General features: G+C 40.7%; 1 protein-coding gene and 3 pseudogenes across 1 annotated transcript; 2 read left to right on the top strand and 2 right to left on the bottom strand.

Moving 5' to 3' along the window:
- Positions 1 to 15,234: 15,234 nt before the first annotated feature.
- LOC132594008 (programmed cell death protein 5 pseudogene) lies at positions 15,235 to 15,651 on the top strand (annotated as a pseudogene).
- Positions 15,652 to 19,798: 4,147 nt separating this feature from the next.
- LOC115857013 (small nuclear ribonucleoprotein-associated protein N pseudogene) lies at positions 19,799 to 20,600 on the bottom strand (annotated as a pseudogene).
- A 125-nt stretch (positions 20,601 to 20,725) lies between these two features.
- On the bottom strand, positions 20,726 to 20,950 carry LOC115857014 (SNRPN upstream reading frame protein-like). The gene has a single exon (XM_060289757.1). The coding sequence runs from the start codon at positions 20,948 to 20,950 to the stop codon at positions 20,726 to 20,728; it is 225 nt and encodes a 74-aa protein (XP_060145740.1).
- An 11,057-nt stretch (positions 20,951 to 32,007) lies between these two features.
- LOC115847812 (Y-box-binding protein 1 pseudogene) lies at positions 32,008 to 67,795 on the top strand (annotated as a pseudogene).
- The last annotated feature ends 4,294 nt before the right edge of the window (positions 67,796 to 72,089 follow it).

Here is a 72,089-nt window from a genome sequence, read left to right as displayed (position 1 = left end):
CTGGTGGCACAGTGGTTGAGAGTCCGCCTGCCGATGCAGGGGATGTGGGTTCGTGCCCCGGTCCGGGAGGATCCCACATGCTGCGGAGCGGCTAGGCCCGTGAGCCATGGCTGCTGAGCCTGCGCATCCGGAGCCTGTGCTCTGCGATGGGAGAGGCCACAACAGTGAGACGCCCGCATACCACAAAAAAAAAAAAAAAAAAAAAAAAATCTTCCAACAAACAAAAGCCCAGGACCAGATGGATTCACAGGAGAATTCTATCAAACGTTGAGAGAGGTGCTAACAACAAACAACCCAATCCAAAAATGGGCAAAAGACCTAAACAGACATTTCTCTAAAGAAGACATACAGATGGCCAAGAAGCACATGAAAAGCTGCTCAGCATCACTGATTATTAGAGAAATGCAAATCAAAACTACAGTGAGGTATCACCTCACACCAGTTAGAATGGGCATCATCAGAAAATCTACAAACAACAAATGCTGGAGAGGGTGTGCAGAAAAAGGAACCCTCTTACGCTGTTGGTAGGAATGTAAATTGATACAGCCACTATGGAGAACAGTATGGAAGTGCCTTAAAAAACTAAAAATAGAATTACCATATGACCCAGCAATCCCACTACTGGGCATATACCCTGAGAAAACCATAATTCAAAAAGAGGCATGTACCACAATGTTGACTGCAGCTCTATTTACAACAGCCAGGATATGGAAGCAACCTAAGTGTCCATCAACAGATGACTGGATGAAGAAGATGTGGCACATATATACAATGGAATATTACTCAGCCATAAAAAGAAATGAAATTGAGTTATTTGTAGTGAAGTGGATGGACCTAGAGTCTGTCATACAGAGTGAAGTAAGTCAGAACGAGAAAAACAAATACCATATGCTAACACATATATATGGAATCTAAAAAAAAAAAAAAAAGGTACTGATGAACCTAGGGGCAGGACAGGAATAAAGACACAGACATAGAGAATGGACTTGAGGACACGGGGAAGGGGGAAGGTAAGCTTGGACAAAATGAGAGAGTGGCATGGACATATATACACTACCAAATGTAAAACAGATAGCTAGTGGGAAGCAGCCACATAGCACAGGGAGATCAGTTCTGTGCTTTGTGTCCACCTAGAAGGTTGGGATAGGGAGGGTGGTAGGGACACGCAAGAGGGAGGAGATATGGGGATGTTTGTATATGTATAGCTGATTCACTTTGTTATACAGCAGAAACTAACACACCATTGTAAAGAAATTATACTCCAATAAAGATGCTAAAAAAAAAAAAGTCATGCAGTTATCTTTCAGCAGAACAGCCTTGGGCTAGAATAGCTCTTGTGCGTTCATTTACTCATTCCTTCATTTACATATTCATTATCATGTGCAGGACCCTATGTCATGTGCTGGGCATAATACGGAAAGGAATAAGTCACACTTCTTATCCTCACAGTCTTACAGGTTTAAAAAACAGTAAACAAACATTTCTATTAAATTGGTTATGATACAAAAAAGCACAAAATGCCAAAAGAAGCATTTTAGAAGTGAAGATGGAGGTCATGACTTACATCACAGTAGGCTTTGGGAAAACCTTCCTGAAGGAAATCACACATGCACCAATCTTTTAAGGGTAATTATGAATTTATAAGATAATGAAAGGAGAAAGTGTCTTCTAGGTGGCCCTGGTTGGAGACCTATTTAGCGGATGAGTGGATCAAAGGGGCTCTTAGGGTTGTACTCAGAAGGCTTAGCATCAGTATAGCACTCACAGGCGGCATGCGAGGGGCAGCTCAGAACAGAGAACTAAGGTTTCCCATGGTGGTGGTAGTCTTCTCGTCTGCTGGGCTCAAATGTGGGTCCAGCAACTGAAGAGCTTCATGTGCTACCCGTATGAAGACCAATCAATCAGCAAACTTCTGGAGAATCCAGCAATGCAGGATCATTCTAGCTCCCACCATGCTTAATTCTCTCTTTTATTTTGGAGGGTCCAGAATATAAGGCTGTCTCCTCTCCACTCAGTCCAAATATGAAGCAGAACCAAAATACTGGGAAGCCCCACTCTCTGGTTTTCTTTCTCCTTTTCATGCTGGGTTCCCTTTGAGGGACACTGCGAAGTCTCAGTGTAGATCACTCATCCTCTCTTCTTAAATGTAACTCATGAAACTGTGCCTCCTGATAAACTCAGGAGTATCAAGTTCAGCCAAGAGGTCTATGCCCTCAAGGAACATGTACTCCGTGTGGTTATGACTACACCCTGAAAGAGGCAACTGCTTCAGAGTCTCTGTTCTCATTGAGGGGGATCCTGCAACATTTCTCTTAGATTCTCAGATTATATTGTGTGTCTGGTAGGCTGTCTTGTCCCTCAGGCATTCAGGAAAACAGAACAAGAAGCACCTCAAGTTGCACAGTTGCCCCTTCTAGCTTTAAAATTCAAGGAATCAAGATGGACCTCATTTCCCTAATCTTTACAAACAAATTCACAGAAGCCCTCTCTCCTGAAGACTTGTATAAGGCTGGTCTCTTAGTCATAAACCTGAGCATATGGCTTGTTAATATTAAAAAGAGGGGAAAAATTAAGTTATAACTAGCATTGGAAAGAAGACTAGCCTTGTTATTTCTTGGTTTATACCCGCATCTCACATCAACATGATGTGTCCTAGCCTACAGAACATACATACAATAGTTCATCTTCAGGCAGTACTTTTATTAGAGAACTTTTAAAAAAACAAGACAAGCCATCTGTTTCAAATGGGTTTCTTTCAAAGGAAACCCTAAATCATATTCTTAATTAACCCACATGATTCTATCATCCATTAATGTACCTAACTGAATTTTCCCAGGATGCAGGTTAATTGTAGAAAAGAAAATAAAGTTATACAAAATTAGTTGATGTCTCACTCTGCTGAGCATTTCTGATTACAGTATTTCTGATTCTTTTCCTAAGTTCTTTATATTAACTACCTGAACTAGCTCATCAGATAATGTGGTGGAGAATAATGGCTCCTCAAAGATGTCCACATCCTAATCTCCGAAACCTGCGAAAGTAAAAGAACTTTGTAGACATAATTAAGGATCTTGAGGTGAGAATATCATCCTAGATTATCTAGGTGGGCCCAATATAATCACAAGGACTTAAACCAAGCAGGACCCTGTGGGGCTCCTGGGCACGGAAGCCTTTCTGTCCCCAATTACTTGACTCCAGCCTCCATGACCTTCCCTGAGTTCCAAAGGGCAGATTCAAACAATTGCTAATCCAGGAAGGGAAGGGATGCAAAGACAAGGGATAGGCAGCCAGGAAACAATGGTGCAGCCTGGGGCACAGTCCTGGCTCCACCTCAAGGGATACAGGTAACAACGCCTTTAAGTTCTTTACCATATTAGAATTCTTCATACCAGAGAAAGATCACCTGAGGCTACATTAAAGGAACCAGAGAAGCTCATCAAGAAGATTACGGGGGAGACCAGATTAGAGGACTGGAGGCCCTTCACACACCCTAATCTTATCAGCAAACCCACCCTTGAACAGTTGCTATAAAACCCCTCATCAAATCCTCCTGGATTGGGACACATAGTTTTTTGGGGCTGGAGCCCACTGTGTCCCCGTTTGCCTGGCAAAGCAATAAAGCTATTCTTTTCTACTTCACCCAATGTCTCCAAGATTTCAGTGGCACTACTGCACAGAGGCCAAACTTGCAGCATCAGGATCATTATAAGACTGAGGCAGGAGGGAGGGGGAAAAGAGGAGTTGTTATTCAATGGGTATAGAGTTTCACTGTTCCAAGATGAAAAAGTTCTAGAGTTCTGTTGCAAAACAAATGTACATATAGTTAACACTTCTGTACACTTAAAAATAGTTAAGATGGTAAATTTTATGTTGTGTGGTTTTTACATAATAAAAAAAAAGGGAGTGGGGAGACAGGAGTGTTAAGAGAAGGCAATGTGACAACAGAGGCAGAGGTTGGAGTGATGTGGGGTTAGAAGCCAGGGAATATGGGCAGCCTCTCTAAGTTACAAAGGGCAAGGAATGGATTCTCTCCTAGAGCCTCCAAAAGAAACATAGCCTTGCCTACATCTTAATTTTAGCCTTGAAGACTCATTTTGGACTTCTGACCTCCAGAACATAAGATAATAAATTTGTATTGTTTTAAGCTAATAAGTTTGTAGTAATTTGTTGAGGCAGCAATAGGAAACTAATACAGACAATAATTCCTTCCATTTGCCCATTGGTTGACACCACTTTCATATATATTACACAATTTACTTTTATGATTTCCATTTTTCAGATAAGGAAACTGAGCTGTAGAGCACTGAATAGATGTGTCCAAGAACAAATGATGAGTTAAGGCTATAAGGCAAATGTGATTCCTTGTCCTTTCTCTTCAGTGTAGCGGCTGTCTGTGATAACAGGTCCCATTTCCATCAATTTTTGTACCGATACTTCTTTTTATTGCCATGTAACTCTCACAAGCTATAAAATGGTAGTAAGAGACATCTTGGCTCCTCTTTGTATACCTGTCATGATTTATAGGCTTTAAGGATATGCCCTCATAGCCCTTGTTATAGACTGACTGTTCACAGGCTGAAGACCTAACTCCCATTATGATGATTTTAAAAGGTAGGGCCTTTGGGAGATAATTAGATTTAGATGAAGTCATGAGGATGGGGCCCTCATGATGGGATTTGTGTCCTTATAAAAAGAGGAAGTGACACCAGAGCTCAGCCTTCTTTGATTGGCAACAATCTCCCCAGAGGATGGAGAGGTTCTTCACTGCTTGCCTTTATCCTAAGCAGACAAAGGTCAATTGACTGACCACCACACAACTAACTCTGGGTCAACACCTTAAATGACACTTTCCAGACAGAACAAACACAAGATTGGGGTTTTTTCCATACTTCATTTCATCTACTTTTCACAACGATCTGGTGAGGCAGGTACTCCAGGAATGCTGGATTGATTGATCAAGTAATCAATTGATTTTACTATTTTCACTACTTTAAGACAAACTGCTTTTTGAGAACATCAGATTCTTAGCTGCCTTCATATATCTATGGCTTATCCATCAGCATTAGCCACTTTTGTAAGTTTGAGACCTTACGTACTTCAGCCTTTATAGTTAAGAGTTGGAGAAATGGAAGGTATGTCTTGCAATTAAATTTTTACATCAGAATGGATTTGATTTTTGACATCAATGAACAAATTCATTTGTCTATCTCTGCACTGCAGGACTAGAAATCCATCATAATTATCTGCCAGCTGTTGGTTCACCCCAGTCATGATTTCTTATTCAAAAATGTTTCCTAACCTCCAGAAAGTCCTCACTGAATTTGTAGTTTGCAGGTATCTAAAAGGCTTATATTTTTAATGAATTCCTAATGTACTCACTCAAGCAAATGAGGAAATTATAACCATGGAACATTACATTTCAGACATTAATCATAATTGCTTAATAATACCAAACAAGGAGATTTTATTGCAAACTGAGACTTCTTATTTAACTTCAGAATCAGAATAATTGTCACATTCGCACCTATTCTAAATGATACCACACATTCCAAATGCCTACATTAAACAGTTTAGTCATAAAGAAATATTTTGTCAGTTAATTTAATTGCATGGCATAATCGTTTCACCTATTTCTCTAAAAACATATTTTAATAAGAGAACTACAAGGAAGTTATAAAAATCTCACTTTCTCAATTGCTAGTAAAGGTCTCCGCTGAAAGCTGCCAGACAATTACACATTCGGGGGGTTTCTATAGTTCCTCAATGTATTTGTTATATATCATTAGTCACCAGTGAAGCCCTTCACTAATAGCAATACCCTTCAACAATAACCCCAGAGAATTTAACACTGATTGATGTCAGGTCACCTGGAACTCGTTGGCAGAATTTCCAATTTTCTGTTGGGAAATTGCTTATTTCTCCAAGTCTATTCCCATTTTTACAAGTGGACAGCGAGCTGAGATTATACATTATTATATGTCTAAATATAAAATTGTGATGGATGGTGTCACACATTTAAAAGAGTTAAGCATTTAATTTAAGATTTTAAAAGTTTAAAGAAGTTTAAAATGTATTTTTAATCTTCCTCAGAAATTCACGGGCTGATCCATATTGGGGGAAATACTAAGAGATTGCCTAAGGACTGTCATTTATATGGAGCATTATTATCATAAAATTACCCTTTTAGACTCTCAGAGCAGTAGCACCATAACTTTCTTGTAAATACTATATCTAAAGATCTCAGGCTTATCAAAAGACTGAAGGGATAAATAGGTTCTTTTAGTAACAGTAGTAACATTAAATTTGCCAGAGAAAAGAGGAAAGTAAGCAACCAAAACTCAAAAGCCACATTAAATACAGAAGACAAAGTTTGCTATTTACATTAAACTATTATTTGTTTAAAAACATATACTAGGGGTCGATTTTAAAAGTGTGTATTTAGGATGCTAAAATATCATATATTGCAGTAATATTACTGTTTACCTTTGCACATAGAAACTCTACCAAATTCTTGAATTAAGCATTACATCACTGGCTGCCTATATAAAGATATTAGAGGCAACAGGTAACAATCCAATGAAAAGTTTGAAGTTTAGTCAATACGGGTCACTCCGGAGAGACAAACTAGCAAAACTCCCAAAATCTGCAATGCTCAACACAAGTGCGTAATTTATTTGAGGATTAAAAATGCCTTTATTACTTTAGAGTTTTTGTAGACACACACACACACACCCAAAAACTTGTTAAAAAATAGAAACAGAAAGAACAAAGTTTAAAAATGCATAGAAAACTCAAAGAAGAACAAATTAAACTGATTTCTCTCCACTCAGAAATAATTAACATTAACATTTTGTTTCTTTTTTCACATGCACATAAAAACACACAAAGATGCTACGTATATGCAGAGAGAGAGGGAGGAAGAGAGAGAATAATACTGGACAGTGAAGAGCCTGCTTTGCAAACTATACCTTTTCTTACACTCTATTATGAACATTTTACCACATTAAAAAATATATATACATATACTTATTTCTAAAAATGCCATTTTAAAGGCTGCATAGAGTTTCATTATATGGCTACCTAATGCACTGGTGAATAACCTACTGATGGACATTTAGCTTGTTTTGTTTATGCTATTTATCTGTTAAAGGATTATTTATGGAATATGTGTTCATTGCTCATATCTACCTTGTCCCAGATTGGGAATACAAAGTCTCTGTTCTCACAGAGCTTACATTTCTGGGACTGAGGGATAAAGACAGACAAGAAAAACAATGCACACAAATAAATATAACAGCTGGTGATTAAGTCCTACAATAAAACTGTAATAATCATAATAAAGCAGGTTAAGAAGACAAAGAGTGACAAGAAGTAGTAGATGGTCTCTATGATAGGAAGACCTTCGAACAGGGATCTGAATGACGGTATGGCATCGGCCCAGTGGAAATCTGGGCGACAAGCCTTCCAGATACAGTAAAACAAGAGGTAGAAAAGGGAGTATGCTTGGCATGTTGATATAATAAAAAGGAGAAAAGCATAAAAAAAAACCAAAAAACTTCTGTGTCTGAATCTTTACACATATATCTTCAGAAAATATTCCCAGGAGTATATTTGTAAGGTCAAAAATATGTTCATCTTTTTTTGGTTTTTTTTTTTGTGGTACGCAGGCCTCTCACTGTTGTGGCCTCTCCCGTTGCGGAGCACAGGCTCCGGATGCGCAGGCTCAGTGGCCATGGCTCACGGGCCCAGCCACTCCGCGGCATGTTTGATCTTCCCAGACCGGGGCACGAACCCGTGTCCCCTGCATCGGCAGGCAGACTCTCAACCAGTGCGCCACCAGGGAAGCCCTATGTTCATCTTTTAATCAGAATTTTCTCAGTATCTTATGAAAGGAATATTTTTTATTGAAATAGTTCTTTTAAAAACCCTCTATGTTATATCTCATTACTTAGTGAAGTATTAAGAATCTCTAAGAATTAGTACACTCCCAAGAATCTGCTATGTTTCTGTCATTTATACATACAAACAAGCCTATCATTTGACATCATTTAACAGTTGTTGGTGATAAATGTCAGCATGCCGTGATTTGCATGACAGCTATTTTGCATATGTTCCCTACCAGACTAGACCCTCACTGCACCACTGTATATGACAGCACTGCACATTCTAGAGATTCTGTAACTGCATGACTGATGTTGTATAACATTTCCTTTTTTTATATTCAACTCACTCCTTAAGTGGTGAGAATGATGACCATGTAGCACTTGCCTTTGTCTCCCCAGCATCCAGCATAAATGCCTACCATGAGGGAGATGCTCTATAGGTACCTTAGATGAATGAATCAACAAAAACATCCTCCTCTGTAATGGCCTATATGGGAAAAGAATCTAAAAGAGTGGATATATGTACATGTATAACTGATTCACTTTGCTGTATACCTGAAACTAACACAACACTGTAAATCAACTATACTCCAATAAAAAAAAAAACACTTCTGTGATATTATAAGTGAGATAAGGACTAGCTAATAGCCAAATAATAATTAATTAATTTTAAATAATCAATAAGTTGTCAAAACGTATCAACAACCGTCTGCCCCAGGAGGCTCTCTGTGATTTCTAGTGGCTCACTGGTCCCTTAAAGACTGCACATTTGACCCTTGAACAGCAGGGGCTTAGGGCACCAACCCTCTCACACAGTCAAAAATCCCTTATAATTTATAGCTGGCCATCAGTATACGTGGTACCTCTGTATCTCAGGTTCTGCATCTGCAGATTCAACCAGCCGGGGATTGTTTAGTACTGTAGTATTTACTATTAAAAAAAATCCATGGATAAGCAGATCCACGCAGTTCAAACTCAGGCTGTTCAAGGATCAACTGTATAGTGTCTTAAAAGTCTCTTATCTTAAAATCATTTTAATCCTATGTGCTAATCCCACAGTTCTAAGCATGCCTGATAGAACAGGAAACATAAAATACCTCGTAGCAATTACAAATCATTTGTGTACATATTGTTGAATGCTAATACAGGCCAGGCATTGAATTAGGAGCTAGAGATGATATACTGACATGGTTCATGTGGATGGGAGGAGACACCAGAGCACACAGTTCCAGGAATGTGATACTTCTCCCTCTAGTTTTAGAGAGACACGGTTTTGCTGTTGTTGTCTGTTTTGCATCTGGTTGGTGTGTAAAAAACCAAAGTTAAATTTACTGTCTCACATAAACACTGAACTGGCCAAGTGAACAGGAGGGCCTGGTCTAACTCCTGCCAACCTTCTCCATTTTCTCGGACACTCCTCACCCTTCACTCACTGACTTATTAAAACTAAGACAAGACAAGCCCTTTCCAGTCTCAGGACCTTGGAATGGTTATCTTCTGTGTTCATGCTCTGAGCAATCCACTCCTGGCTTTTCAATGTGACTGGTCCCTGGTCCTTAAGGCCCCACCATCAAAGTCCCCTTCTCAGAGACACTGACCAGCTACATCAAATGTCACCCCTCCCCAGTACTTGGTTATTTATCCTTCACATAACCTACTTCATTTCCTTCATAATTCTTACAACTAGTGTGATGATTTTGTCACCGGCAAAGCCCACTAACAATTCCCGGGAGATAAAAACAGAAGCTGGGTAATAAAATAAAGTCAAACCATTTTTTTTCCTTTGTACTCATAGGGTGCCCCACGCAGAGGCCTAGCATCCGGCACTTCAGACCAGAGTTCCCTGTGCAGAATGGCTATGCCCATCACCTCAGCTCAGCAGAAATGCTGTGACGACACCTCAATTCAACATGGCAACAGTGGGCCATGTGCAGAGATGCACTGCAATCTGGAGCCTCGAGCAGCACAGCTGCAGTCCACCCATAAGAACTCCACCCCCTCCCCGCTGAAGAGAACCCTGTAAAGCAGTCCTGCCACCAACGGCCTGCCCAGAGGAGTGTGTACTCAAAAAACACAAGCTTGCACCTCTCCCTTCTTTGATCAAAAAATAAAGCTTTCCTTTGCTTCTGAACCAAACTTAGTCTTAGTATTGGCTCCAATAACACCAGGCAGGAGAAAGGGTCAGTAACAAATTTAGGCAACCCAGGTGGGATGCACTGTGGCCTTTGCCCCTGCACCTATCCACTAGGCTCTGGGCTCACCCTAGCTCCAGTGGGAGGACAGCTGAGGCTTTGGGAGGTTCCTGTGAGGATGACTGACTCTGGTCTTTGGTCTTTGATAGAACAGCAGGAAGCCTAAGGCCGAATTCAGAGCAACTCTGCCCAGCAGCCTGATACCCAGTTGTGGTGTACACACAGGGTAGCCCCTAGAGTAATCTGGACGGCGCCCCCTTGAGGCGATCACACTGGGGCATCGGTGGTGATCAGAGACTGAAATTCACGTATGTCTGCCTGCTGCCTCTGGCTGGCCTTCCTGCGGTACCAGATGCCCGGGGATGGTGGGGATGAGAGGAAGCCCAGGCAGTCTTGCCTGTGGCCTCAGCAGTAGTGCTGTCCCCTTAATCCCAGTACAAGGCAGTAGGGGCCACACCAGGACTTTTTGCCATCCTTGCCAACCTCAGGGGTCAACAGTACCATCCTCCCTAGCCACTTTCAGTTTGGTAAAGGAAAGCGGCCAAGAGGCGAGACCAGGAAGATGTCCAGGTATTGAGGACAGTCTGACAAAAAGGAACAAGGTCGCGCAATCTGAGTTCAGGAAAAGGCACTGCAGACGCCCAAGTGAGAAAGGGTCCCAAGGTAGGTACGCAACCGGTGACTTGATCTCTCTTCCAGTCAGTGCTAGCTCCTCTAAGTGGACTAGGGAGCACTGCGAGCCACCCGCAAGACCAGGAACCCCATTATTAGGAAGCTCTTGAGCTGCTGACAAGAACAAGAAACACCCACCACTCGACCTCTTCTCCCTCGGCTGACAAGGCGACACTTGAGTGATTCTTTATCAACCAAGGTTCCCACAGGCTCTCCTCCCGGTATCAGCACAGAATCCCAGCTGCCCCAGCAATCTGGTGAATAACCTACAGAGATCCCTCAGGCCTTTAACTCTCACCCAGTGGGAAGTCTGAAAACTCCTCCTTTTCAGCCAAAAGGAGGAAAGAGAAGACCCCCACCTCAGAGAGCTATGCCACCCCCTAAGGAACCAAGGTGGTCAGGAACTAATGTGGCTAAGCTACTCTGGTCCAGAGGATGTCCTGTCTAACCTCCTGTGGGATATCCTGACTGAGGAAGAACTATCTCAAGCATGGGCCATTACAAATTCAAGGGGGACCCCCAGTTATATCAGAGTCCATGCCATTTGGATGCCCCTTATTTGGGCCTTTTTAGGACTCCATTAACAGTTTGGTGCTGGTTCCAAATTTCAGAAATCTTGTTTGGGTCAAACCTTGTGACAATTCTGTGCCAACAAATCACTCTAACTGCCTTCTCAGTAGCTGGAAACAAATTCAAGTCAGAACATCTAAGGTACGGGGAACCAAATATCTACCATACCGAAGGACAGCCCAGTAGGGTACCTCCTGCAGAACTGGCAGTTCTTCAGGTATGACCTCCTGACCCCAAAACATTTAAGCTTCCTATATGATACAGCCTGGCCCCAATACCAGCTGGGAGATGGGGAAAGTTGTCCCGTCCATAGATCTCTAAATTACACTATTTTACAATTGGACCTGCTATGCCAGAGACAAAAGAAATGGGGTGAAACTCCCTATGTCCGGTTATTTTTTATGGCCTTATATCAGAACAAAGGCCTTCAAAAGGCATGTGGGCTCTCCTCCGCTGATACGTCCTTGACCCTCCCCTGAGGACCTCCTTGATCTCTTCCCTAACCCTCCTCCTACTGCTCCCTCCCTGCCCTCTTCCTTCATATGTCCCCATTGGGGCCACAGGCCTGAAGGGCCCCCTCCATGCCAGCCCCCTCCCTCCAGAATCCAGTCCAGAACTACACAATGCAGGACTAATTACCAGCCAGGGGCCAATACCCCACCAGGAAACGTACTCCCTTTTGAGGCAGGTCCTTGCTGGAGAAGGAGGGCTCTCATCCCATCCAGGTACACATCCCATTTACCACTTTGGATCTGTGTAGCTGGAAAAGTCATAGTAAGGGGTTGAAGGAAGATCCAGAGGGGTTCCTGAATCTGATTAGGGGAACGTTTCAGACCCATGACGCCACCTAGGCTGACATTCAGAGCCTCCTCAACGTACTCTTAATGGGGGAAGAAAAGGCCACAGTCTTTTCAAAAGCCTGAGAGGAGCAGACAGAGAGAACAGAAATCATGCAGGTCGTGCTATTTTCAGACCAGGGAAGCAAGTGGTCCCAGATAATGAACCCAACTAGGACCACTGAGACCATGGAGAAGCGGGTGGAAGACAGAGACTGACCGTTATAAAAATATGATCCTAAAGGGAATCCAGGCAGCAGGAAAGAAACAAATTGGAATAAGGGAAATCAACCAGGAGCCAATGGAAAACCCTTCAGCATTCCTAGAGCGCCTCAGGGAATGTCTCTGAATCTATATGACCACTGACTGAGTCATTGGAAGGGAATGCAATCCTGAGGTCATATTTCATTTCCCAAAGTGTTCCTGACCTTAGGCTTAAACTTCAGAAATTAGAAATAGAACCAGATATTCCTACCTCTCACCTGGTCAAGGTTGCCTATTGGGTGTTTAATAACAGTGATACAGAGGAGAAAAAGAGGATAAAAAGGCACGCAGGCAAGTCCACCCACTGGCCGTTGCCCTCCAATGTCAACGGGGGGGGGCACGGGAATTTGGACTAACTGCCCACGGAGACTCTTAACTCCAGTGAGTGACCCCCAACCCCCACAGAGGGATAGCAAACCAAGGAAACAAGGACCCAATCAGTGTGCCATATGTAAACAAGAGGGACACTGGAAGGAAGAATGACCTCGCTGCCCCGGAAGGGGGGAGGAAATGGCAGATCCCAGCCACCACGCTCAAAGGCAGATGGTCCAAGCCAATGAAGAATAATGGGGTCAGGGGCTCCTAAGCTGGCACTTCAACTGAGCCCCCCGAGGAGTCCCAGCTGACAGTGGACATAGGGGAAAAGCCTGTCGAATTCTTAATCAACACTGGTGCCACTTACTCAGTTCTGAACACCAGATCAGGCAAACTCAGTCATAAGAGTTGTAAAATTATGGGGGTATCAGGGAAGGCCCAAGAAAAGGCATTCACAGAGCCATTAGAATGTAAATTGGATGAATACACACTCACCTATCCCTTCCTATATGTTCTTGAATGTGCTATACCCCTGCTAAAAAGAGATATCTTACATAAATTGGGGGATACTATCCACCTAATGGGAGACAAACTAGAGATTGGCATCCCCTAGAAAGGGGGTACAAGATGATAATGTTAACAGGTGAGGACAAACCTCCCCACACAGAGCAAGTCGACCTCCATGGAGTAAATCCCAAGGTATGAGCCTAGGGATGGGTAGGACAAGCTGGAGGAGCCAGTCCCATGATAGTTCATCAAAAACCAGGACACACACGGCCCAACAGAAAACAGTACCCTCTCCATCAGGAGGCCTTCTGGGCATTGCCCCTGTTATACAGGGCCTAACTGACCAGGACCTAATTAGACCATGCTAATAAGCCTGTCATACCACCCATTCTCCCTGTAAAGAAACCCAATGGGGAATATCAGGTGGTGCAGGACCTCAGGGCAGTCAATGAAGCCCCCAAGGATATACATCCAGTCCTCCCGAACCCCTACACCCTGCTGGCCACTGTATTTTCCCCAAGTCCTGGTATTCTGTATTCGATTTAAAAGATGACTTCTTCTGTATTCCATTAGCCCCAGACTCACAAGAAAGTTTTGCTTTTCAGTGGCAGGACCCAAACACGTAAAAAAACAATACTGCTGGACAGTCCTGCCCCAAAGGTTCAAAAATTCCCCCACCATCTTTGGAGAAACTTTAGCTAAAGACCTGAAAGATCGACATCTGGAGGAGGGAACCTTCCTCCACTATGTAGACAACATTCTGATCGCCAGGCTTATTAAGGAAGGCTCTGAACCATCCTGAAACACCTAGCCAATAAAGGACACGAGGTGTCCAAGAAAAAGGCTCAAACAGCACAAACTATGGTGACCCACTCAGGCTTCATTCTCACAGAAGGTCAGAGAAGCCTACCCCAGGAAAGGAAAGAAGCCATTTGCAGCCTCACCTCCTCCTAAAACTAGAAGACAACTTAAGGGTTTCCCGGGGATGGCCAGGTTTTGCCACATCTGGATCCCTAACTATGGTCCATTAGCTAGGCCTCTATATAAAAAGTTCAAAGGAAAGGATGATGATCGTTTTGAATGGAATTCAGAATGCGAAGGGGCCTTTCAAGAATTGAAAAAGCAATTACTTCAGGCCCCTGACCTAGCCTCCCCCCCCCAGATTTAGTTAAACCCTTTGACCTTTACATTCATGAGAGAAGGAGGATCTCCTCGGGGTATTAGGTCAAAACCTGGGACCCTTACTCGGGTGGTTGCTTATTTCTCTAAACAATTAGGTCAAGCCACAAAGGGATGGCCTCCTTGACTTCGGGCTGAGGAAGCTACTGCAGCCCTGATAAAGGAGGCTGAAAACTTAATGTTTGGTCAGCCACACACTATATGGACTCCACAGCAGATTCACGTTTTAGTAAGTTCTAAGGGAACAGAATGGCTATCCCCTGGAAGGTTGATTCAAGTTCAGACTATGCTTTTAGACAATCCAGTGGCTATCGTAATAACCTGTCACGCACTAAATCCTGCCACCCTGATACCCACAGAAATGGGGTCCCTGGAGCATGACTGTATAGAAACCACAGACGCCATCTATTCCAGTTGCCCCAAGCTAGGAAGTGAGCCTCTTCCAAATGCCAAAAAGGAATGGTTCACAAACAGGAGCAGTTTTATGAGAGGGGGAGAAGTCTGGCAGGATACACTGTAACCTCCTGGACCCGAGTCACAGAAGCAAGAGGGCTACCCTCCAGGGACTTCTGTCCAAAAGCCTTGGAGCTCAGGACTGGGAGGATCTTCAATGTTTACACAGATTCCCAGTACGCATATGCCATCCTCCATGCACATAGGGCTATTTGGAAGGAAAGAGGTATGCTTACTGCGGAGAAAAAACAGCTGGAACGTAGCTTAAGCATACTGAAGCTCTCAGAAGTAGTACAGCTTCCCAGAGGTCTCTCTGGGTGGGCTGGAGCGTGGCCGCAGCTGCTCGCTCCAGACGGCCACACCATGGCGGAGGAGGAGCTTGAGGCGCTGAGGAAGCACAGGCGGGCCGAGCTGCAGGCGAAGCACAGGGACCCTGGCCATGTAGCACAACGGAAGCAAAGCAAAGGGAAGCAGAAATGAGAAACAGTGCCTTAGCCCAAGTTCTGGATCAGTCAGCCCGGGCCCGATTAAGTAACTTAGCACTTGTAAAGCCTGAGAAAACTAAAGCAGTAGAGAATTGCCTTATACAGATGGCACGGTATGGACAACTAAGTGGGAAGGTATCAGAACAAGGTTTAATAGAAATCCTCGAAAAGGTAAGCCAACAAACAGAAAAGAAAACAACAGTTAAATTCAACAGAAGAAAAGTAATGGACTCTGATGAAGATGACGATTATTGAATTTAAGACATCTAGACACTGGGACTTAATGGAGCAATTCTAGGACAGATAACCCTTGGCAGAAGTTGAGATCTTGATGGGATGTTTACTTTGTTTATTGTCTATATGCCTTCTAAAAATAAACTTGTTATGCAAAATTAAAGAAAAAAAAGTAGTACAGCTTCCAAAAAAGGTGGTAGTAACTCATCGTAGGGGTTGCCAAAAGGGGGATGCAGAGGGAAACAACAAGGCAGATGCGATTGCCAAAAGGGTGGCCAGAGAACTAGTAACTTGGCAACTACCCCTCATACCTCGAAGGCCAGATCCATCCAATTATTCCCCAATCTGCATAAAGGAAGAATCAGACAAAGTGCAAAAACAGGGCTTCATCAGAGATCTAGGAGGCCATGGGTGGCTAGTTAATGAACACGAGCCATACTTCTTTCCCCAACTGCAGCCTGTCAAGCCATCAGGGATCCTCATCGAGAAACTCACTATGGGAGGGAAGCCCTATATAATTGGTTAGTTGAGGTCACGGTAACTCCTGGCATGAAAAGTATAATCAGTCAGATAGTTGAGACATGCTGCTCTTGCTAATATGTTGGCCATGTACCTTGACTTAACTGGTGTCCTTGTCACTCATGCCATGCGGCCCAGGCCCTGGGTGCAGAAACTTCTTTTATATAGAAGCTAGTTGTGTTCTATCAACAGGATGCCACAAAGGCCCACAACAAAACCAGAACAAACTGGCTAGATCCAAGGTAGCAGGCAAAGTAAACTAAAGGTCACCGCTTTTCTTCCCCTCATTTATCTGTTTCCATACCAACTCCTGAGAGCTGAACAACACCTGCCCAGATTCATTTGTGTTTGTTTCAAAAGTACCTGGTGTTTGGCAGAGATGTTTTGCAGCGGTACTTTGAGAGGTATATGTTTTGAGAGATATACAGTGGTCAACCGCCCCAAACCGGCTCTGAATTGACCACAGGAAAGCACCTGCGCAGATGAAACCTGGAGGTGTCTGCAAGTTACCTTTACTTCATTACCACACTAAGATCTCCACCCATAGGAGCTTTTGTACTCTGCTAGACACAGTTTGTGCATGTGCAAGAGGGCCTTGCGTGTGCAAGAGGGCCTGAGGGACTGCGCATACCCGGGCTGTTCCTGGAAATCTCTGTCCTTTTCCCCAGTTTCTGATGACGCACTTACCTCTCAGCCCTTAAAAGTCCCCCACTTTCCTCCTTTCAGGAAGAAGGTGCCTTTAGAGCATGAGCTACCCTTCTCCATTCCCTGGCCATTGAATAAAAGCCGGTCTTGCTTGCGCTAAACTCAATTTCATTATTGGCAGCACGAACCTGAGGGGGAAAGAACACCCTGACCGAGCCGGGGGGACTTCGGTTCAGCTAGGACCCCAAGAGGGGGGCCTCACGTCTAATTCGGTGACATCCTCTGTCTCCAAAAGGTTAAACTGTCTCACTCAGGGATACGAACAGTTAGGGCCAAAGCCTGGTGACATACATAGCTAAAGGGAGCTGGGGAGTTCTGCTCCTCTACCCCGGGTTATGACGACGCCCGAAATCAGGAGGCAGTAGTTACAGAAAATGAACCTGCGCCCTTCAGCGCCCCTCGAGAATGAAGAGCAGGACAAACGCCAGAGGAGGGATTTGCCACCGGTAAAGCCCATTAACAATTCCCAGGAAATAAAAATAAAGCTGGGTAATAGTGTCTTACCTTTTTTTTTTCACCTGCCCATAGGCTGCTATACGCAGAGGCCCTGTACTCAGCCCTTTGGACCAGAGTTCCTCGAGCCACACAGCTGCGCCCGACACCTCAGCTCCACAGGCCCGTGCACAGGGGCGGCGCACAGCACTGCGATTCAAGATGGAGGCGGCGAGCCCGCTGGCGGAGACGCTATGCGTGACACCGTGACCTGGAGCGTGAGCAACACGCCTGCGCCAGACCCGCGAGAATTCGGCCCCCCTCCCCGCTAGGAGAACCCTAGCAGCCCTGCCCACGGCCCATGGGGAGAGTGCGAGCTCGCACCTCTCCATTTTTTGATCAAAGAATAAAACTTTCCTTTGCTTCTGAACCGAACTCAGTATATCATTCTATTTGGCTCCAACGACACTGGGCTGGAGGACCCTGCTGGGGCCGAATTGAAAGGGTTGTTAACATTTTTGTTGATCAGTTTCTTGTTTACTTGTCGTCAGGTTCCCCCACTAGAATGTGAGCTCCAGTTACCACGTCTCTCCTGCTCAATTCAGTGCCCCAAACCGCACCTGCCCGATACGGGCACTCAGTAAATAATATAGTGAGAATAAAGTGAGAATAAAGATAATACTAAAAGAATGAGAGAATGCATGAGCAGACTTTGATTACAGACATCCCACGACAGACTAGTCTCCAAGGGTGACCTACAGCATGTAACTCGAACTACATTCCATAGAAAGAAGCAGGCCCTGGGAATTCCCTGCCGGTCCAGTGGTTAGGACCCCACACTTTCACTACCGAGGGCCGGTCGGGGAACTAAGATCCCGCAAGTCGAGCAGTGGCCAAAAAAAAAAAAAAAGCATGCCCTGAAGTTCTTAATCCCTGATCTAGAGTTATCACATATTTGAGCACACACTCAACCTACTAAAATGAATGATACAGAATATGTGATGATATGCTTTTATGCAAAGTTAAATACAGGATAATATACACAACCATTTTCTTCCTTTCGAAACATCACAATTCATCATTCTAATCAGGGCAGGTATGCACCAAGCCCTGCTGGCAATGTGTTTCCAATTTCTTTATCCACCTCTCCTTTGCTGTACCACCATCCACTTGCTAACTACACAGTCCTCAGTATCATATTTAGGAGTTTAATTCTGGTAAGAAGTGGATGTTCCCTTTTTCTTTGGCAATTATGGCCAAGTTGCTGGTGCTCTGAGTAACTATTAGCATTGTAATTAGTCACGTAGATGTCTATTTTATTCAACGTATTCATTATCATTTGAAATTATTTATTTTGTCTCTCCAATAACATGTCAGCTGCATGACAACAGAAATCTTGTCATAATTGTTCTCCTTATATCCCTCTCCCCACCCCATCCCCAGTGCATAAAACACTACTAAACTCAACACTGGCACTTAATAAATTTTTGGATGAAAGTACAAATGATTGAATAAATGAATGAACCAATGAACTGTGTCTCACTGTTAGCTATGGATTTCATGTGTATGATGTCTTTCTATTCTTGTCTGTTTCATCAGCTTTAGCTGTACTGAGTTACCCATGTAAACACAGGCAGAATATAGAAACCTAGCTTCAGTCAATGGTCATTATTTCTAGAATAAATCCAAACTGAATGATGTTAATTTTGTGTCCCATGTTCCTCATACGCAAACTCAGTGAAGCAAATGCTGTCATTGCTCTGACACCATCTGCAGCTCCTCATATACCAAGGACTGCTTCTCTTCCTGATGATGTCTTGGAATATGATAACATGACAGTGCCTAGGAATTAGTGCCTCAGAAGCAATCCTCAATTAATGAAGGGTAGAAGCTGACGGATAAAATCTAATGCTTCCCTGTCCTTCAGTGAAACAATGCTGAGGCATATTCTATACAGCATTTCCAGTGGCATTTGGAGCCCTGGTTGCCCATGGCAGACACCACTAATTAACAGAACTTATTTGGTTTTCCTCCCTTCCTTGACTGACTTCTCCACTCTCTCACAGAAGACATTGCCCTGGGATTGAATCCAAATCCTTGTCCCCAGGTCTCCTTTTGGGATGATACGAGGTAAGACATTGGGGAATAATGTAAGTATCTATCACATACAGTTGTTGAAAGGATTCACTGAGTTAATACAAGTAAAGTGATTAGAAGAGTGCCTGGGATGTAGTCTATGGTTCATAAATGTTATTTGTGAGTTGTTATCTAGTATTATTTGTCTCCTCTGACCTACTTCCCCTTAATTTTGCCAGTATTGGTTCTCTATTTGGGTCCACACCTTTCCTCTTGATAGTTGTCTCAATCCCCAATCAATCTCTGAAATTTCTAGATGAAGTTCATCTACCTCCATTTGAACCCACTTTTCTTTATTGCTCTATGCATTATTAGCTAATATTAATGCAGCAGAGGGGACAAAAGCTCACAAACACTACACACATTCCACAAGACGCACTGCAGGAAAACAGTGACTAAGAAGGATCAATAGTATCCTAGGGTCTTGGTGGCCACATTCATGGTGGAGGTGGACCTCTTACTCCTGGGGGAGGGGGTCTCATTCCTGGAGGGGGCATGCCTATTGGAGTCCCTCAAGTAGGGGAAGCCTAATTGGTGGGCCCATGGGTGGTCTCATACCAGGTGCAAGAGCCATAATTCCTGGAGGTAGGGTTGCTCAACCAACAGGTGTGGGGGCAGTCCCCTGTCCTGGTGGATACTGAGTTGGGGCTCCAGCAGTGCTGGCAGTAGCAGCACCTGCAGCAGCTGCTACAATGCCTCTTCCCTGTAGGGTCATTACCTGTTGGGATGCCTCCCCCGCAACCCCTCGGACAGGGCCTGCTAATCTAGCAGGAGCCTGGGGAATTGGAACACCGGGTGGAACACCTCTGCCAGCTGCTCTGCCAACCGCAGGGCCTCCTCCAGCTCCAGCAAGTGATATCCAAGCAATGCCAGTATCTTTGGGGGGTGGTCCCTCCACAGTCATGGAAACCAAGTTCTCCTGGCACAGCAACACCAGATCCAAAGCCCGCTTTTCTTCACGCTCTGGCTGCTTGGAATTCTTTGGCTTGATCTTCCTGAACTCATCACAATCACAGAGCGTCAAGTTCGTATGCTTGTCAAAAGCCTTAAAGGTGCCAGTGAAGATCCAATCATCTTGCAGGACACATCTCACCCTGCAGTCAATGTGCTGCAGCATCTTGCTGCTCTTCCCCACAGTCATGATTGCTGCTCCACCAAACCCAATGCCCACAGGAAAGTTTCGGGATCCTTAAGACCTAAGGGAAGGCTACAGATTAAGGTATGTCGAAGGTTCTCCACCAAACAATGCAAGCTGGGGCAGAAGCTTCAAACAGCAGATAGAGCCTGTTTTTATTTTGTTTGTGTTCTCTTGAAATCAGCTACCTGGGTGTTCCAATACTGCTTTAACAACCTCTCGGTATCTCAGCTAAGAACGCCTGTCTCAGTTCTGCATGGAAATCCACCACAGGGACTTGCTGCTGCTGCTGCTGCTGAGATGGCCTCGGGTACAGGTGACACTCCTGGTTGCTCAGTGAGGCTATCCTTCTATGTTTAACTTGGACTTCTACCTCTGGTACGTGCTGTTCAACAGTCCACCTCAGGTGTAAATGGGCCCTGGCCCGCTCCATCACACCGCTGGCCTCAGAACAGAACAGAACAGGTCAGGCATCTCCAGCAGCCGCCCCACTCTGCACTGCTCCTGCCACGACAGCACCATCCAATCACTCTGGCTCAGGCTGCACATGGGTGGCCACACCCCTGAACCCACTTTTGATAGCTGCCTTTCAACTTGCCTTTCTCTAGGCCATTCCCAACAGCTTCAGAGGTAGGAAAGTGAAACTCGACAGATCTCATTTAAAAGACTTACATCACTGCGGAGAAACAGCTGAGGACACTCAGGTTTTCCTGCTTGGCCATTTTCCCCTGGAGAGATATTGCTAAAGCAACCGCTAGGTGAGCATTTAAGAACAATTATAGTAGATCCAACTGACCAAGAATGTTGTTGCAAAGCTCATTGTCCTTTCTTACTGGTGTCAGTGCTCCGAATTTCTTGAGTTAATTTTCAGCTAAGATTTATTCTAGAACAATGCCAGAATGTCTGACTTTACAAAGCAGCTGTGTCAATTCCCTTAATGTGTTATGAGCTATGACTTCGCTATATAAAAACCCTTAGAATACAGTCAGGCAGTCACCTTTTTGATATTCATTTTTATCCTTTCTCCCAATGACTAAAGGCTATGAAACACTGTGAATATGCAATAAATACATCTTAATGGATTGGTATTAAAATTATAAAACAGTAAATTCTCTTTTGCATGTGGATACCTCTGTAACAACCAGATAATCTCTATTTAAACTAGCTGCCCCAAGAACCCTCCTACACTGTTGGTGGGAATGTATGTTGGTGTAGCTACTACAGAAAACAGTATGGAGGGTCCTCAGAAAACTAAAAGTAGAACTACCATATGATCCAGCAATCCCACTCCTGGGCATACATCTGGACAAAACTATAATTCAAAAAGATACATGTGGGCTTCCCTGGTGGCGCAGTGGTTGAGAGTCGGCCTGCCGATGCGGGGGACACGGGTTTATGCCCTGGTCTGGGAGGATCCCACATGCCGTGGAGCGGCTGGGCCCATAAGCCATGGCCACTGGGCCTGCACGTCCGGAGCCTGTGCTCCGCAATGGGAGAGGCCACAACAGTGAGAGGCCTGCGTACCGCAAAAAAAAAAAAAAAAAAAAAAAGATGCATGCAACCCTATGTTTATAGCAGCACTATTCCCAATAGCCAAACATGGAAACAACCTACGTGTCCATCTAAAGATGAATGGATAAAGAAGATGTGGTACATATATATAGAATGGAATAAGACTCAGCCATAAAAAAATAAGGAAATAATGCCATTTGCAGCAACATGGATGCAACTAGAAATTATCATGCTAAGTGAAGCAAGTCAGAAAGAGAAAGACAAATAACATGTGATATCACTTATATGTGGAGTGTAAAATATGGCAAAAATGAACCTATCTACAAAACATAAACAGACTCACAGTAAAAGAGAACACACTTGCGGTTGCCAAGGGGGTGGGGGGAGAGAGCGAGGGATGGACTGGGAGTTTGGGGTTAGTAGATGCAAACTATTACATTCAGAATGCATAAACAACAAGGTCCTACTGTATAGCACAGGGAACTGTATCTAATCTCCTGGGATAAAGGACAATGGAAAATAATATAAAAAAAGAATGTATATATGTGTATAACTGAGTCACTTCATTGTACAGCAGAAATTAGCACAACATGGTATATCAACTATACTTAAAAAATTAAAAATATTCTATCAAACATTTAGAGAAGAGCTAACACCTATCCTTATCAAACTTCCAAAATATAGCAGAAGGAGGAACACTCCCAAACTCATTCTACGAGGCCACCATCACCCTGATACCAAAACCAGACAAAGATGTCACAAAAAAAGAAAACTACAGGTCAATATCACTGATGAACATAGATGCAAAAATCTTCAACAAAAGCTAGCAAACAGAATCCAACAGCACATTAAAAGGATCATACACCATGATCAAGTGGGGTTTATCCCAGGAATGTAAGGATACACCCATTTATGATTAAAAACCCTCCAGAAAGTAGGCATAGAGGGAACTTATGTCAACATAATAAAGGCCATATATGACAAACCCACAGCCAACATCGTTCTCAATGGTGAAAAACTGAAAACATGTCCTCTCAGATCCGGAACAACAAAAGGTTGCCCACTCTCACCACTATTATTCAAAAGAGTTTTGGAAGTCCTAGCCACTGCAATCAGAGAAGAAAAAGAAATAAAAGGAATCCAAATTGGAAAAGAAGAAGTAAAACTGTCACTGTTGGCAGATGATACTATACATAGGTAATCCTAAAGATGCTACCAGAAAACTACTAGAGCTAATCAATGAATTCAGTAAAGTAGCAGGATACAAAATTAATGCACAGAACTCTCTTGCATTCCTATACACTAATGATGAAAAATTGGAAAGAGAAAATAAGGAAACACTCCCATTTACCATGGCAACAAAAAGAATAAAATACCTAAGAATAAACCTCTTAAGGAGGCAAAAGACCTGTATGCAGAAAACTATAAGACACTGATGAAAGAAATTAAAGATGATACAAATAGATGGAGAGATATACCATGTTCTTGGATTGGAAGAATCAATATTGTGAAAATGACTATACTACCCAAAGCAATCTACAGATTCAATGCAATCCCTATCAAACTACCAATGACATTTTTCACAGAACTAGAACAAAAAATTTCACAATTTGTATGAAAACACAAAAGACCCCGAATAGCCAAAGCAATCTTGAGAAAGAAAAACAGAGCTGGAGGAATCAGGCTCCCTGACTTCAGACTATACTACAAAGCTACAGTAATCAAGATAATATGGTACTGGCACAAAAACAGACATATAGATCAACGGAACAGGATAGAAAGTTCACAGATAAACCCAGACACATATAGTCACCTTATTTTTGATAAAGGAGGCAAGAATACACAATGGAGAAAAGACAGCCTCTTCAAATAAGTGGTGCTAGGAAAACTGGACAGCTACATGTACAAGAATGAAATTACAACATTCCCTAACACCAAACACAAAAGTAAACTCAAAATGGATTAAAGACCTAAATGTAATGCCAGACACTATAAAACTCTTAGAGGAAAACATAGGGAGAACACTCTATGAGATAAATCACAGAATGATCCCTTTTGACCCATCTCCTAGAGAAATGGAAATAAAAACAAAAATAAACAAATGGGACCTAGTGAAACTTAAACGCTTTTGCACAGCAAAGGAAACCATAAAAAAGACGAAAAGACAACCCTCAGAATGGGAGAAAATATTTGCAAATGAAGCAACTGACAAAGGATTAATCTCCAAAATTTACAAGCTGCTCATGCAGCTCAATATCAAAAAAACAAACAACCCACTCCAAAAATGGCCAGAAGACCTAAGTAGACATTTCTCCAAAGAAGATATACAGATTGCCAACAAACACATGAAAGGATGCTTAACATCACTAATCATTAGAGAAATGCAAATCAAAACTACAATGAGGTATCACCTCACACCAATCAGAGTGGCCATCATCAAAAAATCTACAAACAATAAATGCTGGAGAGGGTGTGGAGAAAAGGGAATCCTCCTGCACTGTTGGTGGGAATGTAAATTGATACAGCCACTATGGAGAACAGTATGGAGGTTCCTTAAAAAACTAAAAATAGAGCTACCATATGACCCAGCCATCCCACTACTGGGCATATACCCTGAGAAAACCATAATTCAAAAAGAGTCATGTACCAAAATGTTCATGCAGCTCTATTTACAATAGCCAGGACATGGAAACAACCTAAGTGTCCATCATCGGATGAATGGATAAAGAAGATGTGGCACATATATACAATGGAATATTACTCAGACATAAAAAGAAACGAAATTGAGTTATTTGTAGTGAGGTGGATGGACCTAGAGTCTGTCATACAGAGTGAAGTAAGTCAGAAAGAGAAAAACCAATACCATATGCTAACACATATATATGGAATCTAAAAGGAAAAACAGGTTCTGATGAACCTAGGGGCAGGACAGGAATAAAGACACAGACGTAGAGAATGGACTTGAGGACACAGAGAGGGGGAAGGGTAAGCTGGGACGAAGTGAGAGAGTAGCACTGACATATATACACTACCAAATGTAAAATAGATAGCTAGTGGGAAGCAGCCGCATAGCACAGGGAGATCAGCTCAGTGCTTTGTGTCCACCTAGAGGGGTGGGATAGGGAGGGTGGGAGGGAGATGGAAGAGGGAAGAGATATGGGAATATATTTATATGTATAACTGATTCACTTTGTTATAAAGCAGAAACTAACACACCATTGTAAAGCAATTATACTCCAATAAAGATGTTAAAAAAATAAAAGATAAAATAAAAAATAAACTCGCTGCCCCAAAATTTATAACCAAAGTTATATATATTAAAATACTTTTGTGATGAATTAGTCTGACATAATTGTGATATATATAATGTGGATGTCTTGACTTTATCAGTTATTTTAAATTGTGGTGAAATATACATAAGATAAAATTTGCCATTTAACCATTTTGAGGTTAATACAGTTCAGTAGTGTTAAGTACACTCACATTTTGGTGCAAGCAATCTCAAAATTTCTTTTCATCTTGCAAAACTGAAATGCTACACCCATTAAACAATTCATTTCCCCTTACCCTGAGTCACTGGCAACTAAACTCCTTTCTCTCTCTATGAATTTTTGTACTCTGGGTACTTCATATAAATGGAATCACACAGCATTTGCCTTTTTGCATCTGTCTTATTTCACTTAGCAGAATGTCCTCAAGGTTCATCCATGTTGTAGCATGCATTAGAATTCCCCTCCTTTTTAAGGCTGAATAATACTTCATTGTATGTACACACCACATTTTGTTTATCCATTCATCCATCGATGGACACCTGAATTGTGCCAACTTTGGAGCAATTATGTATAATGCTGCTATGAACATGGTTGTACAAACACCTCTTTGAGACCCTGCTTTCAATCCTTTTAGGTATATACACAGAAGTGGGATTGCTGAATCATATAGTAATTACATTCTTAATTTGGGGGGAACTGTTATACTGTTTTCCATGGCAGCTGCACCATTTTATATTTCCACAAAGAGTGCACAAGGACCACAATTTCTCTACAAGGTGACTCCATTTTTTCAACTATCTCTAAATGTTACCACATCTTGGTCTCCATTTTCTTTTAGCCTTTCTTATAAATTGTAAATATCCTATTTACATACCCGTATTTACCTTTGAACAATTTTTTAAAACTAATATTCACTGAGTGCCTACCTTGGTCTTGGGGATTTTTTTTTTTATGGAGCAAGCACTAGCCCCTAAGCTCTAGAACCTCTCTGACTAGTATAATATGTATAAAAATACGTGAAAATTACAATATGATATGAAATTGTCTCATATACATATGTAAAAAAATACTGTAACAATGTCAGTTGATGTTTCAAAGAGAATACAGCATTGTGGGTTGTTTTTTTCCTAACATCTTTATTGGAGTATAATTGCTTTACAATGGTGTGTTAGTTCCTGCTGTATAACGAAGTGAATCAGCTATACATATACATAGGTTCCCATATCTCTTCCCTCTTGCATCTCCCTCCCACCCTCCCTATCCCACCCCTCTAGGTGGTCACAAAGCACAGAGCTGATCTCCCTGTGCTATGCGGCTGCTTCCCACTAGCTATCTATTTTACATTTGGTTGTGTATATATGTCAGTGCTACTCTCTCACTTCGTCCCAGCTTACCCTTCCCCCTCCCCATGTCCTCAAGTCCATCCTCTACATCTGGGTCTTTATTCCTGTCCTGCCCCTAGGTTCTTCATGACATTTTTTTTTCTTAAATTCCATATATATGTGTTAGCATACGGTATTTGTCTCTCTCTTTCTGACTTACTTCACTCTGTATGACAGACTCTAGGTCTATCCACCTCATTACAAATAGCTTAATTTCGTTTCTTTTTATGTCTGAGTAATATTCCATTGTATATATGTGCCACATCTTCTATATCCATTCATCCGATGATGGACACTTAGGTTGCTTCCATGTCCTGGCTATTGTAAATAGAGCTGCAATGAACATTTTGGTACATGACTCTTTTTGAATTATGGTTTTCTCAGGGTATATGCCCGGTAGTGGGATTGCTGCATCATACCGTAGTTCTATTTGCAGTTTTTTAAGGAACCTCCATACTGTTCTCCATAGTGGCTGTATCAACTTACATTCCCACCAACAGTGCAGGAGGGTTCCCTTTTCTCCACACCCTCTCCAGCATTTATTGTTTGTAGATTTTTTGATGATGGCCACTCTGACTGGTGTGAAGTGATACCTCATTGTAGTTTTGATTTGCATTTCTCTAATGATTAGTGATGCTGAGAATCCTTTCATGTGTTTGTTGGCAATCTGCATATTTTCTTTGGACAGCTACATGTAAAAGAATGAAATTAGAACACTCCCTAACACCATACACAAAAATAAACTCAAAATGGATTAAAGACCTAAATGTAAGGCCAGACACTATAAAACTCTTAGAGGAAAACATAGGCAGAACACTGTATGACATAAATCACAGCAAGATCCTTTTTCACCCACCTTCTAGAAAAATGGAAATAAAAACAAAAATAAACAAATGGGACCTAATGAAACTTAAAAGCCTTTGCACAGCAAAGGAAACCATAAACAAGATGAAAAGACAACCCTCAGAATGGGAGAAAATGTTTGCAAACGAAGCAACCGACAGAGGATTAATCTTCAAAATATACAAGCAGCTCATGCAGCTCAATATCAAAAAATCAAACAACCCAATCCAAAAACGGGCAGAAGACCTAAATAGACATTTTGATCTAGACTGCTGAGAAGGAATTTCAAGTTGAAAAGAAAGTGTAAGGGAAAAGTGCATTATAAACTGGCAATAACATATGTACAAAGGCAGATGGGTTTGAGAGACTGGGACCAGTTTGGTCCCCAAACGTATTAAATGTCATGCAAAATTCTTGTTTATGTTTGTATCAATGCATATAATTAAAATTTCATTCATGAAAGTATAAAATGGAATGGAGATAGAGTCCATCCCCCAGATTAGTTGCCTTTTGTAATCAAGCCCAACACACACCCAAGCATAACTTTGTTATTAGACCACCGTGATTTAGCCAGTCATCTGGGATTGTGACAGGGGCAGAAAGTAGATGCCCCACGGTCAATCTGATATGGAGTGTTTAAAGAAACCTAGGAACCATGTCTCCATTAATTTGATCATGTCATAGAACCACTGTAACCGTAAGTAAGGGTCTCTCTGTATGGGGCACCATGATAGACATTCCTTTAAGAGAGTCCTCATCATCCTTGCATGATTAAAATCAAAGTCACAGAAAACTGATGCAGACAGATTCCAAGAACATCTGAATATAAAGTTTCATCCAATTACATTTATTTATTTTACTTATTTTTGGCTGAGTCAGGTCTCAGTTGTGGCACGCGGGATCTTTTTTGAGGCATGCGGGATTTTCATCGTGGTGCGCCAGCTTCTCACTAGTTGTGGTGTGCGGGTTTTCTCTTCTCTAGTTGTGGCGCGCAGCCTCCAGGGTGCATGGGCTCTGTAGTTTATGGCACGTGGGCTCTAGTTGAAGTGCATGAGCTCAGTAGTTGTGGCACAGGGCTCAGCTGTCCCGCAGCATGTGGGATCTTAGTTCCCTAACCAGGGATCAACCCCACATCCCCTGCATTGCAAGGCGGATTCTTTACCACTGGACCACCATCAAATTATAAACCTACACAAATGTATATGTCATATATATATATATATATATATAAAAATATATATATATGACAGGTATACTTATATATATATATATATATGGGGATATATATATACACATATATACACTAAAAATATTACTGAGAGGGCTTCCCTGGTGGCGCAGTGGTTGGGAGTCCGCCTGCCGATGCAGGGGACACGGGTTCGTGACCCGGTCCGGGAAGATTCCACATGCCGTGGAGCGGCTGGGCCCGTGAGCCATGGCCGCTGAGCCTGTGCGGCTCCAGACTTTAAAAAAAAAAAAATATTACTGAGATTTTATATATATATATATATATATATATATATATATATATATATATATATATAAAACTACTTAGGATACATATATCCTAAAGAAAGAATGCATACTGTAGAACAGAGGATAAGTAGGTGTCATTGGCAGGTATGTATATTAATAGAGTGGGTCAGTGGATCTTTGGGGAAAAGTCACTACTTCTTGCATATATCAGGAAAGTTCACTCAAGGATGTTTTGGGAAAGTTCAATTTTTAAAGATGATCTACACTTTGCACATAAAGAGCTAACCATTAAGGTAGTAAATCATAGATCACAGTTAGTTAACGTTACCTAGATAGCAGAAAAAGGCATTATTCATATGTAAAAAGTAAAAAATTTACTACCAAAGTAATGTTATCAGGTGTCTCATTATTTTTACCCATGGAAAGAATGATACACAAATCTTTCATTAATATTTGGGTGCATATAAGTTAACCTTTTTTCTCTATCCCCAGAGCCAACATTTGTGTAATTATTTGATATATATAATTTTTTTATCAAAAGCATTGGTGCACATCAGTGAGAACTTTCAACCACCTTGAAAATGACTTTTAGAATATTTCATTAGCAGACTGTCTTTCAGAGCCTGAGATGACATTCATGTTTCTTCATACTAGTCTTTCATCCATAAAACCCTTTGTTCTGCTGAACAGTTTTCAGACAATGTGGGCAATCAAAAAAAAAAAAGGAAAGAAAGAAAAGAAAGCATCCATTCCAGCATTTGATCAGTCTTATTCAAATCCCATCTATTAATAATCTTTTTAAATCTTTCTAAGAATTTTATTTCCCTTCTTTCAGTATCATATTATTTCAAAAAAAACAAAAAACAAAAAACACCTCCCCAAGCTTAAGGAAATGGGAGCTTGATATTTCACAGGAGTGAGGCACAATTCATGGTTATATTTGATCCATTTTTATCACTTTCAATAAAGTATATGGGAAAATAACAGCTGTGTTCATTTCGAAGATTTATTTTTAATTACAGAAGATTGAATTTGCAGCACTCAAACAATTGGGGAAAAAAACACTCAATTACTTAAGTAGCATTATATACACCAAAAAAATAATATGTTCAGAATGAAATAATCCAAATAGTAAAGTAGGTATTTTTCAGTATTTTAATAACCATCAAATGTTAAGTGATTATTTTGAGGAGCAATGTATTTATAACACATCCTGTAAAGTGGGTGTGTTTTGGAACCACAAAGACTCAGGACTATGTACAACATGGAAATCCACTGTGTCTAGTCTCCACAAGGCAAGAATCACGTTGACTCTCTCAACCCTTCCAATATTTATGTGCAAAATGTGTATCATTTCAGCTGATCTCTTTTGGAAGCTTAAAAATGAAGCTATTCCTAAACAAGTAAAATTTTAATATATCTTGGCATGTGAAAGTACATGTGAAATATGTACATTTGTACATTTGTACATGTGTACATTTCAGAAGCAGAAAATTCTGCTTTTCCTACACAACTATGCCTACTAATCCTACTATGGTAATTTAAATAACTACTTGGAGAGTTTAGTCTTAAGGGTTAAAAACAAACCACTAAAATCTGAGAAACACCAAGTTCAACTTGATTTACTATCTTTTATATATTAGGCTTCTGCCTGTCGTATAAAGGCCCCAGGGGCCAGACTGAAATGTGCCAGATTCCTTTTCATAATAGAGATTTTAATTTCACCTTTTGTTCTAGAACTTAGAATTTCCAAGTTTCGTTATGTTTTAACATTTCGTTGTTCAGGCTAGTTTGCTTTTATCATACTTTGTGATATTATAGTTTGTAAACGAAATAAAAAGTAGAATTTGGTTTCAAATTGCGTAACTTAGAACAGAGAAATGGAAATTGTCAAAAAATTAAAGGGTTAGAAGAAGCAAGATTCTTTCTATACTTTTCTTTCCAAAAATATTACCAAGAATTTTTAAATATGTCAAAATACCTCTTAAACAAGAGAACCATATCTAAAATAGTCATAGAGTACTTAAAGCAACTTTCTACCCCCTTCAGCCAATTAGACAGGAAATATTTCTCAGTCAGTCTTAGAACTCAGACACTGTAATAGCACGTTGGAAATGGAACCAGTTAAGATGGGAGAAAAACTACTTTCTAGAAAAGCCTTCCAAAGAAGCTTCATGGAGAGAAAGAGTTTAGCAATACACTTAAATTCACATGAGAGATGTTCCAGCATTTGTGCAAAGCTGATAGGACTTGTCAAATAAGAATCAAACTTTCTCTGGGTAGGAGGAGTCAAAACTCTTTTAAGGAAAACTACTTATGGGAGGAACAAAAGGAGTGATGAAAGTGAGATGTATAGCATATACTGAAGAGGGATGGGGCTCTACTGAAGAGATAAATAGCTTTTTTAGCTATTCTAAATGTAACTGATTGTGTTCATGCATCAGATTATGCCTTTGGGATGTTTTTAGGGTTTTGGACATTTGAACATTTTTGTATTCAATCATTGTCACTGAGCACCTGCTATGTTTCAAACACTTCACTAGGCACTGAGGTTATACAGATGATGGCTACACTTAAAATTTTGCAACTTTACAATGGTGAGAAAGGAATACACATACAGTAGAAACCATACTTGGAATTTTGAATTTTGACCTTTTCCCAGGCTAGCAATATGCAGTACAATGCTCTCCTGATGCTGGGCAGTGGCAGAGAGCCGCAGCTCCCTACTTTGTCAGCCACGTGATCACGGGGGTAAACAACCGGTAACACTTACAACCATCCTGTACCCAGACAACCATTCTGTTTTTCACTTGCAGAACAGTATTCAATACACCATACAAGCTATCCAACACTTTATCGTAAGATAGGATTTGTGTTAGACAATTTTGCCCAATTTCGAGCTAATGTAAGTGTTCTGAGCACGTTTAAGGTAGGTTAGGCTAAGCTATTGATGTTTGGTAGGTTAGGTGTATAAAATGCGTTTTTGGCGATGGGTTTATCGGGACATGACCCCACTGTAAGTCAAGGAAGACCTGTAATGACATTTAAAGCAGAATCTCCAGTGGGGGAGACAGCATGTTACAGAGCTCATGTGCATATACAAGTTTCAATGAACATGCAGTAAGCAGGACATACATACATCTCCTTACAGATTGGTCCTAAGATGTCTCTTTTATTGATCTGGCCTTTATTGTTCTCACAGTTTTGGAAAATTACAGGGAGATCTTGCAAGGTACTGTTTTGAGTCTGTGACTCTATATATAAATAAGGGTCTGCCATCTTAACTCACATCTGCCAACCACTACCCAAAATTTATTTCCAGTCGTTCCCTAAATGCTCTCCCTTAACGGTAACTCCTCCTCCTCACTTCTGTTCCATCCGTGATTTACTCTCCACAATCTACCTTCTGCCCCAATACTGCCCTGACCTCAATAAAGGGTCAAAACCTCTTGTGATGAATTCCAATAGATATTTCTCAGTCTGTGCTGTGTATATTTTGTTTGCCCCTCTTAGATCCACTCCCATCTCTCCTCCAAGCTGTTCTACCCCAGAGGCTGACCTATATGGACTATGTTCATTGACTGCCTTGCTTCTGATTGGGGTTGGCCGATAGAAAGCACAGGCAAGAGCAGCAAGGGGAGGAGTCAAGAGAGGGTCAGGGTAACTACCCTCCAGCACCTCCCTGCAAAGCCCCTCCATCACAGCTTAGAGCTCCTTCAGCGGCAGTCTCCCACAAAGCTCTCTCATGCCAGGTTCCGACAGTTGCTCCCTCCTCCTGCCCTGGTTAGGCTGAGAAGCAATCACGGCATCACCCTTTACCAGCCCTGCTGAAAGGCACTGTCGCTTGGAGTCTCCCTGCATCTTTCTCACACCTTGGTAAACGATCTCTTATTAAGCTCTCCTAAATTACCCAAGTTGAGAGTGCAACCTGTTTCCTGCTGGCAATCTGACAAACTACAGTCCTTATCTTACTTTCCTGCTCTCCAACATTTGATGCCAATGTCCACTCTCTTCTTATTTCTGACTCTACCTGCTTAGTCTCCTTAAAGAGACTGTCTTAGTGTGGTCAAGAAAAAGTGACAACATTAATCTTCAACAGCCCTCCGCCATTAACATACACTCTGAGTAAAAACAATGTGCTTTGATGGAAACACAGCTTCAAGACAAGTTCCCTTACTGTCACTGAGACACACACACACACACACACACACACACACACACACACACAATCCAAATTAGTTTTGTGAAATAAAATTCATGTTTATGGCAAGACACGAAAAATTTAAGCATAAAAATTCTCTGCCCTTTGGCCTCCCCTCTCTTCCCACTGTGTACTGTGTATCCACATTACGCATCGACCAGACCTCCTCCATCAGCAGGAATACCTGCTCAACCATAAAGAGCAACATCCGCCCAGCATCAACAAGATGACTCTTTAAAAGATAACATTCCTTCTTCATCTTGTGAGGGGTCACACGACCCACCACGATGACGCATAGATCTGGATTATGTAAACTGTCAATAATACGTTATTTGATGTACAGCCCTCTGTCTCAAAAAAAAAACAAAACATATAACTGTGCCTTGATTTCTAACCAACGGAACAGTTCTCAGAGCTTTCTGAGATGCTTTTCCCCAGGTTACAATCCTCATATTTGGCTCTAATGTTATTGATTTTTTTCGTCGACAGTTTCATGCCCCTAGGCACCTACAAAAAATAAATTCTGATTCACTCTGACTTCTCTTCTTCTGTTTATCCCTTAAATACTGTTACTTTCTAGATTTACCTTTGACCTTTTCCATGCTTTTCTCTTTTTATTATATAGACTCTTTCTGTGAAGCTTCAAGTCTATGGCTTCAATTTCCACACATATGCTGAACACTTCGAAATTCTTAGCATACCAGTCTTCTCCACTCACCTCTAGTCCCAAATATCCTTCTGAGTACTGGGAAACTCCCTTTAGCAGTCCTCAAAGAACCCCAAACTCAACAAATTCAAAATTGCATCATCAAGTACCCTCCAAAACTTACTCCTTCTCCTGTCCCCTATCCCAGTGAATGGCATGGGTCTGTGCTCAGAATCCCAAGACAGAAATCTATGAGCTGTCCTTTATACCTCTTACTCCATTATCCTTCACCCATTACCTCAGCCAGACACGACCATTGGTTCTATCCTCTTAAATACATCTCAAATCTACCCCCTCTTCTTTGCCAGAATCAAACATTACCCTTCTATAATCCATCTTCCATATCACTTCTTTCTGATGTTTCTAAAGTCAATCTTATCCTGTCACTCTCCCTTTTTATTCTCCAATGACTATATATTACATTCAGGATAATACACTCCAACTTTCCAAAAAGATATGCAAGACCCCTGCCTACATTTCTAGGCTCAGAAAGCACACACACACCATAAAATCTAGTCGTTTTCAATCATTGTTTTATGATCATGTATACCTGTACGTGTACAGGTCTGTTTTCAGACCCTCTATTCTGTTCCAATGTTCTGTTTGTCTATCTTTATGCCAATAACTCACTGTCTTGATTATTATAGCTTTATAATAAGTCTTGATGCCACCAACACACACACACATACACACACACACACACACAACCCAGTCAGTTGAATACTATTACTACATGTATGTTATAAATGGGGAAACAAAGAGTTCAGGAAAATTGCTCTTTAACATCCAGCTTTTAAATGCTGAAGCCATATTTCAAACCTGGATGGTTTGACTCAAATTTATATCCACACCTGTATATCACAACATATTATAAGAATAACCACAAACTATAAACATTTTAATCATTATACAAGAGATAATAAATTTATATATTTTTCAAACTTTGGTTGTGTGATGATTAATTTTACATGTCAACTTGAATAGGCTAATGGATGCCCAGATAGCTAACAAAACATTAGTTCTGGGTGTGCCTGTGACGGTGTTTCTGGAAGACACTAGCATTTGAATTGGTGAACTGAGTAAAGAAAGATGAACCGTACCAATGAAAATAATCCAATCTGCTGAATAGCTAAATAGAACAAAAGGGTGGAGGAAAGGTGAAATTGCTCTCTCTCTCTCTCTCTCTCTCCTTGAACTAAGACATCTATCTGCTGGCTTAGGCATCTACAATCCTGGCTCTGGGGCTTTCAGACTCAGATCAGAACTTATACCATCAGCCCTTAACTCCAAACCAGCGATCAGGCCCTTGAACTCAGACTGAATTACACCAGCTTTTCTTGTTCTCAAGCTTGCAGATCATGGACCTGTTCAGCCTCCAGAACCACATGAGCTGATTTATATATTAATAGATATATCTATATCTATAGATAGATAGATAGATGATAGATAGATAGATCTTATTGGTTCTGTTTCTCTGAAGAATCCTTACTAATACAGGCTGTGACCTACAATAGAAATATAGTTTATATCACCATCACCATGCAGCACAACACACACACACGCACACGCATCAAGTACATAACTAAAACCAAATCTAATGGCGAGTTATTTGTAGTGAGGTGGATGGACCTAGAGTCTGTCATACAAAGTGAAGTAAGTCAGAAAGAGAAAAACAAATGCCGTATGCTAATACATATATATGGAATCTAAAAAAAAAAAAAAAATCTAATGGCAATATATTTACTGTTATTATAGGTGCTGATTTTTTTGTATTTTATTATTAATGCTTATGTAACTCAAATTAATTTTATGATTAATTAATAGATTTGACTTTCAATTAGAAAAACAAAATTATGTAATGTTAATTGAATCCATTTATTCTAAGACCTCCTTCTGAGATTGCAGTCTTTTCCCCGGCTTTTGTTGTGATTTTATTTGATTGAAATTTTACAGTAATCAGGTAGATCCAAAGACTAATTATAAGTTAGTTATATTTTTCCCAAACCTTGAAATTTTATTTATTATTGTAGTATTTGCTATTATTATTTACTTAATTTTTCAGCTTTGTGAATTTTATCACAAACTGGTATCTGATATATAATGTGGATTGATTGGAAATGTTCACTTTTTTAAGGACAGACCTCAATCATCCAGCACTTTCAGAAGACAAAAGTTCTGGTATGATATTCCACCAATTTACTGAAATCTCCTCAAAAAGAGATTATTTTGAAAATTATTATTAGAAGTTTACCTAATCTTAAGCACAATAAACTAAGTCGTATTCTTTTCTTTTTTTTTAAAGAGAATTTTTTATTCGAGCCAAACTGAGGACGATAACACAGGAAACAGATTCTAAGAAGCTCTGAGAACTGCTCCATTGATCAGAAGTTAGAGATGCAGTTATATATATATAATTTTTTTAAAATAAATTTATTTATTTTTGGCTGCGTTGGGTCTTCGTTGCTGTGTGCGGGCTTTCTCTCATTGCAGCAAGCGGGGGCTGCTCTTCGTTGCGGTGCGCGGTCTTCTCATTGCGGTGGCTTCTCTTGTTGCAGAGCATAGGCTCTAGGTGCGCAAGCTTCAGTAGTTGTGGCACACGGACTCAGTAGTTGTGGCTTGTGGGCTCTAGAGCACAGGCTCAGTAGTTGTGGCTCAGGGGCTTAGTTGCTCTGAGGCATGTGGGATCTTCCCAGACCAGAGCTCCCCTGCATTGGCAGGCGAATTCTTAACCACTGTGCCACCAGCGAAGTCCCAGTCTCATTGTTTTCTTATTTCAATATAATAATTTTACATTTTATTGTTTCTGATTATGCGGTATATCATTATTATTTTTATAAAGTGATTTTTAACTACCATCAATATTTGAGATTCATTGACAGTTATGGCTAGTCATCAACAAAGCATTACTTAACTTTAATAAATGAAAATATATGAGTGCAGTCAATTAGCTTTGCATAAAAAAGAAATGCATTTTTTATTTTTATTGATAAACTATTTTCTATGTAATAGTTTTCCACTTAATGGGCTATTTGAAGGAAGATTGATATCAATTAATATGTCTATTAAGCACCACCATTTGCAAAAGTGATCCCTAATTATCTTGCTGTAGGCTATTTTGATAAACGTAAATGAAGTATCGACATTTTTTTTATACAGCTAATATATAGCAAGAACTAAACTGGGCATTCCTTGCTTATGTAATTTTCATCTAATTATAGAACCATTAGATATGTCTCTCAAATGCTCAATATTCTCTCTTCACAATCAACTCATGTTTAATTAAAAAGCAGTGATGAACTTGCTAACTGTGCATTAACTACTCACTCGTGATGTAAAATTAATAGCAGGTCTAAATTATTTTAAGTGATTTAAGGATTTCCAAAATACTTTCCCAACTTCAAAGGTACTTGATTCAAACAAACAGGAAATAAAAACTTCATTAACTAAACATTTTCCTGTTAAATAATAATGTTTGCATTTCCATTTATTTTAATCTTAGAATACAATATATTAACACTAAATTTTCAAAACAAGAAATACAAATGACCAGTGGTTATATAACATTTATTCACTGCTGGGTTTTTTTGTTTGTTTTTTGTTTGTTTTTTGTGGTACACGGGCCTCTCACTGTTGTGGCCTTTCCCGTTGCGGAGCACAGGCTCCGGACGCGCAGACTCAGCGGCCATGGCTCACGGGCCCAGCCACTCCACGGCATGTGGGATCTTCCCGGACCGGGGCACGAACCCGTGTCCCCTGCATCGGCAGGTGGACTCTCAACCACTGCACCACCAGGGAAGCTCCACTGCTGTTTATATACAGTAAAATGTAATTCAAAATAAAAAGGAGGAGGGAAGCCTATTTTGCTCTGAATTTCTGCCAGAAATATACCCCTCTGTGGATGGGGTTCTTACACAGTTTACCATTCTCTGTGTCTCTGCCCTGCTTCTCAGGTCATAGTGCATTGGGCTTAGAAATCCAGTTGACCTATGAAGCAGTGTGGAGCAAAAGCATGACCCAGGAGGTACATTCATGATGCTCTGACCCAATTATATTATTTATCTAGAAGTTTAAATATGAGAAATAGAGAGTATATAAAGTTGATAATAAGAGCAGAAAGCAGTAAGAAATATTATGTAAGAAACCAAAACGGAAGAGTGCTGAAGTTTAGTAAAAATTCTCTTACTTAAGATCAACTGTCTTGGCAAATTTAGAGTATAAAATACAGCATTATTAACTATAGTCACAATGCTGTACATTAGATCTCCAGAACTTATTCATCTTATAACTTAAATACCCTTTGACCAATGTCTACCCATTTCCCCCACACTCACCCCCTGGTATCCACCATTCTACTCTCTGCTTCTAAGAGTTTGTTTTTAGATTCTACATGTAAGTGAGATCATATACTATTTTTCTTCTGTATCTGGCTTATTTCACTTAGCATAATGTCCTCCACGTTCACCCATGTTCTCACAAACGGCAGGATTTCATCTTTGTTTGTGGCTTAATAATATTCCAGTGTGTATGTGTATATTTATGTATGTGTGTCTGTAATCCTTTTTATTCACACTTCTGTTGAAGTACACAGGTTGTTTCCACGTCTCAAATGCTATAAATAATGCTTCAGTAAACATGAGGGTGTAGATATCTCTTCAAGATAATGATTTTATTTCTTTGGATAAAAACCCAGAAGTGGGATTGCTGGATCATATGGTAGTTTTATTTTTAATTTTTTGAAGAACCTCTATAATATTTTTCATAATAGCTGTATCAATTTACATTCTCACCAACAGTATACAAGGGTTTACTTTTCTCCACATCTCACCAACACTCATTATCTTGTCTTCTTAATAATAGGTATCTCACAAGTGTGAGGTGATATCTTATTGTGGTTTTGATTTGAATTTCCCTGATGATTAGTGATGGTGAGCATCTTTTCATACACCTATTTGCCATTTGTATGTCTTCTTTTTAATATATATCTATCCAGGTCCTTAGCCCATTTCTCAATTGAGTTATTTGTTTTTCTGCTGTTAAGCTGTTTGAGTTCCTCTCTCTTAGTCTTTTCTACTATCTATGTCATTACTATATATAAAAGCTGAGTTTTTTAAAAATTTAGATAAAATAAAAAGTTAAAATAAATATATTTTTTAATCTATTTTATTTATTTTTGGCTGTGTTGGGTCTTCGTTTTTGTGCGAGGGCTTTCTCCAGTTGCGGCAAGCGGGGTCCACTCTTCATCGTGGTGCATGGGCCTCTCACTATCGCGGCCTCTCGTTGCGGAGCACAGGCTCTAGACACGTAGGCTCAGTAGTTGTGGCTCATGGGCCCAGTTGCTCCGTGGCATGTGGGATCCTCCCAGACCAGGGCTCGAACCTGTGTCCCCTGCATCAGCAGGCAGACTCTCAAGCACTGCGCCACCAGGGAAGACCCTAAAATATTTTTTTTAAATCTCTTACCAAGGGCAGAAGGTGACCAGATCTGATAGCTGGAGTTGTACTTCATCTTGAAAAACCTTTCTCTATCACATTCAGCATCAGACTCTTTGGTGCTTGGCTTTTCTATGATACTATGAGGCCCAATTAACACAAGCTTCCTCACAAAATCCTCCTTACGTGAAGCAACGTAAGTGAAATCTGTTCCTTCCAACCAAATGACATTGACACAATCAGATTCCCCTTTTTGTCCAGGACATTAATACATATTTACATAATTATACATAATCCCCAAGCATGATGAGATACAGTATAGATAACAATTCATACGCTCTCAGTGAGAATGAAAATTATTCCACTTTCCTGCACAAAAATTTTACTTGTAGGAATTTATCCAAAAATTATAATGAAGAGTAGGTGTAAAGTTTTAATGAAGAAATATTTCAGAGGTTTGTATATAAAATGCCAATAATAGGAGATTGTTAAAATAAATTGTAGTGTGATAGAATTCTATAGATTCAGTAAGAGTGGTATTATAAAAGAATCTTATTAGCCCAGAAATATGAAAATGAAGTAATAAATCACAATAAAAAATTGTCATCCAATAGTGTGGTTTCTTTTGTTCAAAATAAAATGCATATCTTAAATATCCGGTATACAAATATATAATCTAGATAAGGACTTTGGCCAACATGTTGAAAGTGTCATTTCTTTTTTTTTTTTTCTTTGGTGGTACGCAGGCCTCTCACTGTTGTGGCCTCTCCCATTGCGGAGCACAGGCTCCGGATGCGCAGGCTCAGCGGCCATGGCTCACGGGCCTAGCCGCTCCGCGGCATGTGGGATCTTCCCGGACCGGGGCACGAACCCGCGTCCCCTGCATCGGCAGGCGGACTCTCAACCACTGCGCCACCAGGGAAGTCCAAGTGTCATTTCTTAGTGGTGAAATTGTGAGTGATTTCATTTTCTCATATTTGCATGTCTGAATTTTCTAAATTTCTTCTCTAAACATGTTTAACTTGTGTACTCAAGACAAATTAAAAGTTAGAAATATGAAAGCAGTGATTGTCCCTAGGTGTTTAGGATTATGCTTTTCTCTTACTTCTTTACAACGAGCAAGTATTACTCCATTACTGAAAAATAAATTATAATTTAAAAACAACATAGGTATAATGTAAAATGAGAGAATGTTTGATTCCACACAAGACTTTATCAGGATTGTGATACCCTATTGATAGATCCTACATGAACAATTCTGTTGTTAACACACACCACTGTAGAAACAATTTTTCCAAAAAATATAGTACAATATAAGTTGTTCAGTGGCAAGGATTTCCAATGACAAACTGATCTTTACAACCTCTGTAATTACAACCTCTGTAATCCTCTTCAGATATAAAAAGCAAATTCCAAGGTATTTACGGTAAATCCACCATTGCTACGATTGCCGCCAGGAATTGCCATTTGCCACCCTCATTGAATAAATCATTCTCTGTAACCAGAAGTTTGGTAGTAACTCAAATATTGTCAATATATCTAATTCTATTGTTGCTAACATCATCAACAGAGAACATATTTTCTATATGGCAATATGTAATGTGAAAGTTAAACATTTAAGCAAGAATAATGTTTGTTTTGGATGGCTACAGGAATACTTTCAGTGTCATAGGATCAATCAAGGATTTCTGATAGATATACTTTCTAGAACTGCCAGTCCCTTACCATAGGGTTTTACTTATTTATTTTTCTTTATACAGGAGTCAAAATAATCCCAGCATTATGTCTATGCTAAATACATTTAATTTTTCTCTATAAAATCTCATGAATGTGTCCTCCTGCACGTCTGTTCTTTTCCAGATTCCATGTTTAATGGACCCCATTCCTCCCCAGGCCATTTTGACCTCTATGTTTGACCAACTCTCAATGAGACGATATTTCTCAGTAGACTGATGTCATGGATTTGACTTTTCAAAGTCAGTTAGTACTGCTGTATTCTGAGGCCAACAGACTTATGTTCTAATCATGGCCATCCATCTCACAAATGGTGATAGTGACAAAGGACTAAAAAAATCAGTATTGAACCAAAACTAGCTTTTCCCAACTTACTGAAAAACAAATAGTAGCACAGCACCTTGAACACAGCAGTCACTCACTTATTCAACAAACACTGAGACCTAGCATGTGCCAAGCATGCTTAGAAGTTCTGGAAATACACAATTGAATACACCGATGTCATTGCCTTCACGTCGCTCACATTTTGAGATTGGTTTTAAACGTGGTAAAAGCGCCAATGTTCAGAATCTTTAATTCATGCCCCAAGGCAATCATTTTCTAATTGCTCTTTTGATTCTTAGTGGATTTTTTAAATACCTCAGGGACATCCAAAAGAGATCAGATGAGGGTCCGCATACCCTTTCTTCTCCATTTTCTAGCATTCAGTTCTCTAAGAAACTATCTAATTCAAGCAGGGGGACTTTATTTGGCGTCCAACATATTATGGTTCTGCATAAGATTTCATTTGCCAGTTAGGTCCCATAAGAGGGAAGAAGCACAGGACATACACAGGGGAAAAGAAAAGATCCCAATGACAAAGATTTAGTAATGAACCTCCAAAGAAGCAGCTGTCACAAAGACCACAGAGTACCACTGCTTTCTGAACTGCAGGGCTTCTTAGAGGATATAGCCCTGTGCCTGCACAGACTCTAAGAACTTCTAGACAGAGGTGTGGCCAAGATGGAGCAGGAAGACCCTGAGCTCACCTCCTCCATGGGCACACCAGAATTACAACTATTTACAGACTACTATAGATGAGAGTGACCTGAAGACTAGCGGAAAAGATTTTCTACATCTAAAGATATAAGGAAGGAACCATAATGAGACAGGTAGGAGGGATGGCGACACAGTATAGTCAAGACCCACACCCCCTGGTAGGCATCCCACAAACAAGAGGATAATCACAACTACAGAGGTTCTCCCCAAGAAGCGAGAGTTCTGGGCCCCATATCAGGCTCCCGAGCCCAGCGGTCCTGCACTGGGAAGATAAGCCCCCAGAATGCTGGCTTTGAAGGCCAGTGGGGCTTGCATATGGGAGAGCCAGAGGGCTGCAGGAAACATAGACTCTGCTCTTAAAAGGTGAGTGCAAAATCTCACATGCTCCAAGATCCCGCACAGAGACAGTAATTTGAATGTAGCCTGAGATAGACTCACTTGCGGATCTTGGAGAGCCTCCCAGACAGGCAGGAGGCAACTGGGACGTCCCCTAATGACAGAGACACTGGCGGCAGCCACTATGGGGAGCTTGATCTACCGCGAGGACACAAGTGCTGGCAAGTGCAATTTTGGAGTCCTCTCCCTAGCCTATTAGCGCCAGGGGCTTACCTGCCCACGAGCCCGTTGGCACCAGTTCTGGAACCCCCCAGGCCAAGCAGCCAACCATGTGGGGACACAGCCCCACTCACCAGCAGGCCAACAACAGCATCAGGACCCCCTGGGATCTCCTGGGACTCGACCTTGCCACCAACCAGCCAGCAGAGGCTGCATGAGGCAGGAACCGGCAGCCAACCAGGCCAGAGGCCTGGCCACCAACACATCCACAGTAGTCAGCCCCACCACAACAGAAGGGTTCACACGGCCCACACAGGGGGTACCCCTAGACCATATAGCTCTAGTGATCAGAGGGAAGTGTGCTGCTGGGCCCCATAGGACACCTCCTACGAAGGCCACTTCTCCAAGATCATGAAACAGGACTGATCTACCTAATACCTAGAAATAAAATCAGAGAATAAGGCAAAATGAGGCAACAGAGAAACATGTTCCAAACATGTTCCAACCAAAGGACGAAGACCCCAGAAAAACTAAGTGAAGTGGAGATAAGCAGTCTATCCAATAAAGAGTTCAAGGGGGCTTCCCTGGTGGCGCAGTGGTTGAGAGTCCACCTGCCAATGCAGGGGACATGGGTTCGTGCCCCGGTCCGGGAAGATCCCACATGCCACGGAGCGGCTGGGCCCGTGAGCCATGGCTGCTGAGCCTGCGCGTCCGGAGCCTGTGCTCCGCAACAGGAGAGGCCACAACAGTGAGAGGCCCGCATACCGAAAATAAATAAATAAATAAACTTTAAAAAAAAAAAAAAGAGTTCAAGGTATATGAAAAGATGCACAACATCACTAATCATCAGGGAAATGCAAATCAAAACCATGATGAGATATCACCTCACACCTGTCAGAATGGCTATCATCAAAAAGAACTCAAATAACAAATGTTGGCAAGGATGTAGAGAAAAGGGAACCTTCTTACGCCACTGGTGCAGCTACTGTGGAAAACAGTATGGAGGTTTCTCAAAAAACTAAAAACAGAACTACCATATGACCCAGCAATTCCATTCCTGGGTATATATCTGAAAAATACAAAAGCGCTAATTTGAAAAGTTACATGCACCCCAATGTTCATTATTTACAATTGCCAAGGTATGGAAGCAACCTAAGTGTCCATCAACAGATGACTGTATAAAGAAGATGCGGTATAGGGCTTCCCTGGTGGCACAGTGGTTGGGAATCCACCTGCCAATGCAGCGGACACAGGTTCTAGCCTTGGTCCACAAAGATCACACATGCCGCGAAGCAACTAAGTCTGCGCGTCACAACTACTGAAGCACACGCGCCTAGAGCCATGCTCTGCAACAAGAGAAGCCACTGCAATGAGAAGCCCACGCACCGCAATGAAGAGTAGCTCCAGCTTGCCACAACTAGAGAAAGCCCATGTGCAGCAACAAAGACCCAAAGCAACCAAAAATAAATACAAATAAAATAAATAAATTTTTTAAATGTGGTACACACACACACACACACACACACACACACACACACACACCGGAATACTACTTGGCCATAAAAAAGAATGAAATTATGCCATTTGCAGCAACATGGGTGGACTCAGAGAGCATTATGCTAAGTGAAATAAATCAGACAGAGAAAGACAAATACTGCATGATATCACTTATATGTGGCATCTAAAAAATATTTTTAAAAAACTAGTGAATATAACAAAAAAGAAGCAGACTCACAGATATAGAGAACCAATGGGGAGAGGGAAGGTCACCAGTGTGGAGAGGGAAGCGGGGAGCGGCAATACAAGCGCATGGGATTAAGAGGTACAAACTATTAGGTATAAAATAAGCTACGAGCATATACTGTACAGCATGGGGAATATAGCCAATATTTTATAATAACTATAAATAGAGTATAATCTTTAAAAATTGTGAATCACTATGTTGTACACCTGTAACATATATAATATTGTAAAGCAACTATAGTTCAATTAAAATTTTTTTAATTAAAGAAAATTTTTAAAGAGTTCAAAGTAATGATCATAAAGAAGCTCAACAAACTCGGGAGAAGAATGGATGAACACAGTGAGAAGTTTAACAAAGAGTTAGAGGCTATAAAGAAGAACCAAACAGAGCTGAAGAATACAATAACTGAAATAAAAAATACACAAGAAGGAATTAACAGTAAATTAAATGATACAGAGAACAGTAGATTAGATGATCAGTGAACTGAAAGACAGTTGTGGAAATCATCCAAGCTGAACAGAAAAAATTTTCTTAATAATGATTGCTTAAGAGATGTCTGAAACAACATCAAGCATACTAAAATTGACATTATAGGCATCCCAGAAGGAGATGAGAGAGAGAAAATAGCAGAGAACTTATTTGAAGAGATAAAAGTTGAAAACTCCCCTAACCTGGGAAAGGAAACAGACATCCAGGGCCATGAAGCACAGAGAGTCCCAAACAAGATGAACCCAAAGAGATCCACACCAAGACACACTGTAATTAAAATGGCAAAAAATTAAAGATAAAAAGAGAATCTTAAAAGCAGCAAGGGAAAAGCAACTGGTTATGTATAAGGGAACTCCCATAAGACCATCAGCTGACTTTTCAGCAGAAACTTTGCAAACCAGAGAGAGTGGCATGATATATTCAAAGTGATGAAAAAACCTACAACCAAGAATACTCTACTGGGCAAGGCTATCATTCAGATTTGAAGGAGAGATAAACAGTTTTAAAGACAAGCAAAAGCTAAGAGAGTTCAGTACAATTAAACTGGTTTTACAAGAAATGTTAAAGGGATTTCTCTAAGTGTAAAAGACCACAAATAGAAATATGAAAATTATGAAACAAAAAATCTCATTGGTAAAGACAAATATATGGTATAGGTAGTAGATCAACCACTTATAAAGCTAGTAGGAAGGTTAAAAAACAAAAGTAGTAAAATCATCTATATCCACAACAAGTAGCTAAGGGATACACAAAACGAAAAGTTGTAAAATATGAAGTCAAAAACATTAAATGGGGTAGAGGGGAGTAAAAATGAACAATGCCCACTCTCACCACTTTTATTCAACATAGTATTGGAAGTCCTAGTCATAGCAATTAAACAAGAAAAATAGATAAAGGTGATGCAAATTGGAAAGGAAGAAAAAAAACTGCCATTGTTGCAGATGACATGATAGTAGACATAGAAAATCCTAAAGATACCACCAAAAAAAGAGAAAAAAAATCTATTAGAACTAAAAATGAATTCAGTAAAGTTGCAGAATACAAAATTAACACAGAGAAATCTGTTGTGTATCTAGACACTAATAATGAACTATCAAAAAGAGAAATTAAGAAAACAATCCCATATACAATTGCATCAAAAGGAATAAAATATATAGGAATAAATCTAACCAAGGAAGTAAAAGACGTGTACTCAGAAAACTCTGATTCTGTGCTTGACACTTATGTAGGAGATACCTGAAATGCATCTTTCCACTCCCTGCTACCTCAGACAGTTCTGATTTTTGAGACACTCATTAAGATTTTTCAAAAGGTCCCAAAGAACCAGCCATCCTGTATCCTTGGCCAAGTTGGTTTCACATCCTTCTATTAATGGTCTTTCTTTCCCTGATCCACCACCCCAATCCTTCACACTTGCTCCCTAGAATCACATCCCCAAACTAACAGCCTGCAAATAAGCCTTGGATTTTGGCTCTGATTTAGGGGAAGGATAGCTTCTCTGTTGTCTTAGAAGGCAGCTTATAAGGAGTAATGTCAGCAAGATGGCAGACTAGAAGGTCTTAATGTTTGTCCCCCCACAAGAACAATTATGAAACAACTATGTACCAATGAAAATAGCTCTAGGAGAGCTCCAGAGTGCTATGAAGAAGCTGCAACAAGTGGAGGACAAAAACTGAGGACGGCATAGGAAAAAGTATAGAGAGCATTTTACCTATGTCACCCCATTCCCTAGCCCAGCATAACTCTTCCTCCTATGGAAGAAAAAGAGGGCAAGAGATCCCAGCAGCCTTCACCACTGAGGATCCAAGCAGCCCTGACCACTTCGGTGGTCACTTGCAGCCTTGCCACTGAGGAACCCAGTCTTTGCTGATGCTGACATCAGCTGAGAGCTGTCTGGAGTCTACCCTGCTGCATTCTCCCCCCACCACCTGCCAGAGCCAGAGCCACCACACTTCCCCAGAGCTGCAACACTCCACCTAGCTGGTATCCTTGTACCCACCCATAGGTGAAGGGCTTTCCCCACCAAAGCCAGTCCATTAAGTTAAGAAGAGGTCATTGTGCCTTCAGATACACAGACATCAACACAAGGCTACAAGGAACATAAAAAATCAAGGAAACATGATGCTATCAAAGGAACATAATAGTTTTCCAGTATCCGACCCAAAGACATGGAGATCTATGAATTGCTGGAAAGGATTCAAAATAATTGTTTAAATAACCACCATTCTAATCTCTGCTTCTACAAGTCCAGCTTTTTTAGATTGCACATGTAAGTTATATCATTCAGTATTTGCCTTTCCCTGTCTGACTTATTTCACTTAGCACTAAGTTCTCAAGTTCCATCCATGTTATTGCTAATGGCAGGATGTCCTTCTTTCTCATGGTTGAATGATATCCGTAAATACATATATATGGGTATAGGTATATATATATATATATATATATATTTCTCATGGCTGAATAATACCTATATATATGGGTATTATTATCTATATATGGGTATATATATATATACACACACATATATACACACACACATACACACACACCACATCTTTATCCATTCATGCCACTCAATAGCAAAAGAATAAACAATCCAATTTAAAAATGGTCATAGGAACTGAACAGACATTTTTCCAAAGAAGACATACAAATGGCCAACACACACATGAAAAGGTATTCAACATCACTAATCATCAGGGGAATGAAATCAAAACCACAATGAGGTATCACCTCACACCTGTTGGAATGGCTATTATTAAAAAAAAAAAAAGTAAGTGCCGGTAAGGATATGTAGACAAGGGAACTCGTGTACATGGCTGATGAAAATGTAAATTAGTATGGCAAAACAGTGTGGAAGTTCCTCAAAAAATTAAAAACAGAACTAACATGAGGTCTAGCAATTCTACTTCTGGGTATTTATCCAAAGGTATTGAAATCAGGATATTAAAAAGATAACTGCACCCTCATGTTCATTGCAGCATTTTTCACAATAACCAAGAAATGGCAACAACCTAAATGTCTATTAATGGATGAATGGATAAAGAAAATGTGGTATATACATACAATGGAATATTATTCAACCTTAAAAGAGAGGGAAATCTGTCATTTGTGACAACATGGCTCAACCTGGAGGACATTATGCTAAGTGAAATAAACTAGATTCAGAATGACAATGTTATATAATTTCACTTATATGTGGAATCTAAAAAAGTCAAACTCATAGCAGCAGAGAATGGAAGGATGGTTACCAGGGACTCTGGGTGGAAAAATCGGGAAATGTTGGCCAAAGGGCACAAACTTTCAGTTACAAGATGAGTAAGTTCTGGACATGTAATGTATACCTGAAGCTTACTACAAGGGTAGATCTTCAGTGTTCTTACCACACACACACAAAAAAGAAGGTGGTAACTATGTGAGGGGATGGATATGTTAATTAGCTTGATTTTGATGGTTCCTTCACAGTGTATGCATATATCAAATTTTCAAATTTTACACTGTAAATATATACAAATTTTAATTGTCAATTATACCTCAGTAAAGCTGGGGGGGATAAAAAGAAGGCAGCTTGAGGTAGACAGAAGAACATAAGCCACACCATGCAGAAGTGGATTTCAACTTTAGTTTATAATTGGTTATCTGCATGACTTCAGACAAGGCTCATAATCGAGGCACCTTTTAAAAAGTGTGAAGAGTAAATAAGGTTTTATTGTTGTTAGCCTCCAGATTCCCAGACTCCCCTTTCCAACGCACAGCCATTTTTAGCAGGTTGTAGACTCCCTAGAGATAATAAAGTAGAAATTCAATGCAGTAGAAATTGAAGCATACAAATATTTTTCTGTAAATGATGTTTTTTCCCAGAAGTTTACTTGTTTGCTTTGGAGGCTTTTTCACCTTTAGAATTAGATATCCTTACCTAATATGCCTTGCAGGCAATGTTAGTTCTAAGCAGTTACCATTATAAGAACATTTCAGATTCTGCAGTGCAGGTCCCTTTAATTTTTCAATGAAATATCTGGACTTGGCCATAACTCTTTAAAGAAGATGAGTAAAGTAAGAAGTGAAAAGAAACAATGATTTGATAGGATAACAGGAATGTAGGACCGTGACCAAGGGTCAGCAGGAAAATATGATAGAAGGATTGCGGAGAGTCACTGAGGTCCCAGCTGAGACTAGTTTGCAGGTGAATTCTGGTGAATTCAATCAGCTAAAGTCTAAGAACGTTCCTTCTCTGATCCTACCAAAGCATCCTTCACTGCTTCCTATTCTTATCCTGATCATAAATGGCACTTATTACACTAAAATTTATATATTTCCTTCTCTATACCATTCATTAGAGAACTCTACAAAATGTAGGGACCAAGGGCTTCCCTGGTGGCACGGTGGTTGAGAGTCCACCTGCCGATGCAGGGGACACAGGTTCGTGCCCCGGTCCGGGAAGATCCCACATGCCGCGGAGCAGCTGGGCCCGTGAGCCATGGCCGCTGAGCCTGTGCGTCCAGAGGCTGTGCTCCCAACGGGAGAGGCCACAACAGTGAGAGGCCCACGTACCGCAAAAAAAAAAAAAAAAAAAAGTAGGGACCTTGTGCCCAGTAAAAAAAAGGGCGGGGCAATATCTTGCATATCCTTTAGGAAGTCCATTTAACTTAGATTAAGGATCTCTGCATTTGACTCTGAGCATCTTGAAAGAAGTGCTTAAATAATGTTAAACTCTATCTCCAATGCACAATTCCTGGTACATAGGATCTATTTTAAAGTATTAAGAGAATTAATGAAGAAATTTTTTCAACTTGGGAAAAGAGCTGAATAAATCATATAAGGCCTAAGGTATTGGCAGAGTAGGAATTATGGATAAACAAAGGGATGAGAAAGTATTGAGATGAAACTGTTTAGGTTATGTGAAAAGGTAGATAAATGATGTAAAGGCAAAAATGATGGTCTGAGACTATAAGCATGTTCAGTATACAAGGAAGAACATGGGAAAAACTGGGCAATATTGTGGTCAGAGAAAACAAACTCGGACAATGAAGATATTTCGAATTATTGTCACATAACTGTGAGCAAGAGAAATAAACTCTTTGTGTAATGAGTAGATTAGCCTTTGTATACAAATAGAAATGTATACTGAAAAAACCTCCTACAGACTCTTGGTATGTAATGAGTAGATCTTATTTAACCTATTAAGAGAAGACTTCTAAATAATAATAGGAAACAAAAGTAAGACTTTACCAGCCTATGATGATTTATCAAGTTATTCCCACAGAGGTTCTATCTTAATTATTTTCTGCAGCTGCCACCAGGAAAATAATTGTGTGATGGATTTTGTCCCTATGAAATAATTGTTTAGCTTTTCAAAACACAGAAAACCAAGAAAATCCAGAATTATTAAATTATTAAATCCATCCTCTAATTATTCATTAGACAAGCATTGTTTACCAACATATCCCAGAGACTAGTACGTAGAAGTTGCTCCATGAATCAAACACTTAAGAACTGAGTATTGTGCTAGTAGTAAGTTTACAAAGATGAACAAGGAACCATCCAAAGCATTGAAGAGCTCACAATTTAGAAGAAAGAGTTGTAGATGTGAACAAATAGCTATAATGTATTTTAAAGCTGGACATGTAGCTAGGGGTATATAACTCTACCTTTTTAAAAATTATTTTATTTATTATGATTATGTAAATTCAGATTAACTTGGGCAAAGGTGAAGAGATACTGGCAAGAATCATAAGAATTTATAAACAATATCATAACCAAGGTTAGATCAAGTTTTAAAAGTAATTTTTACACCTATGTACAATTTAAAGACTGTTTAAAGACTGACAGTCTTACCCATCACAGCTTAACTCTGGCTTTTCCTAATGGGGCTAAACAGGCGACCCAGACTTCATTTCAGAGCAAGACCGTGATGTGTCTTGGTCAGCACTGCAAATGCTAGTCAAACTCATGTCAACAGTCCTTCTCCCCCAGCAGCTGAGAACGACTGAGGATAAAAAGCCTTTTAACAACTTGCGCGGAATCATTTATTAAAAGAAAATGAGTAAAAGCAATTAGAGAATAAAAGTAAAATAAATGTATGACCTTGGCTTTCCAACTTTTATCCGCACACTTCTTGTTTGAACCACGTCCTTTGGGTTTCTCTGCACAAAGGGGACTGCTTCTCTCCTCTGTATGCCTAGGATGCCTGCCTTTCTCTCCACTCCCAGCCCCAGTAGGATGTTGACTTGTGATCAACAGAGAGAAAAGATGGTGGAGAAATAGGCTATTTTTCCACATCCCGTGTTTCCCCATGACTGCCTTTTTCCTGGTCTGGAAGAAAAGTTTCCATGACAACCAAGTCACTAACATTCACACCCCACCAGCTGACTTGCTTGCCTTCCAAATGATCAGCTGGATATTGTGTTAAAATTATTTTACAGAGGGTGGCTAATCTGCAGGGATTATTTGTTTATTTTGGAGAAACTGGCTCCTTGGTGAAACTTCTTCAATGGGCCTAACTTCTATTTCTTGTCCTTTAAAAGCATAATCTCAACTAAACAGAACAAGCTTAAGCCAACATTAGACAGTCACCTCACAGGAAATAAAATATGAATGTGAAGCTTCCTTCCCCATGAAAGGCATGTAAGTGCTTTGAGGGCAAAACTAAGTTTTATTTTTCTTTCCCTCTTCATGTGCCTAACACATGGTCTGGCAGGTGGTGTACATAAAATAAATGTTGAATATCTCATCATCCGAACTTCTCCAAACAGAGTATTTATTTTTAGGTTGATCGGCTGAGGCAGAATCGACTTCCTAGTAATGTAATAATCCCCTTATTTTTAAAAATGTCTGTCTATGAAAAAGGTAAGAAACACAGTAGAGGGTTAGTACACCAATCGTTAAGCCTGTGCCTATAGAAAGACTAGAATGAAATATACTAAAATATTTAAAATTGTTATGTTTAGTAGATGGAAATATGGGAGCATTTCTTCTGATTTTTCTCAATTTATTTTTTTCTTTTTTGTTAACTAAATGCATTTTTCTTTTGAGTATTATCTTGGTCCTTTGAGAGGGTAATAACAAGATACTATAAACTAGGTAGTTTATAAACAACAAACGTTTATTTCTCAAGGTGAGGGCTTTCTTCATGGTTCACAGCTGGCACCTTCTCATTTTGCCCTCACGTGGTGCAAGGAGTGACGGATCTCTGTGGGGTCTCTTCTATAAAAACATTAATCCCATTCAAGAGGGCTCCATCCTCATGACCTAAGGCCCCACCTGGTAACGCCATCACATCAGGGATTAGGAAAAATCACCTGAGAAACACAAATATTCAGATCACAGCAAGTGTCTATTATGTTCGAGGCACCGTACTATCTCCCAAATCAGAAAGATTAACAAAATCGCTCTCATATTCAGAGCCATGAAGAGAAGAGGTGAACTAGGTAGAGAACAACTTGCTAGAAGGATTATCTACCCTGACATGCATGTTAACTGGTGTTATGACTACATGCTGTGGTGTGATGAAAATGAGATAGGGGCCTTCATTCAGATAGGGGTCTTGAGAAGAAGGGTGATCAAACCTTTTTCTCACTCTCTGAAGACAAATCTGATCTGAGTTAACTTTCTTGCTATTTCTCCTGAAAGCCTGATACAGGTGGACTCTCATTTGTATTACCAGGCAACATTATTTATGGTAAAGATGGCCCATGATAGATAAACGTGGCCTGGAAAAGCATGAATACACCAAAAATACCTGGTGGAAGCACAGCTTTATGATTCCTTGAATACAGAGACTCACAAGTGGGCATATCCTTTCTGGGGACCTGAAAGCTATACCTAAGCCTATTACAGGAGATACTGGTCTCTATGGGGCATGAGGCTTCCATGCCAAGGCAGCTACTGTACCTGTTGAATGTGAATCTTGTTCTCTCACACCTAAACTCTCATGGTGGAGGGAGAGAAGGGGAGATGCAGGAGAGGAACAGTCAAAGACTGGATTGCTATGAGGGTTATTCCCTCTGAAAGAAATGCCTAACACAGCCCACGTGGGATGCTGTCTATGTTTCTGGACCAATATCCATCTGATTAAACTGGTGCCAGGTGTTACATGCTCAGGTCTTGTGAGTTTGAGTGTCTAGTTAAGAATATCCCCTACTAGGAGTTACAGAGAGTATGAAGAAGACAACCAATTTTATAAGTTGAGACCATTTTCTCAATAATTTCATGTCCAGAAGAAACATAAGCATGAGCTCCCTGAGGCGGTATTACTGTAGCTTCCACAAGAACATTTTTTATTTCTTGAGCTAGTATGCTGAGTGTGTGTTTGTTGATTGACACTCATGGTGGACAATGCCACTCAAATTCTCCTTCAGAAGTGAAGGATAAATTTCCCAACACTGGACATGCTGTTGACAGGCAGCCCTCAGCTATCAACCCCCCTTGGAAACTGACTGCCATAGTGGTAGACAGCCCCTTCACCCAATTACTGAACAACACAGATGTATAAAGATCTGGTCGTCTCACCTCAATTTGAGACCACTCTGAAGGATTGTCCCAGCTTCAGAGCTTCCCATAGGACAGCTGAAGCTTCCATGCGGCTGTTTCAAGGCTAAACTTCTCTTTCTGCCCAATCCCCATCCCAAGAGGGCTCCCTGATAAATCTCCTGCACATTAATTTCTGTCTGTGACAACAGCTTGATTAAACATATTTACAAAGCATCTATCATGTTTTGGGTACTAGAATCAGCACTGGTAAATACAATATGGTCTTTGCTCACAGGAAGCTTACAGTTTAGGGGGCAGAAATGCCTCCATTAAAATGCAGTATAATAAGAGCTATCATGGGTAAACATTCAGGAGGGCCATGAGTTATTACAAACTGAATCTTTGAACAGTTAAGAAGGGATTTATGGAGGAAGAGATATCTGTACTGGCTTCTGGAGGACAAGTAGGAACTAATTAGTCCAGGAAAAAACAAAAGAAAGGCAGAAAGGTAGACCATGTAGAACCATGTAGAAAGAATAGCATGTTCAACAAGATGAATGATAATGAAAGCATGATGACACTGTAGAGAATGCAGTTTTTTTCACCTACTTACGGAATCGGAGGTAGGGGAGAGGCGATATCCCATGCAAAGACTATTAAAATGACATTGAAATTTATGTTAAAGAAATGGAGAGGCATGGAAGATCTGTGCACATTTGTATTTTATAAATATCTCTGTGCCTGAAACAAGGAAAGTGGACTCAGGGGAGGGGAACAAAAGCTAGGAGGACCAGTAAAGAGGCTGCTCTAGTATTCTTGGCAGGAGAGGATGTTAGCCTGAACCAAAGTTGGAATAGAATGAATGAAAAAAAAAAGAAAACAGAGACATTTTGGAGGTAGAATTGATAAGACTTGGAGATTCATTGAACATGAGGTTAACAGAAAGGAAGGGATCAAGGGAAACCTCAAATTTCTGACTTGAGCAAATGGGCAGAGGAGGCAAAATATGACCATCAGAGCAGGATGCGTTAGTGATTTCTAGATAAGTTGAATCTGACCTGTTTGTGGGATATTCAAAGGGTTATATAAAGCTAGGAGCTCAATGTGGGGCTAAGGTTGTGTGTGTGTGTGTGTGTGTCTGTGTCTGTGAGTACATGAGTAACACAGAAACAGAGTAGCTCACGTCCCTTACTGGCCCAGCCATATCTAGTACTTGTAACAGTCTTTCGGGTCTCAATGGTACAATATCACTAAGCAGTTATGAGATAGTGTGGCGTATAGGGGAGAACAAAGCTTTCAAGTCAGGCACACCTCAGCTTTTATCTCAACTCTACTACTTACTTGCTAAAAAGACTTGGGCAAGTTATTATATTTGAGCCTCACTCCCCATCACCATCAAAAATGGGACTGCTAATCACACTTTACAGGGCTGTCACAAGGCTTAAATGAAATTATATATGTACAAGCATTTGGCACACAGTAGGCCTTCAGTTATTCTTTAGTTTCTCAACTCAAATAGTTTCTAGTGGTCTTTGCATTGTCTCTCTCCTTCTCCTTCTTTTTTCTTTTTTTTCCAGTACCTCCTGACTCATACCGCTTTAAACTCATACTGTTAATATAAAGCATTATTTCAATTACCTGACAAAGATAAAAATTCTGCCCCATGCCCCCATCTTCCTTTTGTATGCCTTGGCCCTGCATGTGTTTGTAATCCTCTCCTGGCCTTGTCTACATCTAATTTACTTCCTTTCAGTTGAATGTTATCACAAGTCATGAATTGTTCTCACTTCATGTTTACTGCAAACAGATAACCATTATCTCCAATAGGCCTGCTTTGTTTTATCTTAGGCAGATCACATTCTGCAACTTTTTAATTATTTCATTTTATTTCTCTACATTAGGTTGTTTCTCTTATGCATTGATACTTGGATAAAGAGATGAAAACAAATTTGTAATTTTTTTTTTTTTTTTTGCGGTACGCGGGCCTCTCACTGCCGTGGCCTCTCCCACCACGGAGCACAGGCTCCGGACATGCAGGCCCAGCGGCCATGGCTCACGGGCCCAGCCGCTCCGCAGCATCTGGGATCCTCCCGGACTGGGGCACGAACCCGCGTCCCCTGCATCGGCAGGCAGACCCTCAACCACTGCGCCACCAGGGAAGCCCCCAAATTTGTAATTCAATACGCCTTTTCAAACATTTTACCACTGGAAACAAGCTCAGGGCCTTAAAATTTGTTTTGATTGTAAAGTTCAATGACCATATCAAAATTCTTTGGCTGGTGAAGACAAAGACTTTCAGATTCCCCCTTACAAGGAGCTGAGTTAATTTCAGCAAGGGATCTCAGTCAAGTGAACCAAGGCTTGGTTGGTTCCAGAACCCAGGGCTCCTTCAATTGAGGGGTTACCTAGGGCAGCAGCCGCAGCATGTGGGATCAAAGGGTAGGTGTCAGGCCAAATCCAGGAAAGAGAACAATGTCCAGAGAAGAGAAAGCAGTTGCCTTATTCATGGAAATGCATTAGAATGAGAAAAGAAAGGGAACCAATACTCTGGAATTTGGTAAACATAAAAACAAATGGAGAGGGTTTAGGCCATAAACTGTGAGCAAGGGGCAGGAGTATTTAAAGTACCCTCTTCAGGGATGATGGTCAAATATCTGATCCTACTTCTGGGCATATATCTGGAGAAAAACATAATTCAAAAAGATACTTGCACCCCTATATTCATAGCAACACTATTTACAATAACAAGACATGGAAGCAACCTAAGTGTCCACTGACAGATGAATGGCTAAAGACGATGTGGTACATATATACAGTGGAATATTACTCAGCCATAAAAAAAGATGAAATAATGCCATTTGCAGCAACATGGATGGACCTAGAGATTACCATACTAAGTGAAGTCAGACAGAGAAAGACAAAAATCATATGATATCACTTATATGTGGAATCTAAAACATGACACAAATGAACTTATCTATGAAACAGAAACAGACTCACACACTTCAAAAACAAACTTATGGATGAACATAGATGCAAAAATCCTCAACAAAATACTAGCAAAAAGAATCCAACAGCACATTAAAAGGATCATATACCATGATCAAGTGAGGTTTATCCCAGGAATGCAAGGATTCTTCATCATACGCAAATCAATCAATGTGATACACCATATTAACAAATTTAAGGATAAAAACCATATGATAATCTCAATAGATGCAGAAAAAACTTTCAACAAAATTCAACACCTATTTATAATTAAAAACTCTCCAGAAACTGGGCATAGAGGGAACGTACCTCAACATAATAAAGGCCATAAATGACAAACCCACAGCCAACCTCATTCTCAATGGTGAAAAACTGAAAAGTATTTCATCTAAGATCAAAAACAAGACAAGGTTGCTCACTCTCACCACTATTATTCAACATAGTTTTGGAAGTTTTAGCCATGGCAAACAGAGAGGAAAAAGAAATAAAAGGAATCCAAATTGGAAAAGAAGAAGTAAAACTGTCACTCTTTGCAAGATGACATGACACTATACATAGAAAATCCTAAAGATGCTACCAGAAAACTACTAAAGCTAATCAATGAATTTGGTAAAGTTGCAGGATACAAAATTAATGCACAGAAACCTCTGGCATTCCTATACACTAACAACAAAAAATCAGAAAGAGAAATTAAGGAAACACTCCATTTACCACTGCAACAAAAAGAATAAAACACCTAAGAATAAACCTACCTAAAGAGGCAAAAGACCTGTACTCAAAAAACTATAAGACACTGATGAAAGAAATCAAAGACGATACAAACAGGTGGTGAGATATACCATGTTCTTGGATTGGAAGAATCAGCATTGTGAAAATGACTCTACTACCCAAAGCAATCTACAGATTCAATGCAAGCCCTATCAAACTACCAATGGCATTTTTCACAGAACTAGAACAAAGAATTTTACATTTGTACGGAAATACAAAAGGCTCCAAATAGCCAAAGCAATCCTGAGAAAGAAAAACAGAGCCGGAGGAATCAGGCTCCCAGACTTCAGACTATACTACAAAGCTACAGTAATCAAGACAGTATGATAATGGCACAAAAACAGAAATATAGATCAACGGAACAGTATAGAAAGCCCAGACATAAACCCACGCATATATGGTCACCTTATCTTTTTTTTTTTTTTTGCGGTATGCGGGCCTCTCACTGTTGTGGCCTCTCCCGTTACGGAGCACAGGCTCCAGACGCACAGGCTTAGCAGCCATGGCTCACGGGCCTAGCCGCTCCGCGGCATGTGGGATCTTCCCGGACCGGGACACGAACCCATGTCCCCTGCATCGGCAAGCAGACTCTCAACCACTGCGCCACCAGGGAAGCCCTGGTCACCTTATCTTTGATAAGGAGACAAGAATATACAGTGGAGAAAAGACAGCCTCTTCAATAAGTGGTGCTGGGAAAACTGGACAACTACATGTGAAAGAATGAAATTAGAATACTCCCTAACACCATACACAAAAATAAACTCAAAATGGATTAAAGACCTAAATGTAAGGCCAGACACTATCAAACTCTTAGAGGAAAACATAGGCAGAACACTCTATGACATAAATCACAGCAAGATCCTTTTTGACCCACCTCCTACAGAAAACAAAGCAACTGACAAAGGATTAATCTCCAAAATATACAGAAAGCTCATGCAGGGCTTCCCTGGTGGTGCAGTGGTTGAGAGTCCGCCTGCCGATGCAGGGGACACAGGTTCGTGCCCCGGTCCGGGAAGATCCCACATGCCACGGAGCGGCTGGGCCTGTGAGCCATGGCCACTGGACCTGTGCATCCAGAGCCTGTGCTCCGCAATGGGAGAGGCCACAACAGTGAGAGGCCTGCGTACCACAAAAAAAAAAAAAAAAAAAAACGCTCATGCAGCTCAATATCAAGAAAACAAACAACCCAATCCAAAAATGGCCAGAAGACCTAAATAGACATTTCTCCAAAGAAGACATACAGATGGCCAAAAAACACATGAAAAGTTGCTTAACATCACTAATCATTAAAAAAATGCAAATCAAAACCACAATGAGGTATCACCTCACACCGGTCAGAATGGCCATCATCAAAAAATCTACAAAAAATAAATGCTGGAGAAGGTGTGGAGAAAAGGGAACCCTCCTGCACTGTTGGTGGGATTGTAAATTGATACAGCCACTATGGAGAACAGTATGGAGCTTCCTTAAAAAACTAAAAACAGAACTACCATATGACCCAGCAATCCCACTACTGGGCATGTACCATTAGAAAACCATAATTCAAAGAGTCATGTACGACAATGTTCATTGCAGCACTATTTGCAATAGCCAGGACATGGAAGCAACCTAAGTGTCCATCGACAGATGACTGGATGAAGAAGATGTGGCACGTATATACAATGGAATATTATTCAGCCATAAAAAGAAACAAAATTGAGTTATTTGTAGTGAGGTGGATGGACCCAGAGTCTGTCATACAGAGTGAAGTAAGTCAGAAAGAGAAAAACAAATATCGTCTGCTAACACATATATATGGGATCTAGAAAAATAATACTGATGAACCTAGTGGTAGGGCAGTAATAAAGATGCAGATGTTGAGAACGGAGTTGAGGACACAGGGTGGGAAGGGGAGGCTGGGACACAGTGAGAGAATACCACTGACATATATACACAACCAAATGTAAAACAGATAGCTAGTGGGAAGCTGTTGCATAGTACAGAGAGATCAGCTCGGCGCTTTGTGACATCGTAGAGGGGTGGGATAGGGAGGGTGGGAGGGAGGCTCAAGAGGGAGGAGATATGGGGGTATATGTATGCATATAGCTGATTCACTTCTTTGTACAGTAGGAACTAACACAACACTGTAAAGCAATTACACTCCAATAAAGATGTTAAAAAAAAAAAGAAGACTTGGGGTAATTGTTGAGGAGCAAGAATTTGAGAAGGAATCTGAAAGGAGAGGCAGAAATACTAAAAATAAAGTTTGTTGACCTGTACAAAGAAAAAAGAAAAGGTATTAAAAAAAAAAACTTATGGTTACCAAAGGGGAAACGTTGGGGGGAGGGTTAAATTAAGAGGTTGGGATTAACATATACACACCACTACATATAAAATAGATAATCAACAAGGACCTACTGTATAGCACAGAGAACTCTACTCAATATTCTGTAATAGCTTATATTGGGCAAAGAATCTGAAAAAGAATAGATATATGTATACGTGTAACTGAACTACTTTGCTGTACACCTGAAACTAAGACAACATTGTAAATCAACTACATCCCAATATAAAATAAAAATAATTTAAAATAAATAAATATATAAAGTACCCTCTTCAGGGATGATGGTAAAATATCTGAAAATAATATTACAACACAAACTGTGGTAGATAAGGGCAGCTCCTTTTCTTCTCATCCTGAGTGTGACTTTTTGATTTTGTTGACCTGAAATAAACAGACTGCCTGATACGTCTCCAAGGATGAGTTTATTTGTGTCAGGAGAGGATTGCAATTCGGGGTCTGCAGTCATGGGAGCCTCATGCAAGTCCCCCCACAGCAAGAGGATAACATTTTTATAGAGGGGAAAAGGAAGTTGGGGGGCCTGTAGTAAACAGAGTCCATGGCTTTTCATTAGCTGAGTCCTTGACAGGAAAGAAAAGGAGTTGTTTTCCTTCCTACTGGGCTTGGCTCACCTCTCAGGGTGAGCGCTCCCCCTACTCGTCTCCCAACTCTAATTGAGGTTTCTGTTTATTAATTTTTTAAGATTCCTGTCCAAGAAAATTATACAAAAGCCTATAAAAGATTGCCCCAATAGATAGCCTGCATTTTATCCTTACCTGCCTCACACTTCCCTTTACCCTCTCATCTCCTCAACTCTCCATTTATATTTCCACATCCCCCATAATAGGTACCTAAACCATTCAGTTTCTCCTTTCTCTGCCTTGATCACTCTACCTGACTACAAATTTCATCTATTCCTCTCCTCGGTTATGTATCCCATACATCTCTCTGCCGATCAAGAGACCTAAAAGGAAATATAAACACAGAACAGCCTCCTCCTCGTCCTCCTCCACCATGTACATCAGCTCTGAACAGTGGAACTGGAAAGAAAGGGAACCTGCATTTTCTGAGCACCATCTAAGTGCCTGGCACTTAAATACTTGACAGGACTTATCCCACTGAATCCTCACTATGTTCCAATTTTACAGCTGGGGAAACTGAAGTTCCTTAAAGTAACAAAGCTGGTAGATGAAAGAGCTGGGATTTAGATATTGGTCATTCTGACTCCAAACTCCATTTTTAACAGATCCTAATTTACAAATTGTGCTTTGATGGTGCAATATGAATCATCTCTCCACAATGTCCTCCATCACCTAGACATTTCTGCCCCCGCTCAATGTCATTCTGGTCCACCATAGGCATGAAGTGCACTAGGGAATCACACTAGAAAGCAAATAGCTCGCAACCACTTTATTTATTTATTTATTTATTATTTTTATTTTTTTTCTTTTTTGCGGTACACGGGCCTCTCACTGTTGTGGCCTCTCCCGTTGCGGAGCCCAGGCTCCGGACGCGCAGGCTCAGCGGCCATGGCTCACGGGCCCAGCCGCTCCGCGGCATGGGGGATCTTCCTGGACCGGTGCACGAACCCGCGTCCTCTGCATCGGCAGGCGGACTCTCAACCATTGCGCCACCAGGGAAGGCCCCAAGCACTTTATTCACAACTCTGGGTCTGTGGTATGCTTTGCTTTTCTTGTGCATACATTGAAAGATAATGTGTTTTGTGATGTTAATACTGGAGTGGCATTTAGAGACCCAAAACCTGACGCTCGGCTTCAAAATCCTATCATGAGATAAATATCCTTCTTGTGTGCCAAAAGGAAAAAAATGAAAATGCAATACATTTAATAATCATCCAAATGAACAGGAATGAAAGGAGCTGCGTGGCTAGTTTGATGCCAAGTCACCTCTGCCCTGTCTGACACTGATCCACCACTTTATCTTCAGCTGTTTACTCAGTCCAAGGGCCTCACTTCCTGTTTGATATGCATCCCACCAGCTGCCAGGGCCAGACATCCTGAAATACATTACCAAATGGACTCCAGGCAAACTTCTTGTTCTCATTATGAATTTTGAGAAGTATAAAGAACCTCCTGTGGACCACAGTGTAGTCCTTTTAGGTCTACTGAGAAAAGGTCAGCTTTCCTCTTCCGGAGGATGTATCTCCCAGAGCCCACAGCAAAGCAGTAGTGAGATCTTCTGTGTTTATAACCCCTTTTGCAAAAACCTGGTTCAGAGAAAAGACCATGGGCTTTGGAGTCAGAAAGATCTGGGTTCAAGTCTGAGCTCTGCCACCTACTCTATCTGCAACCTTATAATATAATATATGCAACCTTAGTATGTATATATCACACATAATATAATGACATGCGTCCACCATTAGAGTATCATAGAGAATAGTTTCAGTGCCCTAAAAATCCTCTGTGCTCTGCCTGTTCATCCCTCTCCCCTCACTCAATCCTGTCAACATGTGATCTTTTTACTGTCTCCATTGTTTTGCCTTTTCCATAATGTCATATAGTTGAACCACATAGTTTGTAGCCTTTTCAGATTGGCTTCTTTCACTTAGTAATATGCACTTAAGGTTCCTCCATATCTTTTCATGGCTTGATATCCTATTTGTTTTTAGCACTGAATCCACTGTTCACAATGGTGAACACTTTTTAAACAGAAAAGCCCAACTGAGATTTACTGCATCAGAGTTTTTACACATATTTTAACCAGGTCCTCAAGGTGATTCTGATGCACACCTGGGCTAGATAATGGTAAATATTTTCTCCTGGATTTAAAAAGCATATGCATTATATCCAGACAAAACTATAATTCGAAAAGATACATGCATCCCTATGTTCATAGCAGCACTATTTACAATAGCCAAGACACAGAGACAACCTAAATGTACATCAACAGATGAATGGATAAAGAAGATACACACACACACACACACACACACACACACACAATGGAATATTACTCTGCCATAAAGAAGAATGAAATAATGCAGCTGCATGGATGGACCTAAAGATTATCATACCAGGTGAAGTTAAGCCAGAAAGAGACAAATTCCATATGATATCACTTATATGTGGAATCTAAAATATGACACAAATGAACTTATCTATGAAAGAGAAACAGACTCACAGACATAGAGAGAATAGATTTGTGGTTGCCGAGGGGGAGGGGGCCGGGGGAGGGTTGGATTGGGAGTTTGGGACTAGCAGATGGAGAGTAATATATATAGAATGCATAAACAGCAAGGTCCTATTGTATAGCACAGGGAACTGTATTCAACATCCTGTAATAAACCATAATGGGAAATAAATAAATAAAAAGCATATGCATTAATGTTCCCTAGATTTAAGGTGATTCTTTTCCTTTGAGGGAAAAATGTTTATTTCCTCCAAGGTGGACGAGTCTATGCTCCATCCCAGTATCCCGCCTCAGTCAATGAGTCCTAGTATGGGGAGAATACAGGAGGATCTAGGCAGGGTGGATTCTCCCCTAATAAAGTAAGTTTTGCCTTCAGTTCTTGATCAGTTGGGAGGGAGAAAGAAGAGAAGGGTAATTTGTCAAGAAAAAATGGTAGAAAAGAGGAAAAGTGCTAAAATTCCTGACATCTTAATTTTTGCCACATGATAGGCACTCTAGAAACATGGTCTCTTTAACTTTATTTCTATAGGAGGTAATATTTACCTATTTAAAGATAAGGAAACTAAGAGCGTAAACTTCAACATTGGCAGATGAGAGGATTCAATCTAATGCCTGCCTGTCTTCTTGTACTAGTTATTATTTCACCCACTCCAATACAGATTGTAAGATTTTTGAGGAAAAGGACCACATGTGTCCATTTAACCCAAGTGCTTGACTGACACAAGGTACACAATAAATATTTATGAAATATGTCTTAAATGAATAATTGTTCACGGGAGTGTGCTGCCTCCTTTTGCTAGATGAACTCCAGTAGAAAGCGGAGAAAGACTAGTTAATATTCCTGATATTTTTATGCAGTTCACTTTTTGACATTTTTTGATAGCACAGGCCTCAGACAGAGATATCTCTTAAAGCTGCAGATGATTCAGGAAAGCCTGTGAAACCTCAGATTCATAATCACAGTAGGCAATGGTGGTTCGTTTCCTAAGCTCACCTTGACACACCTTTTAATCAAGGCGAGCCAGGCTAATGGTGCCTATGATTTATCACCCTTCCAGAAGAACCACAGATCCCCTTCTACTGCGCCCTGAACACATTTACAGCTTCTCTAGACTAAGCATCAGTTCCCTCAATGTTGAGAAAACAGTCAACAATGAATAAAAAGTGGGTTTGCTTCTAAGTACATAAAATGTGTTTCTTTATAAATCCTCTCCAAGGGCTCCTAATGACATATAGCTCATATTGTAGTCATAGAATGAGCTGTATTTGCCCCTGGGCCTTCTCAGGCTAGTAACACATTAGACATTTGTGATGTGCATTAATTCTCTCATACCATTCACTGCCTTACATTTCCAAAGAGCTAGTAGCTCAGTGCTAATGAGGTCAAGGTCCCAGGTTTGATTCTTCATGGGCACAGATGATTATCCCTCTCATGTTTAGACATATAAATATCAGTGAACCTTGTCAGCTTGGACTATTTTTCCTTCACGGACAAATTCTTATAGAGAAAAGAGGGTCATTTCAACCTCTGGGTCTCAATGTTCTACTCAATAAAATGAGAATAATAATAATAGATCCTTATTACGTATCTTGTAATGTCCAAAGTATCTAAGAAAATAATGCATATAAATGTACTTAATAAGCATTATAGAAATAAAGGAAAGGGGAAGGAAAGAAGGAGGAAGGGAGAAAGAGAGGGAGGGAGGGAAAAAGGAAAAGCTTTGGTAAGATGGTATTAATAGAGGATCACAGTGGCCTTTCATTATTTAGTCTTACCTAATGTCTTTCTGCCATTTTTTTTTATAATAGCAGCCCAATATTTATCTCAAGGAGCTATCTTTTTTCCACTTTGTGTTTATGTGGCTTGACACATCCCCTAGGTCTAGAGGTGGAACCATATCACAGTTCTCACCAGTTCATTTAGTTCCATTTTTTGGACACAGTGATTATTTCAGAATTGAAATAGGCCCACATCAATCCAAAGCCAATTTCAGGACTTTCCCAAAGCAACTGGACAAGGGGCTTTCTCCACAGACTTGGAAAGTGAAAAAGTGAGTGAGCACTGTCTTGGAACCATCCTGACTTGAGAGCCTGCCTGAAAATGGAAAACAAAGTGGAACTGCAGAATCTAGAGATGTAGAGAACTCACTCCTAATGATATTGTTTGAGCACCTGGATCTAGCTATACCTGAAGCTATATTTAAAATTGTCAGCCTACAAATTTCCCTTTTTATTCAAAGCCAGTTTAGAGCTGGGTTTCTATCACTGAGACTAAAGGAATCCTGATTAACATGATTACAGAAAGCAGGAAAGAAGTTCAAATACGTCAGCTCTGCCACTGCATGTCTTTCAGCCTGTGCATGGAAAAAGAAAGAACAAAAGTTACACACAGAATTCATTTAAATCTTGACTCTACTACTAATGTTCTAACTAGTGTTAAGCAAATTACTTGATCTTTCCGAGCCTTGTCTTTGCATAGGTAAAATGGAGAGACAGCTAACTACCATGTGGAGTGACATAGAGAATTAAATAAAATGAAATATGTTAAGAGTGTAGCACATTGTATGCACTCTATACACTTCTTCCTACATTCCTGATTATCTCCTAGAAATCCAGAGATGAGAGGGAAGTGGACAAGTGCTCACTGATTGTGCCCTTGAGGCTATCAGCTCACATACCAAGTTCCAGGTTCAGTTTTTCATTCACTTGAGTTGCACTGCAGTGTGACTAACCAGATCACTATTTCCAACCCACTGCAGTTATTGTTTAGTTCTCCATACAACCCAGAATCCTTTCATCAGCGTGTTTTTTAAATGGGGTGAGGGTGGGTTTCTGCAGCAGAGACAGTATCTCAGGCAGTTGGAAGCACAGTAAGATGGAAAAAAAGAAATCCTGTGTCTAGTCTCATTCTCTGGAGAGCTTATAAAGGCACACATCTGTTAATGAAGGCATAGATTTGGTCTGTTTTTTAGAATTTAGTCCGAAAACAAACAAACAAGGAAATCCCGAACAATTCAGGAAGCATAAAGTGGGAAGGAAGGAAGGGAGGGAGGGAGGGCAGTGAGGAACCTATGCATATTAAAATAGAAGCCAAACTCAAAAATGATAACTCCTAATTTCTGTCCTTTGCCTGAGGTCAAATCCACTGCTCTCCTTCTCCATCAGTGCCTTCCTAGACCAAGCCATCATCTTTGTCCTCTTGACCTTGGAGCTGGTGTCTGGCAACCTGAAAAATCTATGTCCCAAATAGCATCTAGGATGGTCTTAACAAAAACAAAAAAATAATAATAAATCAGATCATCCCCTACTTAAAATGACCCAGTGGCTATGGAATATATGTTGGCAGTTTCTTAAAAAACTAAATATGCAACTACTCTATGACCCAGCAGTCACACTCTTAGGCATTTACCCAAGAGAAATGAGAACTAATGTTCACACCTGTATGCAAGTCCTCATAGCAGCTTTATTCATAACAGCCCAAAACCAGAACCAACTCAGTGGGTGATAGTTAAATAAACTGTGGTATATCCAAAACATGTCATATTACTCAGCAATGAGAAGAAACAACCTACTGATACATGCATATTGACACAGATAGATGTTGAAAAAAAGTCAATCCCGAAAGGTGATATACTGTAAATTTCATACGTATAACATTTTTGAAATGACAGAATTACAGAAATGGAGAACAGATTAGTGAGTGCCAGGGATTAGGGCTGGGGATGGAGGTAGGAGTGACATGGATGTGACCATAAAAGGGCAACACAAAGCCTCCTTGTGGTGATGGAACTGTTCTGTATCTTGACTGGGGAGATGGATACATGACTCTACACAAGTGATAAAACTGAATGGAACTATGCAGTGCATGATAAAACACACAAAGGAGTACAAATAAAACTGTGGCGATCTCAATAAAATCAGTGGATTATATCAACGTCAATATGCTGTTTGTGATATTGCATTACAATGTTGCAAGATGTTAACCTTGGGGGAAACTGAGTATAGTGCACTCAGGATCTCTGGCACCATTTCTTACCACTACATGTGAATTTACAACTATCTCAAAGTAAAAGGTTCGATTTTTTTAAAAACCACTCGATGCTTTCCCATCCTATTAAGAATAACATTGCAGATCAGTAGTGGGAATGGAGACCTGACCCCAGAGAGCCCTGAGCAGCCCCATCACCGTCCTGGCCTAGTTACCATCACACCTTGGGAGGAGCCTCAGCTGCCACAGTGGGTCCCAGTCACCATCACGGCAACAGTGAGCAGCCCCCGCCTGCCTTCAGGGATGAGAAGATCATTGCACCCAAGGGCTTGCGAATAGCCAAATGATTCAACGTAAGAAACAGATGTGTTGGGACTTCCCTGGCAGTCCAGTGGTTAAGACTCCGCACTTGCACTGCAGGGGGCAGGGGTTCGACCCCTGGTCGGGGAACTAAGATCCCACATGCCGTGTGGCACAGCCAAAAAATTTTAAAAAATAAAAGAAAGAAAGAAACATATGTGGTTTCATCAACAGGAATGACACCAAGGAATATGTATTTGTACACCAGACTGCCATAAGAATAACCCCGGAAGTACCTTTGCAGTGTAGGAGATGGAGAAAGGGTGGAGTTTGACATTGTTGAAAAGAGAAGAGAAGGCGGAGGCAGCATGTGTTACAGGCCCTGGTGATGGTCAATAGTGCTGCAGATTGTAAGTGTGATAGATACGCTCCACGTTGCAGGGTCCTCCATGCCGTTAGCGGCATAATTACCAAAATAGTGAGGGCACGAGAAGAATGTGGGATGGGAGAGCGCTACCGGGGCCCACCATAGCACATGCGGAGACCCTTCGGGAGTGAACCACGGTATTCCAACCCTCCTGTGCACAGAGCGGGGATGGAGGGTGCTGACAACCAGGGTGCAGAGCAAGGCAGACCCATGAGACAGAATATGTATCAGGTTAGAGACCACGATTCCGCAGGGGCCCTCCTAGCCAGACAGCCTAGAGAGGAAGGCAATGAAGAAGATAAGGAAAATCTAGGTGAGGAGACCTGGAGGTCAATAGCCACCTCAACATGGGTACCGCCGCAACTTCAACTACTGACGCAGACACCCAGAAAACCCTCAACCACAAGGTGGCAAAGAGAGAGATGCAGTCCATCCACCTGCTGAGAATTCATCCACTCCCACGACTGAGCAGGGTGGTGCCGAGTAAATGCCTGGCTTACCATCTCTGCAGTCATCGGTTTAGCCATCCAACAGGAAGAAATGAACATGAAATTCCTGCAATAAGAAATGAACAAAAGATTGGAGCTGAAGACCTTAATTGCTTGCTTTTTGCCTGTTGACCAGATGACTAGAACTATCTGCATTGTTTATGCTGCATGGGGTTTTTATAATTTTTTTTTTTTGCAGTACGCAGGCCTCTCACTGTTGTGGCCTCTCCCGTTGCAGAGTACAGGCTCTGGACGCGCAGGCCCAGTGGTCATGGCCCACGGGCCCAGCCGCTCCGCAGCATGTGGGATCCTCCCAGACCGGGGCAAGAACCCGTGTCCCCTCCATCAGCAGGCGGACTCCCAACCATTGCGCCACCAGGGAAGCCCGGGTTTTTATAATTTTTACCTAAAGGTATCTCTTTTTGGTCATGACAAATGTGTTTTTTTTTTTAAATCTTGGTTATTCTCGATACACCTTTAAAGGTTTTTAAATTGTTTCACATCTGGTCAAGTTGAGATTTTTAAGAACCTCATTTTTAATCTGCAATGAAAGTTTACAACTTGATTTTTTCAAAGAAAGTCAACAAACAGCAAACACATGTTAACAGAGGTCTTAAGTTTTTTCTTTTAATTTTTTTTTTTTAATATTTATTTATTTTGGCTACGCCAGGTCTTAGTTGCGGTAGGCGGGATCTTCATTGCGGCATGCAGGATCTTTAGTGGCAGCATGCACATGGGATCTAGTTCCCCGACCAGGGATCGAACCCGGGCCCCCTGCATTGGGAGCATGGAGTCTTACCCACTGGACCACCAGGGAAGTGCCAAAGGTAAGTTTTTAAAAGTTTTTTAAGGTTAAGTTAAAAAATAATAATAATAACATTGTATTACCTGTCCTGGCTTACAGAGCCCTTTCCAACCTGGCCCCTTCTGCTCTCTACCATCTCCTCTATTGCCATGTTCCCACCCGGCTTCTGAAAGGATCCACAAGGCCTTGGCATTAATTGTCTCCTTTTATTGAAATGTTCTACCTCTAATCTCTGCAGGATTAGCTCCCAACCTGTTACCTTCTCAGGGAGGCTTTTCCTGACTACACATTCAAAAGCACCCAGCCACCCGGTTACATCACCCTATATTAATTATCATTGTGGTATCTATTATTTTTTTGTTTATTTTTTCATGTTGTTTATATTTGTTTCCTTCCACTAGAAAGTAGGCTCCTTAAGGGCCGGGATTCTGTTTGTTATTCTTTGCTGTATTTCTGTCATCGGAAACAGTGTCAGACACATAGTAAGTGCTCATTAAGTGTCAGACACATAGTAAGTGCTCATACTAAGTGTTCATTAAGTAGATATACTCATGTGTAAATGATAAGTTGTAGAAAGAGGTCTTGCTTAATACATAGTCATTCCTCTTGTCATTCAAGGCCCCCATCTATCTCCAAAGAATTCAAAGTCTCCACCCAAATATTACATCTTAGTGTTTTAATGAAAGGCTCAATATTAGTAGTATAGCCCAGACCTGAAGAAGCCAAGAATTCAGAGAACAGACACATTGCAGAGATGAATGGAAGAAGCGGGAAGAACCCAGGTACAGGTGGTAATAGAAAGGGGGACAAAATGGAAAATCCAGGTAAACTTAGCAAGCACACACTGACCTCCCTAGGTGCCAGGTACTATGCTATACGCTGTAGAGATACGAGATGATATAGTCCTAGTCTGAAGCATCCATGTGGTCCCTGATGACTCTACCCGAGAGGCCCAGCAGGAAGGGGCATCATTTGAGTGACCTGACAGATGGGCTGGATAACCTGAGCAGAGTGGTCAGAGCCAGGAGAATTCCATCTTAGGGATGACGATCACTGGGCAAATAATGTAGTCAGAGACCCATCCAGAGGCCCCATTTCCCTTCAACTGGAACAGGTCCATTTTTACCTGTATCACTTACTGGGCTTCTCTGATCAACACATGATCCCATAGTCAAAAAGTGTTTGAAGCCACTGTGTATAAGGCAGATGCAGATCTTGGGCTAGTTTAACAGCAAAAGAGTTTCAATATATTCCATCATTTCAAGACAATATTTGCTTTCAACCTTTTCCACTTCTGTCTTTAAGAAATAGATAAATAGAAGCAATGCACTGACATTCTCATTTTCAAGTCCCCAGTGGGTTTCATTGTCACAGTCAGCTGAGGTTATCAAGTTCCTTCCTTAAAAATTGCTGGCCAGGCTAGACCCGAAATAGGCTATCGTATGCTTCACACATCCCACTCCAGTTGGAACAGAGCTATCTTATTCTTGAAATCGGTATTGATTTCTCTCTCAGCAACAGTATTTAACTCTTGTGCTTTCAGTCTAGGGGGCCCGGGAAGCTTCAGGTATTTTTCCTGGAAGAAAGCAGCGTCCCTCTTTTCCTTGGACTGGGGATCTTTGTTTCCCTGGTTTCTTAGGTCTGCAACAGGAAGCACCCTCCATGAGCTAAAAGACCATACTACAAAAAAGCAGTATGTCACGTGTCTACCAAGCTTTCACACTCTCACCTGCCATCATGCCTTAGTCTTTACCAAGATTGGCCATTCTGATTCACTAATTTAACAGATAAAATTCAGGCGGGGATTGTAACCTCCAAGATATGTAAAGGTCCCAAAGTTAACATAGGACATTTCCAGTCCATTCTCTGATATGCTCCTCCCTGAAGCCCTGTGATAGAGAAAAGGCAGGGATTTTCATGCCCATTTTACAGATGAGAAAACTGATTCAGTTTCCTAGTTTTGTGGGCTCTAGCCAGCCTATTGTGCTTCTTCTCACAAAAACCAGTTGTCTGTTCTTCCCCTGACATGAAGAGTAATTTGAACCAAACTGAGCAAAATGACTGTTTCCTTTCATCAGAGCCAACTTTAACCCACATTTAGTAAAATTTAGGTGGAGTAAGGCCCTGGTCTTGGCATAAATCGTGGTTAGTCCCAACAGTTTGTTATATTCCATCCCAAAGATTATATCAACATTGGGGAACATCTATCTGTTTCTCCTGATACAGAAATTACAGAAACAGTTTGCTCATAAATAATATCATATGGTGAAAAGAATAATGATGATAAATTATGTATTTAAGGTTTCTTACCCTGTATTTCCACACACTTTATGTTATGAACTCTTACAGCGAAGTAAATACTGGTAGCTTACTTTACAAAAGAATAGATGAAGAAATTGAAGAACACAAAATTAGTTAAATCCCACGAGATGGCACACCAAATAAAGGACAGCTCTGAGTGCAAGCAGTTTAACTGGCATCTAAAACCTGTTCTCTTACCACCCACATATAATGCTTCTCAGGCAGAGACGTTGAGAAGGAAGTACCTGTTTGTGTCCAGAAAGGAGACTATCCAATTCTCCATTTTTTCCACAAATATGTGTTGAGCATCTGTTATAGGCAAGATATTAGTCTACTCACTGGGGCCAAAGCAGTGAAAAAACAAAGGATCCACCCTCCTGAAGCTGACATCCTATATGCAAACACTCTTGGCTTATGAACGATTATTATTCCTTGCCATGTACTCTCCCCACAAAAAGAAAATAAGATCTCCTTATACACAGGTCACAAAATGAGAAATTATACCTCTAGTCATAGTTAAACGTGAAGGCAGTGGTTCTTGGTCTTTTTATTCCAAGGTGCTAGTTAAATACCAGCATCACCACTCCATTCACGACTATGACATAGACAAAGAGGTGGGGTTTTCTATACAATTCCCTGCATGTTAGCTGTATCTTAATTGTTTTTTCTTTTCTCAAGGAAGTACAGAAGAATGCAAGAAAGTACTCTGTTATTGTAGGGTAACTATGAATCCATAGGTAATTATTTGCAAACTTCAGTACTTAATTATGAATGGTAACAAATTACTTATGACCCACCTCACAAGCGAGGTAGATATTGAGATACTATATTCTGGGCCAAGTTATCACCAGGATTCCTGTCCTGGAGAAAGCAGTAACTTATTAAATCGTCATAAACCATATGTATTTTATCATGGGTCTATACAGCCTACGTGTTAGCTGTGGGTATGAAAATGCATGTAGCTTTCAGGACTATTTTTTTTTTAATTCCTCAGCTTAGCACACAATACCAATCAGGTGAGAGGTCAGAAATGGCCTTTCAAATAGGCAGGGAGAAGAGGGAATCAGGAGGCATGGAAAACCTCTTCCAACCTTACCGATATGACTTCAACCAGCCTCATACATGGTTCATACCAGAAAGGGGCATGATAGCAGTTACTAAGATTCACCAAGTCTCCATCTTTTTAT

Source organism: Globicephala melas, chromosome 19 (assembly GCF_963455315.2).
Source record: "Globicephala melas chromosome 19, mGloMel1.2, whole genome shotgun sequence".
Taxonomy (NCBI): domain Eukaryota; kingdom Metazoa; phylum Chordata; class Mammalia; order Artiodactyla; family Delphinidae; genus Globicephala; species Globicephala melas.
Note: the sequence above shows the minus strand (reverse complement) of the source record. Positions and strands in the feature narration are given on the sequence as shown.

What these genes read in the sequence shown, in the direction of transcription:
- LOC115857014 (XM_060289757.1), bottom strand. Translation starts at nt 20,950, where the DNA reads ATGGAGCGGGCCAGGGCCCATTTACACCTGAGGTGGACTGTTGAACAG.